Below are 72,089 nucleotides of genomic sequence, written 5' to 3'. Positions count from 1 at the left end.
AAATCCAAACGTTCCCATTCTCGGCCGATTATCATTTTTTTGCCCAGACGGCCGCCGAAATACCAAACGTCACAGGATGGCTCCCACACCAAAACAGCCACTGCCAAAAGCTATTGCCGGGCCTCACCGGCCTCCGGCACCGCACGCGCAGGCACACCAACGCTGGGGCTCTGCGCCTGCCTAGCCTCCCAAAAATCCCAACGTTCCCGTTCTCGGCCGATTATCATTTTTCTGCCCAGACGGCCGCCGAAATACCAAACGTCGCAGGATGGCTCCCACACCAAAAGAGCCACCGCCAAAAACTATTGCCGGGCCTCACCGGCCTCCGGCACCGCACGCGCAGGCACACCAACGCTGGGGCTCTGCGCCTGCCTAGCCTCCCAAAAATCCAAACGTTCCCATTCTCGGCCGATTATCATTGTTTTGCCCAGACGGCCGCCGAAATACCAAACGTCGCAGGATGGCTCCCACACCAAAAGAGCCACCGCCAAAAGCTATTGCCGGGCCTCACTGGCCTCCGGCACCGCACGCGCAGGCACACCAACGCTGGGGCTCTGCGCCTGCCTAGCCTCCCAAAAATCCCAACGTTCCCGTTCTCGGCCGATTATCATTTTTTCGCCGAGACGGCCGCCGAAATACCAAACGTCGCAGGATGGCTCCCACACCAAAACAGCCACCGCCAAAAGCTATTGCCGGGCCTCACCGGCCTCCGGCACCGCACGCGCAGGCACACCAACGCTGGGGCTCTGCGCCTGCCTAGCCTCCCAAAAATCCAAACGTTCCCGTTCTCGGCCGATTATCATTTTTTTGCCCAGACGGCCGCCGAAATACCAAACATCACAGGATGGCTCCCACACCAAAACAGCCACCGCCAAAAGCTATTGCTGGGCCTCACCGGCCTCCGGCACCACACGCGCAGGCACACCAACGCTGGGGCTCTGCGCCTGCCTAGCCTCCCAAAAATCCCAACGTTCCCATTCTCGGCCGATTATCATTTTTTTGCCCAGATGGCCGCCGAAATACCAAACGTCGCAGGATGGCTCCCACACCAAAAGAGCCACCGCCAAAAGCTATTGCCGGGCCTCACCGGCCTCCGGCACCGCACGCGCAGGCACACCAACGCTGGGGCTCTGCGCCTGCCTAGCCTCCCAAAAATCCAAACGTTCCCATTCTCGGCCGATTATCATTTTTTTGCCGAGACGGCCGCCGAAATACCAAACGTCACAGGATGGCTCCCACACCAAAAGAGCCACCGCCAAAAGCTATTGCCGGGCCTCACCGGCCTCCGGCACCGCACGCGCAGGCACACCAACGCTGGGGCTCTGCGCCTGCCTAGCCTCCCAAAAATCCCAACGTTCCCGTTCTCGGCCGATTATCATTTTTTTGCCCAGACGGCCGCCGAAATACCAAACGTCGCAGGATGGCTCCCACACCAAAAGAGCCACCGCCAAAAACTATTGCCGGGCCTCACCGGCCTCCGGCACCGCACGCGCAGGCACACCAACGCTGGGGCTCTGCGCCTGCCTAGCCTCCCAAAAATCCAAACGTTCCCGTTCTCGGCCGATTATCATTTTTCTGCCCAGACGGCCGCCGAAATACCAAACGTCGCAGGATGGCTCCCACACCAAAAGAGCCACCGCCAAAAGCTATTGCCGGGCCTCACTGGCCTCCGGCACCGCACACGCAGGCACACCAACGCTGGGGCTCTGCGCCTGCCTAGCCTCCCAAAAATCCAAACGTTCCCGTTCTCGGCCGATTATCATTTTTTTGCCCAGACGGCCGCCGAAATACCAAACGTCGCAGGATGGCTCCCACACCAAAACAGCCACCGCCAAAAGCTAGTGCCGGGCCTCACCGGCCTCCGGCACCGCACGCGCAGGCACACCAACGCTGGGGCTCTGCGCCTGCCTAGCCTCCCAAAAATCCAAACGTTCCCGTTCTCGGCCGATTATCATTTTTTTGCCCAGACGGCCGCCGAAATACCAAACGTCGCAGGATGGCTCCCACACCAAAACAGCCACCGCCAAAAGCTATTGCCGGGCCTCACCGGCCTCCGGCACCACATGCGCAGGCACACCAACGCTGGGGCTCTGCGCCTGCCTAGCCTCCCAAAAATCCAAACGTTCCCGTTCTCGGCCGATTATCATTTTTTTGCCCAGACGGCCGCCGAAATACCAAACGTCGCAGGATGGCTCCCACACCAAAAGAGCCACCGCCAAAAGCTATTGCCGGGCCTCACTGGCCTCCGGCACCGCACGCGCAGGCACACCAACGCTGGGGCTCTGCGCCTGCCTAGCCTCCCAAAAATCCAAACGTTCCCGTTCTCGGCCGATTATCATTTTTCCGCCGAGACGGCCGCCGAAATACCAAACGTCGCAGGATGGCTCCCACACCAAAACAGCCACCGCCAAAAGCTATTGCCGGGCCTCACCGGCCTCCGGCACCACATGCGCAGGCACACCAACGCTGGGGCTCTGCGCCTGCCTAGCCTCCCAAAAATCCCAACGTTCCCGTTCTCGGCCGATTATCATTTTTTCGCCGAGACGGCCGCCGAAATACCAAACGTCGCAGGATGGCTCCCACACCAAAACAGCCACCGCCAAAAGCTATTGCCGGGCCTCACCGGCCTCCGGCACCGCACGCGCAGGCACACCAACGCTGGGGCTCTGTGCCTGCCTAGCCTCCCAAAAATCCAAACGTTCCCATTCTCGGCCGATTATCATTGTTTTGCCCAGACGGCCGCCGAAATACCAAACGTCGCAGGATGGCTCCCACACCAAAAGAGCCACCGCCAAAAGCTATTGCCGGGCCTCACCGGCCTCCGGCACCGCACGCGCAGGCACACCAACGCTGGGGCTCTGCGCCTGCCTAGCCTCCCAAAAATCCAAACGTTCCCATTCTCGGCCGATTATCATTTTTTTGCCCAGACGGCCGCCGAAATACCAAACGTCACAGGATGGCTCCCACACCAAAACAGCCACCGCCAAAAGCTATTGCCGGGCCTCACCGGCCTCCGGCACCGCACGCGCAGGCACACCAACGCTGGGGCTCTGCGCCTGCCTAGCCTCCCAAAAATCCCAACGTTCCCGTTCTCGGCCGATTATCATTTTTCTGCCCAGACGGCCGCCGAAATACCAAACGTCGCAGGATGGCTCCCACACCAAAAGAGCCACCGCCAAAAACTATTGCCGGGCCTCACCGGCCTCCGGCACCGCACGCGCAGGCACACCAACGCTGGGGCTCTGCGCCTGCCTAGCCTCCCAAAAATCCAAACGTTCCCATTCTCGGCCGATTATCATTTTTTTGCCCAGACGGCCGCCAAAATACCAAACGTCGCAGGATGGCTCCCACACCAAAAGAGCCACCGCCAAAAGCTATTGCCGGGCCTCACTGGCCTCCGGCACCGCACACGCAGGCACACCAACGCTGGGGCTCTGCGCCTGCCTAGCCTCCCAAAAATCCAAACGTTCCCGTTCTCGGCCGATTATCATTTTTTTGCCCAGACGGCCGCCGAAATACCAAACGTCGCAGGATGGCTCCCACACCAAAACAGCCACCGCCAAAAGCTAGTGCCGGGCCTCACCGGCCTCCGGCACCGCACGCGCAGGCACACCAACGCTGGGGCTCTGCGCCTGCCTAGCCTCCCAAAAATCCAAACGTTCCCGTTCTCGGCCGATTATCATTTTTTTGCCCAGACGGCCGCCGAAATACCAAACGTCGCAGGATGGCTCCCACACCAAAAGAGCCACCGCCAAAAGCTATTGCCGGGCCTCACCGGCCTCCGGCACCGCACGCGCAGGCACACCAACGCTGGGGCTCTGTGCCTGCCTAGCCTCCCAAAAATCCAAACGTTCCCATTCTCGGCCGATTATCATTGTTTTGCCCAGACGGCCGCCGAAATACCAAACGTCGCAGGATGGCTCCCACACCAAAACAGCCACCGCCAAAAGCTATTGCCGGGCCTCACTGGCCTCCGGCACCGCACGCGCAGGCACACCAACGCTGGGGCTCTGCGCCTGCCTAGCCTCCCAAAAATCCAAACGTTCCCGTTCTCGGCCGATTATCATTTTTTCGCCGAAACGGCCGCCGAAATACCAAACGTCGCAGGATGGCTCCCACACCAAAAGAGCCACCGCCAAAAGCTATTGCCGGGCCTCACCGGCCTCCGGCACCACATGCGCAGGCACACCAATGCTGGGGCTCTGCGCCTGCCTAGCCTCCCAAAAATCCAAACGTTCCCGTTCTCGGCCGATTATCATTTTTTTGCCCAGACGGCCGCCGAAATACCAAACGTCGCAGGATGGCTCCCACACCAAAAGAGCCACCGCCAAAAGCTATTGCCGGGCCTCACCGGCCTCCGGCACCACATGCGCAGGCACACCAACGCTGGGGCTCTGTGCCTGCCTAGCCTCCCAAAAATCCAAACGTTCCCGTTCTCGGCCGATTATCATTTTTTTGCCCAGACGGCCGCCGAAATACCAAACGTCGCAGGATGGTTCCCACACCAAAAGAGCCACCGCCAAAAGCTATTGCCGGGCCTCACCGGCCTCCGGCACCGCACGCGCAGGCACACCAACGCTGGGGCTCTGCGCCTGCCTAGCCTCCCAAAAATCCAAACGTTCCCGTTCTCGGCCGATTATCATTTTTTTGCCCAGACGGCCGCCGAAATACCAAACGTCGCAGGATGGCTCCCACACCAAAACAGCCACCGCCAAAAGCTATTGCCGGGCCTCACCGGCCTCCGGCACCGCACGCGCAGGCACACCAACGCTGGGGCTCTGCGCCTGCCTAGCCTCCCAAAAATCCCAACGTTCCCATTCTCGGCCGATTATCATTGTTTTGCCCAGACGGCCGCCGAAATACCAAACGTCGCAGGATGGCTCCCACACCAAAACAGCCACCGCCAAAAGCTAGTGCCGGGCCTCACCGGCCTCCGGCACCGCACGCGCAGGCACACCAACGCTGGGGCTCTGCGCCTGCCTAGCCTCCCAAAAATCCAAACGTTCCCGTTCTCGGCCGATTATCATTTTTTTGCCCAGACGGCCGCCGAAATACCAAACGTCGCAGGATGGCTCCCACACCAAAACAGCCACCGCCAAAAGCTATTGCCGGGCCTCACCGGCCTCCGGCACCGCACGCGCAGGCACACCAACGCTGGGGCTCTGTGCCTGCCTAGCCTCCCAAAAATCCAAACGTTCCCATTCTCGGCCGATTATCATTGTTTTGCCCAGACGGCCGCCGAAATACCAAACGTCGCAGGATGGCTCCCACACCAAAACAGCCACCGCCAAAAGCTATTGCCGGGCCTCACTGGCCTCCGGCACCGCACGCGCAGGCACACCAACGCTGGGGCTCTGCGCCTGCCTAGCCTCCCAAAAATCCCAACGTTCCCGTTCTCGGCCGATTATCATTTTTTCGCCGAAACGGCCGCCGAAATACCAAACGTCGCAGGATGGCTCCCACACCAAAAGAGCCACCGCCAAAAGCTATTGCCGGGCCTCACCGGCCTCCGGCACCACATGCGCAGGCACACCAATGCTGGGGCTCTGCGCCTGCCTAGCCTCCCAAAAATCCAAACGTTCCCGTTCTCGGCCGATTATCATTTTTTTGCCCAGACGGCCGCCGAAATACCAAACGTCGCAGGATGGCTCCCACACCAAAAGAGCCACCGCCAAAAGCTATTGCCGGGCCTCACTGGCCTCCGGCACCGCACACGCAGGCACACCAACGCTGGGGCTCTGCGCCTGCCTAGCCTCCCAAAAATCCAAACGTTCCCGTTCTCGGCCGATTATCATTTTTTTGCCCAGACGGCCGCCGAAATACCAAACGTCGCAGGATGGCTCCCACACCAAAACAGCCACCGCCAAAAGCTAGTGCCGGGCCTCACCGGCCTCCGGCACCGCACGCGCAGGCACACCAACGCTGGGGCTCTGCGCCTGCCTAGCCTCCCAAAAATCCAAACGTTCCCGTTCTCGGCCGATTATCATTTTTTTGCCCAGACGGCCGCCGAAATACCAAACGTCGCAGGATGGCTCCCACACCAAAACAGCCACCGCCAAAAGCTATTGCCGGGCCTCACCGGCCTCCGGCACCGCACGCGCAGGCACACCAACGCTGGGGCTCTGTGCCTGCCTAGCCTCCCAAAAATCCAAACGTTCCCATTCTCGGCCGATTATCATTGTTTTGCCCAGACGGCCGCCGAAATACCAAACGTCGCAGGATGGCTCCCACACCAAAACAGCCACCGCCAAAAGCTATTGCCGGGCCTCACTGGCCTCCGGCACCGCACGCGCAGGCACACCAACGCTGGGGCTCTGCGCCTGCCTAGCCTCCCAAAAATCCAAACGTTCCCGTTCTCGGCCGATTATCATTTTTTCGCCGAAACGGCCGCCGAAATACCAAACGTCGCAGGATGGCTCCCACACCAAAAGAGCCACCGCCAAAAGCTATTGCCGGGCCTCACCGGCCTCCGGCACCACATGCGCAGGCACACCAATGCTGGGGCTCTGCGCCTGCCTAGCCTCCCAAAAATCCAAACGTTCCCGTTCTCGGCCGATTATCATTTTTTTGCCCAGACGGCCGCCGAAATACCAAACGTCGCAGGATGGCTCCCACACCAAAAGAGCCACCGCCAAAAGCTATTGCCGGGCCTCACCGGCCTCCGGCACCACATGCGCAGGCACACCAACGCTGGGGCTCTGCGCCTGCCTAGCCTCCCAAAAATCCAAACGTTCCCGTTCTCGGCCGATTATCATTTTTTTGCCCAGACGGCCGCCGAAATACCAAACGTCGCAGGATGGTTCCCACACCAAAAGAGCCACCGCCAAAAGCTATTGCCGGGCCTCACCGGCCTCCGGCACCGCACGCGCAGGCACACCAACGCTGGGGCTCTGCGCCTGCCTAGCCTCCCAAAAATCCAAACGTTCCCGTTCTCGGCCGATTATCATTTTTTTGCCCAGACGGCCGCCGAAATACCAAACGTCGCAGGATGGCTCCCACACCAAAACAGCCACCGCCAAAAGCTATTGCCGGGCCTCACCGGCCTCCGGCACCGCACGCGCAGGCACACCAACGCTGGGGCTCTGCGCCTGCCTAGCCTCCCAAAAATCCAAACGTTCCCATTCTCGGCCGATTATCATTGTTTTGCCCAGACGGCCGCCGAAATACCAAACGTCGCAGGATGGCTCCCACACCAAAACAGCCACCGCCAAAAGCTAGTGCCGGGCCTCACCGGCCTCCGGCACCGCACGCGCAGGCACACCAACGCTGGGGCTCTGCGCCTGCCTAGCCTCCCAAAAATCCAAACGTTCCCGTTCTCGGCCGATTATCATTTTTTTGCCCAGACGGCCGCCGAAATACCAAACGTCGCAGGATGGCTCCCACACCAAAACAGCCACCGCCAAAAGCTATTGCCGGGCCTCACCGGCCTCCGGCACCGCACGCGCAGGCACACCAACGCTGGGGCTCTGTGCCTGCCTAGCCTCCCAAAAATCCAAACGTTCCCATTCTCGGCCGATTATCATTGTTTTGCCCAGACGGCCGCCGAAATACCAAACGTCGCAGGATGGCTCCCACACCAAAACAGCCACCGCCAAAAGCTATTGCCGGGCCTCACTGGCCTCCGGCACCGCACGCGCAGGCACACCAACGCTGGGGCTCTGCGCCTGCCTAGCCTCCCAAAAATCCAAACGTTCCCGTTCTCGGCCGATTATCATTTTTTCGCCGAAACGGCCGCCGAAATACCAAACGTCGCAGGATGGCTCCCACACCAAAAGAGCCACCGCCAAAAGCTATTGCCGGGCCTCACCGGCCTCCGGCACCACATGCGCAGGCACACCAATGCTGGGGCTCTGCGCCTGCCTAGCCTCCCAAAAATCCAAACGTTCCCGTTCTCGGCCGATTATCATTTTTTTGCCCAGACGGCCGCCGAAATACCAAACGTCGCAGGATGGCTCCCACACCAAAAGAGCCACCGCCAAAAGCTATTGCCGGGCCTCACCGGCCTCCGGCACCACATGCGCAGGCACACCAACGCTGGGGCTCTGCGCCTGCCTAGCCTCCCAAAAATCCAAACGTTCCCATTCTCGGCCGATTATCATTTTTTTGCCGAGACGGCCGCCGAAATACCAAACGTCGCAGGATGGTTCCCACACCAAAAGAGCCACCGCCAAAAGCTATTGCCGGGCCTCACCGGCCTCCGGCACCGCACGCGCAGGCACACCAACGCTGGGGCTCTGCGCCTGCCTAGCCTCCCAAAAATCCAAACGTTCCCGTTCTCGGCCGATTATCATTTTTTTGCCCAGACGGCCGCAGAAATACCAAACGTCGCAGGATGGCTCCCACACCAAAACAGCCACCGCCAAAAGCTATTGCCGGGCCTCACCGGCCTCCGGCACCGCACGCGCAGGCACACCAACGCTGGGGCTCTGCGCCTGCCTAGCCTCCCAAAAATCCAAACGTTCCCATTCTCGGCCGATTATCATTGTTTTGCCCAGACGGCCGCCGAAATACCAAACGTCGCAGGATGGCTCCCACACCAAAACAGCCACCGCCAAAAGCTATTGCCGGGCCTCACTGGCCTCCGGCACCGCACGCGCAGGCACACCAACGCTGGGGCTCTGCGCCTGCCTAGCCTCCCAAAAATCCAAACGTTCCCGTTCTCGGCCGATTATCATTTTTTTGCCCAGACGGCCGCCGAAATACCAAACGTCACAGGATGGCTCCCACACCAAAAGAGCCACCGCCAAAAGCTATTGCAGGGCCTCACCGGCCTCCGGCACCGCACGCGCAGGCACACCAACGCTGGGGCTCTGCGCCTGCCTAGCCTCCCAAAAATCCAAACGTTCCCATTCTTGGACGATTATCATTTTTTTGCCCAGACGGCCGCCGAAATACCAAACGTCACAGGATGGCTCCCACACCAAAACAGCCACCGCCAAAAACTATTGCCGGGCCTCACCGGCCTCCGGCACCGCACGCGCAGGCACACCAACGCTGGGGCTCTGCGCCTGCCTAGCCTCCCAAAAATCCCAACGTTCCCGTTCTCGGCCGATTATCATTTTTTTGCCCAGACGGCCGCCGAAATACCAAACGTCGCAGGATGGCTCCCACACCAAAAGAGCCACCGCCAAAAGCTATTGCCGGGCCTCACTGGCCTCCGGCACCGCACACGCAGGCACACCAACGCTGGGGCTCTGCGCCTGCCTAGCCTCCCAAAAATCCAAACGTTCCCATTCTCGGCCGATTATCATTTTTTTGCCCAGACGGCCGCCGAAATACCAAACGTCGCAGGATGGCTCCCACACCAAAAGAGCCACCGCCAAAAGCTATTGCCGGGCCTCACCGGCCTCCGGCACCGCACGCGCAGGCACACCAACGCTGGGGCTCTGCGCCTGCCTAGCCTCCCAAAAATCCAAACGTTCCCGTTCTCGGCCGATTATCATTTTTTTTCCCAGACGGCCGCCGAAATACCAAACGTCGCAGGATGGCTCCCACACCAAAAGAGCCACCGCCAAAAGCTATTGCCGGGCCTCACCGGCCTCCGGCACCGCACGCGCAGGCACACCAACGCTGGGGCTCTGCGCCTGCCTAGCCTCCCAAAAATCCAAACGTTCCCGTTCTCGGCCGATTATCATTTTTTTGCCCAGACGGCCGCCGAAATACCAAACGTCGCAGGATGGCTCCCACACCAAAAGAGCCACCGCCAAAAGCTATTGCCGGGCCTCACCGGCCTCCGGCACCGCACGCGCAGGCACACCAACGCTGGGGCTCTGCGCCTGCCTAGCCTCCCAAAAATCCCAACGTTCCCGTTCTCGGCCGATTATCATTTTTTTGCCCAGACGGCCGCCGAAATACCAAACGTCGCAGGATGGCTCCCACACCAAAACAGCCACCACCAAAAGCTATTGCCGGGCCTCACCGGCCTCTGGCACCGCACATGCAGGCACACCAACGCTGGGGCTCTGCGCCTGCCTAGCCTCCCAAAAATCCCAACGTTCCCATTCTCGGCCGATTATCATTTTTTTGCCCAGACGGCCGCCGAAATACCAAACGTCGCAGGATGGCTCCCACACCAAAAGAGCCACCGCCAAAAGCTATTGCCGGGCCTCAACGGCCTCCGGCACCGCATGCGCAGGCACACCAACGCTGGGGCTCTGCGCCTGCCTAGCCTCCCAAAAATCCCAACGTTCCCATTCTCGGCCGATTATCATTTTTTTGCCCAGACGGCCGCCGAAATACCAAACGTCGCAGGATGGCTCCCACACCAAAAGAGCCACCGCCAAAAGCTATTGCCGGGCCTCACCGGCCTCCGGCACCGCACGCGCAGGCACACCAACGCTGGGGCTCTGTGCCTGCCTAGCCTCCCAAAAATCCCAACGTTCCCGTTCTCGGCCGATTATCATTTTTTTGCCCAGACGGCCGCCGAAATACCAAACATCACAGGATGGCTCCCACACCAAAACAGCCACCGCCAAAAGCTATTGCCGGGCCTCACCGGCCTCCGGCACCACACGCGCAGGCACACCAACGCTGGGGCTCTGCGCCTGCCTAGCCTCCCAAAAATCCAAACGTTCCCATTCTCGGCCGATTATCATTTTTTTGCCCAGATGGCCGCCGAAATACCAAACGTCGCAGGATGGCTCCCACACCAAAAGAGCCACCGCCAAAAGCTATTGCCGGGCCTCACCGGCCTACGGCACCGCACATGCAGGCACACCAACGCTGGGGCTCTGCGCCTGCCTAGCCTCCCAAAAATCCAAACGTTCCCATTCTGGGCCGATTATCATTTTTTTGCCCAGACGGCCGCCGAAATACCAAACGTCGCAGGATGGCTCCCACACCAAAAGAGCCACCGCCAAAAGCTATTGCCGGGCCTCACCGGCCTCTGGCACCGCACACGCAGGCACACCAACGCTGGGGCTCTGCGCCTGCCTAGCCTCCCAAAAATCCAAACATTCCCATTCTCGGCCGATTATCATTTTTTTGCCCAGACGGCCGCCGAAATACCAAACGTCGCAGGATGGCTCCCACACCAAAACAGCCACCACCAAAAGCTATTGCCGGGCCTCACTGGCCTCCGGCACCGCACACGCAGGCACACCAACGCTGGGGCTCTGCGCCTGCCTAGCCTCCCAAAAATCCCAACGTTCCCATTCTCGGCCGATTATCATTTTTTTGCCCAGACGGCCGCCGAAATACCAAACGTCGCAGGATGGCTCCCACACCAAAAGAGCCACCGCCAAAAGCTATTGCCGGGCCTCACCGGCCTCTGGCACCGCACACGCAGGCACACCAACGCTGGGGCTCTGCGCCTGCCTAGCCTCCCAAAAATCCCAATGTTCCCGTTCTCGGCCGATTATCATTTTTTTGCCCAGACGGCCGCCGAAATACCAAACGTCGCAGGATGGCTCCCACACCAAAACAGCCACCGCCAAAAGCTATTGCCGGGCCTCACCGGCCTCCGGCACCGCACGCGCAGGCACACCAACGCTGGGGCTCTGCGCCTGCCTAGCCTCCCAAAAATCCAAACGTTCCCGTTCTCGGCCGATTATCATTTTTTTGCCCAGACGGCCGCCGAAATACCAAACGTCGCAGGATGGCTCCCACACCAAAAGAGCCACCGCCAAAAGCTATTGCCGGGCCTCACCGGCCTCCGGCACCGCACGCGCAGGCACACCAACGCTGGGGCTCTGCGCCTGCCTAGCCTCCCAAAAATCCAAACGTTCCCGTTCTCGGCCGATTATCATTTTTTTGCCCAGACGGCCGCCGAAATACCAAACGTCGCAGGATGGCTCCCACACCAAAAGAGCCACCGCCAAAAGCTATTGCCGGGCCTCACCGGCCTCCGGCACCGCACGCGCAGGCACACCAACGCTGGGGCTCTGCGCCTGCCTAGCCTCCCAAAAATCCCAACGTTCCCATTCTCGGCCGATTATCATTTTTTTGCCCAGACGGCCGCCGAAATACCAAACGTCGCAGGATGGCTCCCACACCAAAACAGCCACCACCAAAAGCTATTGCCGGGCCTCACCGGCCTCCGGCACCGCACATGCAGGCACACCAACGCTGGGGCTCTGCGCCTGCCTAGCCTCCCAAAAATCCAAACGTTCCCGTTCTCGGCCGATTATCATTTTTTTGCCCAGACGGCCGCCGAAATACCAAACATCACAGGATGGCTCCCACACCAAAACAGCCACCGCCAAAAGCTATTGCCGGGCCTCACCGGCCTCCGGCACCACACGCGCAGGCACACCAACGCTGGGGCTCTGCGCCTGCCTAGCCTCCCAAAAATCCAAACGTTCCCATTCTCGGCCGATTATCATTTTTTTGCCCAGATGGCCGCCGAAATACCAAACGTCGCAGGATGGCTCCCACACCAAAAGAGCCACCGCCAAAAGCTATTGCCGGGCCTCACCGGCCTACGGCACCGCACATGCAGGCACAACAACGCTGGGGCTCTGCGCCTGCCTAGCCTCCCAAAAATCCAAACGTTCCCATTCTCGGCCGATTATCATTTTTTTGCCCAGACGGCCGCCGAAATACCAAACGTCGCAGGATGGCTCCCACACCAAAAGAGCCACCGCCAAAAGCTATTGCCGGGCCTCACCGGCCTCCGGCACCGCACACGCAGGCACACCAACGCTGGGGCTCTGCGCCTGCCTAGCCTCCCAAAAATCCAAACGTTCCCATTCTCGGCCGATTATCATTTTTTTGCCCAGACGGCCGCTGAAATACCAAACGTCGCAGGATGGCTCCCACACCAAAACAGCCACCGCCAAAAGCTATTGCTGGGCCTCAACGGCCTCTGGCACCGCACACGCAGGCACACCAACGCTGGGGCTCTGCGCCTGCCTAGCCTCCCAAAAATCCAAATGTTCCCGTTCTCGGCCGATTATCATTTTTTTGCCCAGACGGCCGCCGAAATACCAAACGTCGCAGGATGGCTCCCACACCAAAACAGCCACCGCCAAAAGCTATTGCCGGGCCTCACCGGCCTCCGGCACCGCACGCGCAGGCACACCAACGCTGGGGCTCTGCGCCTGCCTAGCCTCCCAAAAATCCAAACGTTCCCGTTCTCGGCCGATTATCATTTTTTTGCCCAGACGGCCGCCGAAATACCAAACGTCGCAGGATGGCTCCCACACCAAAACAGCCACCGCCAAAAGCTATTGCCGGGCCTCACCGGCCTACGGCACCGCACGCGCAGGCACACCAACGCTGGGGATCTGCGCCTGCCTAGCCTCCCAAAAATCCCAACGTTCCCATTCTCGGCCGATTATCATTTTTTTGCCCAGACGGCCGCCGAAATACCAAACGTCACAGGATGGCTCCCACACCAAAAGAGCCACCGCCAAAAGCTATTGCTGGGCCTCACCGGCCTCCGGCACCGCACACGCAGGCACACCAACGCTGGGGCTCTGCGCCTGCCTAGCCTCCCAAAAATCCAAACGTTCCCATTCTCGGCCGATTATCATTGTTTTGCCCAGACGGCCGCCGAAATACCAAACGTCGCAGGATGGCTCCCACACCAAAACAGCCACCGCCAAAAGCTATTGCTGGGCCTCAGCGGCCTCTGGCACCGCACACGCAGGCACACCAACGCTGGGGCTCTGCGCCTGCCTAGCCTTCCAAAACTCCCAACGTTCCCATTCTCGGCCGATTATCATTTTTTTGCCCAGACAGCCGCCGAAATACCAAACGTCGCAGGATGGCTCCCACACCAAAAGAGCCACCGCCAAAAGCTATTGCCGGGCCTCACCGGCCTCCAGCACCGCACGCGCAGGCACACCAACGCTGGGGCTCTGCGCCTGCCTAGCCTCCCAAAAATCCAAACGTTCCCGTTCTCGGCCGATTATCATTTTTTTGCCCAGACGGCCGCCGAAATACCAAACGTCGCAGGATGGCTCCCACACCAAAACAGCCACCGCCAAAAGCTATTGCCGGGCCTCACCAGCCTACGGCACCGCACATGCAGGCACAACAACGCTGGGGCTCTGCGCCTGCCTAGCCTCCCAAAAATCCCAACGTTCCCGTTCTCGGCCGATTATCATTTTTTTGTCCAGACGGCCGCAGAAATACCAAACGTCGCAGGATGGCTCCCACACCAAAAGAGCCACCGCCAAAAGCTATTGCCGGGCCTCACCGGCCTCTGGCACCGCACACGCAGGCACACCAACGCTGGGGCTCTGCGCCTGCCTAGCCTCCCAAAAATCCAAACGTTCCCATTCTCGGCCGATTATCATTTTTTTGCCCAGACGGCCGCCGAAATACCAAACGTCGCAGGATGGCTCCCACACCGAAACAGCCACCGCCAAAAGCTATTGCCGGGCCTCAACGGCCTCCGGCACCGCACGCGCAGGCACACCAACGCTGGGGCTCTGCGCCTGCCTAGCCTCCCAAAAATCCAAACGTTCCCGTTCTTGGCCGATTATCATTTTTTTGCCCAGACGGCCGCAGAAATACCAAACGTCGCAGGATGGTTCCCACACCAAAACAGCCACCGCCAAAAGCTATTGCCGGGCCTCACTGGCCTCCGGCACCGCACGCGCAGGCACACCAACGCTGGGGCTCTGCGCCTGCCTAGCCTCCCAAAAATCCCAACGTTCCCATTCTCGGCCGATTATCATTTTTTTGCCCAGACGGCCGCCGAAATACCAAACGTCGCAGGATGGTTCCCACACCAAAACAGCCACCGCCAAAAGCTATTGCCGGGCCTCACCAGCCTACGGCACCGCACATGCAGGCACAACAACGCTGGGGCTCTGCGCCTGCCTAGCCTCCCAAAAATCCCAACGTTCCCATTCTCGGCCGATTATCATTTTTTTGTCCAGACGGCCGCCGAAATACCAAACGTCGCAGGATGGCTCCCACACCAAAAGAGCCACCGCCAAAAGCTATTGCCGGGCCTCACCGGCCTCCGGCACCGCACACGCAGGCACACCAACGCTGGGGCTCTGCGCCTGCCTAGCCTCCCAAAAATCCAAACGTTCCCATTCTCGGCCGATTATCATTTTTTTGCCCAGACGGCCGCCGAAATACCAAACGTCGCAGGATGGCTCCCACACCAAAAGAGCCACCGCCAAAAGCTATTGCTGGGCCTCACCGGCCTCCGGCACCGCACATGCAGGCACACCAACGCTGGGGCTCTGCGCCTGCCTAGCCTCCCAAAAATCCAATTGCCGGGCCTCACCGGCCTCCGGCACCGCACGCGCAGGCACACCAACGCTGGGGCTCTGCGCCTGCCTAGCCTCCCAAAAATCCAAACGTTCCCGTTCTCGGCTGATTATCATTTTTTTTGCCCAGACGGCCGCCGAAATACCAAACGTCGCAGGATGGCTCCCACACCAAAACAGCCACCGCCAAAAGCTATTGCCGGGCCTCACCGGCCTCCGGCACCGCACGCGCAGGCACACCAACGCTGGGGCTCTGCGCCTGCCTAGCCTCCCAAAAATCCAAACGTTCCCGTTCTCGGCCGATTATCATTTTTTTGCCCAGACGGCCGCCGAAATACCAAACGTCGCAGGATGGCTCCCACACCAAAAGAGCCACCGCCAAAAGCTATTGCCGGGCCTCACTGGCCTCCGGCACCGCACGCGCAGGCACACCAACGCTGGGGCTCTGCGCCTGCCTAGCCTCCCAAAAATCCAAACGTTCCCGTTCTCGGCCGATTATCATTTTTTTGCCCAGACGGCCGCCGAAATACCAAACGTCACAGGATGGCTCCCACACCAAAACAGCCACCGCCAAAAGCTATTGCGGGGCCTCACCGGCCTCCGGCACCGCACGCGCAGGCACACCAACGCTGGGGCTCTGCGCCTGCCTAGCCTCCCAAAAATCCAAACGTTCCCGTTCTCGGCCGATTATAACTTTTTTGCCCAGACGGCCGCCGAAATACCAAACGTCGCAGGATGGCTCCCACACCAAAACAGCCACCGCCAAAAGCTATTGCCGGGCCTCACTGGCCTCCGGCACCGCACGCGCAGGCACACCAACGCTGGGGCTCTGCGCCTGCCTAGCCTCCCAAAAATCCAAACGTTCCCGTTCTCGGCCGATTATCATTTTTTTGCCCAGACGGCCGCCGAAATACCAAACGTCGCAGGATGGCTCCCACACCAAAACGGCCACCGCCAAAAGCTATTGACAGGCCTCACCGGCCTCCGGCACCGCACGCGCAGGCACACCAACGCTGGGGCTCTGCGCCTGCCTAGCCTCCCAAAAATCCCAACGTTCCCATTCTCAGCCGATTATCATTTTTTTGCCCAGACGGCCGCCGAAATACCAAACGTCGCAGGATGGCTCCCACACCAAAAGAGCCACCGCCAAAAGCTATTGCCGGGCCTCACCGGCCTCCGGCACCGCACGCGCAGGCACACCAACGCTGGGGCTCTGCGCCTGCCTAGCCTCCCAAAAATCCCAACGTTCCCATTCTCGGCCGATTATCATTTTTTTGCCCAGACGGCCGCCGAAATACCAAACGTCGCAGGATGGCTCCCACACCAAAAGAGCCACCGCCAAAAGCTATTGCCGGGCCTCACTGGCCTCCGGCACCGCACGCGCAGGCACACCAACGCTGGGGCTCTGCGCCTGCCTAGCCTCCCAAAAATCCAAACGTTCCCGTTCTCGGCCGATTATCATTTTTTTGCTCAGACGGCCGCCGAAATACCAAACGTCACAGGATGGCTCCCACACCAAAAGAGCCACCGCCAAAAGCTATTGCCGGGCCTCACCGGCCTCCGGCACCGCACGCGCAGGCACACCAACGCTGGGGCTCTGCGCCTGCCTAGCCTCCCAAAAATCCAAACGTTCCCATTCTCGGCCGATTATAACTTTTTTGCCCAGACGGCCGCCGAAATACCAAACGTCGCAGGATGGCTCCCACACCAAAAGAGCCACCGCCAAAAGCTATTGCCGGGCCTCACTGGCCTCCGGCACCGCACGCGCAGGCACACCAACGCTGGGGCTCTGCGCCTGCCTAGCCTCCCAAAAATCCAAACGTTCCCGTTCTCGGCCGATTATCATTTTTTTGCCCAGACGGCCGCCGAAATACCAAACGTCGCAGGATGGCTCCCACACCAAAACAGCCACCGCCAAAAGCTATTGCCGGGCCTCACTGGCCTCCGGCACCGCACGCGCAGGCACACCAACGCTGGGGCTCTGTGCCTGCCTAGCCTCCCAAAAATCCAAACGTTCCCGTTCTCGGCCGATTATCATTTTTTTGCCCAGACGGCCGCCGAAATACCAAACGTCGCAGGATGGCTCCCACACCAAAAGAGCCACCGCCAAAAGCTATTGCTGGGCCTCACTGGCCTCCGGCACCGCACGCGCAGGCACACCAACGCTGGGGCTCTGCGCCTGCCTAGCCTCCCAAAACTCCCAACGTTCCCATTCTCGGCCGATTATCATTTTTTTGCCCAGACGGCCGCCGAAATACCAAACGTCGCAGGATGGCTCCCACACCAAAAGAGCCACCGCCAAAAGCTATTGCCGGGCCTCACCGGCCTCTGGCACCGCACATGCAGGCACACCAACGCTGGGGCTCTGCACCTGCCTAGCCTCCCAAAAATCCCAATGTTCCCGTTCTCGGCCGATTATCATTTTTTTGCCCAGACGGCCGCCGAAATACCAAACGTCGCAGGATGGCTCCCACACCAAAACAGCCACCGCCAAAAGCTATTGCCGGGCCTCACCGGCCTCCGGCACCACATGCGCAGGCACACCAACGCTGGGGCTCTGCGCCTGCCTAGCCTCCCAAAAATCCCAACGTTCCCATTCTCGGCCGATTATCATTTTTTTGCCCAGACGGCCGCCGAAATACCAAACGTCGCAGGATGGCTCCCACACCAAAAGAGCCACCGCCAAAAGCTATTGCCGGGCCTCACCGGCCTCTGGCACCGCACACGCAGGCACACCAACGCTGGGGCTCTGCGCCTGCCTAGCCTCCCAAAAATCCCAATGTTCCCGTTCTCGGCCGATTATCATTTTTTTGCCCAGACGGCCGCCGAAATACCAAACGTCGCAGGATGGCTCCCACACCAAAAGAGCCACCGCCAAAAGCTATTGCCGGGCCTCACCGGCCTCCGGCACCGCACGCGCAGGCACACCAACGCTGGGGCTCTGCGCCTGCCTAGCCTCCCAAAAATCCCAATGTTCCCGTTCTCGGCCGATTATCATTTTTTTGCCCAGACGGCCGCCGAAATACCAAACGTCGCAGGATGGCTCCCACACCAAAAGAGCCACCGCCAAAAGCTATTGCCGGGCCTCACCGGCCTCCGGCACCGCACGCGCAGGCACACCAACGCTGGGGCTCTGCGCCTGCCTAGCCTCCCAAAAATCCAAACGTTCCCATTCTCGGCCGATTATCATTTTTTTGCCCAGACGGCCGCCGAAATACCAAACGTCGCAGGATGGCTCCCACACCAAAACAGCCACCGCCAAAAGCTATTGCCGGGCCTCAACGGCCTACGGCACCGCACATGCAGGCACAACAACGCTGGGGCTCTGCGCCTGCCTAGCCTCCCAAAAATCCAAACGTTCCCATTCTCGGCCGATTATCATTTTTTTGCCCAGACGGCCGCCGAAATACCAAACGTCGCAGGATGGCTCCCACACCAAAACAGCCACCGCCAAAAGCTATTGCCGGGCCTCACCGGCCTCCGGCACCGCACGCGCAGGCACACCAACGCTGGGGATCTGCGCCTGCCTAGCCTCCCAAAAATCCAAACGTTCCCATTCTCGGCCGATTATCATTTTTTTGCCCAGACGGCCGCCGAAATACCAAACGTCGCAGGATGGCTCCCACACCAAAAGAGCCACCGCCAAAAGCTATTGCTGGGCCTCACCGGCCTCCGGCACTGCACACGCAGGCACGCCAACGCTGGGGCTCTGCGCCTGCCTAGCCTCCCAAAACTCCCAACGTTCCCATTCTCGGCCGATTATCATTTTTTTGCCCAGACGGCCGCCGAAATACCAAACGTCGCAGGATGGCTCCCACACCAAAAGAGCCACCGCCAAAAGCTATTGCTGGGCCTCACCGGCCTCTGGCACCGCACGCGCAGGCACACCAACGCTGGGGCTCTGCGCCTGCCTAGCCTCCCAAAAATCCAAACGTTCCCATTCTCGGCCGATTATAACTTTTTTGCCCAGACGGCCGCCGAAATACCAAACGTCGCAGGATGGCTCCCACACCAAAAGAGCCACCGCCAAAAGCTATTGCCGGGCCTCACTGGCCTCCGGCACCGCACGCGCAGGCACACCAACGCTGGGGCTCTGCGCCTGCCTAGCCTCCCAAAAATCCCAACGTTCCCGTTCTCGGCCGATTATCATTTTTTTGCCCAGACGGCCGCCGAAATACCAAACGTCGCAGGATGGCTCCCACACCAAAAGAGCCACCGCCAAAAGCTATTGCCGGGCCTCACTGGCCTCCGGCACCGCACGCGCAGGCACACCAACGCTGGGGCTCTGTGCCTGCCTAGCCTCCCAAAAATCCAAACGTTCCCGTTCTCGGCCGATTATCATTTTTTTGCCCAGACGGCCGCCGAAATACCAAACGTCGCAGGATGGCTCCCACACCAAAAGAGCCACCGCCAAAAGCTATTGCTGGGCCTCACCGGCCTCCGGCACCGCACGCGCAGGCACACCAACGCTGGGGCTCTGCGCCTGCCTAGCCTCCCAAAACTCCCAACGTTCCCATTCTCGGCCGATTATCATTTTTTTGCCCAGACGGCCGCCGAAATACCAAACGTCGCAGGATGGCTCCCACACCAAAAGAGCCACCGCCAAAAGCTATTGCTGGGCCTCACCGGCCTCCGGCACTGCACACGCAGGCACGCCAACGCTGGGGCTCTGCGCCTGCCTAGCCTCCCAAAACTCCCAATGTTCCCATTCTCGGCCGATTATCATTTTTTTGCCCAGACGGCCGCCGAAATACCAAACGTCGCAGGATGGCTCCCACACCAAAAGAGCCACCGCCAAAAGCTATTGCTGGGCCTCACCGGCCTCTGGCACCGCACGCGCAGGCACACCAACGCTGGGGCTCTGCGCCTGCCTAGCCTCCCAAAAATCCAAACGTTCCCATTCTCGGCCGATTATAACTTTTTTGCCCAGACGGCCGCCGAAATACCAAACGTCGCAGGATGGCTCCCACACCAAAAGAGCCACCGCCAAAAGCTATTGCCGGGCCTCACTGGCCTCCGGCACCGCACGCGCAGGCACACCAACGCTGGGGCTCTGCGCCTGCCTAGCCTCCCAAAAATCCCAACGTTCCCGTTCTCGGCCGATTATCATTTTTTTGCCCAGACGGCCGCCGAAATACCAAACGTCGCAGGATGGCTCCCACACCAAAAGAGCCACCGCCAAAAGCTATTGCCGGGCCTCACTGGCCTCCGGCACCGCACGCGCAGGCACACCAACGCTGGGGCTCTGTGCCTGCCTAGCCTCCCAAAAATCCAAACGTTCCCGTTCTCGGCCGATTATCATTTTTTTGCCCAGACGGCCGCCGAAATACCAAACGTCGCAGGATGGCTCCCACACCAAAAGAGCCACCGCCAAAAGCTATTGCTGGGCCTCACCGGCCTCCGGCACCGCACGCGCAGGCACACCAACGCTGGGGCTCTGCGCCTGCCTAGCCTCCCAAAACTCCCAACGTTCCCATTCTCGGCCGATTATCATTTTTTTGCCCAGACGGCCGCCGAAATACCAAACGTCGCAGGATGGCTCCCACACCAAAAGAGCCACCGCCAAAAGCTATTGCCGGGCCTCACCGGCCTCCGGCACCGCACGCGCAGGCACACCAACGCTGGGGCTCTGCGCCTGCCTAGCCTCCCAAAAATCCCAACGTTCCCATTCTCGGCCGATTATCATTTTTTTGCCCAGACGGCCGCCGAAATACCAAACGTCGCAGGATGGCTCCCACACCAAAAGAGCCACCGCCAAAAGCTATTGCCGGGCCTCACCGGCCTCTGGCACCGCACATGCAGGCACAACAACGCTGGGGCTCTGCGCCTGCCTAGCCTCCCAAAAATCCCAATGTTCCCGTTCTCGGCCGATTATCATTTTTTTGCCCAGACGGCCGCCGAAATACCAAACGTCGCAGGATGGCTCCCACACCAAAACAGCCACCGCCAAAAGCTATTGCCGGGCCTCACCGGCCTCTGGCACCGCACATGCAGGCACAACAACGCTGGGGCTCTGCGCCTGCCTAGCCTCCCAAAAATCCCAACGTTCCCATTCTCGGCCGATTATCATTTTTTTGCCCAGACGGCCGCCGAAATACCAAACGTCGCAGGATGGCTCCCACACCAAAACAGCCACCGCCAAAAGCTATTGCCGGGCCTCACCGGCCTCTGGCACCGCACATGCAGGCACAACAACGCTGGGGCTCTGCGCCTGCCTAGCCTCCCAAAAATCCCAATGTTCCCGTTCTCGGCCGATTATCATTTTTTTGCCCAGACGGCCGCCGAAATACCAAACGTCGCAGGATGGCTCCCACACCAAAAGAGCCACCGCCAAAAGCTATTGCTGGGCCTCACCGGCCTCCGGCACCGCACGCGCAGGCACACCAACGCTGGGGCTCTGCGCCTGCCTAGCCTCCCAAAAATCCAAACGTTCCCATTCTCGGCCGATTATCATTTTTTTGCCCAGACGGCCGCCGAAATACCAAACGTCGCAGGATGGCTCCCACACCAAAAGAGCCACCGCCAAAAGCTATTGCCGGGCCTCACCGGCCTCTGGCACCGCACACGCAGGCACACCAACGCTGGGGCTCTGCGCCTGCCTAGCCTCCCAAAACTCCAAACGTTCCCATTCTCGGCCGATTATCATTTTTTTGCCCAGACGGCCGCCGAAATACCAAACGTCGCAGGATGGCTCCCACACCAAAACAGCCACCGCCAAAAGCTATTGCCGGGCCTCAACGGCCTACGGCACCGCACATGCAGGCACAACAACGCTGGGGCTCTGCGCCTGCCTAGCCTCCCAAAAATCCAAACGTTCCCATTCTCGGCCGATTATCATTTTTTTGCCCAGACGGCCGCCGAAATACCAAACGTCGCAGGATGGCTCCCACACCAAAACAGCCACCGCCAAAAGCTATTGCCGGGCCTCACCGGCCTCCGGCACCGCACGCGCAGGCACACCAACGCTGGGGATCTGCGCCTGCCTAGCCTCCCAAAAATCCAAACGTTCCCATTCTCGGCCGATTATCATTTTTTTGCCCAGACGGCCGCCGAAATACCAAACGTCGCAGGATGGCTCCCACACCAAAACAGCCACCGCCAAAAGCTATTGTGGGCCTCACCGGCCTCCGGCACTGCACACGCAGGCACGCCAACGCTGGGGCTCTGCGCCTGCCTAGCCTCCCAAAACTCCCAACGTTCCCATTCTCGGCCGATTATCATTTTTTTGCCCAGACGGCCGCCGAAATACCAAACGTCGCAGGATGGCTCCCACACCAAAAGAGCCACCGCCAAAAGCTATTGCTGGGCCTCACCGGCCTCCGGCACCGCACGCGCAGGCACACCAACGCTGGGGCTCTGCGCCTGCCTAGCCTCCCAAAAATCCAAACGTTCCCATTCTCGGCCGATTATCATTTTTTTGCCCAGACGGCCGCCGAAATACCAAACGTCGCAGGATGGCTCCCACACCAAAACAGCCACCGCCAAAAGCTATTGCCGGGCCTCACCGGCCTCCGGCACCGCACGCGCAGGCACACCAACGCTGGGGCTCTGCGCCTGCCTAGCCTCCCAAAACTCCCAACGTTCCCATTCTCGGCCGATTATCATTTTTTTGCCCAGACGGCCGCCGAAATACCAAACGTCGCAGGATGGCTCCCACACCAAAACAGCCACCGCCAAAAGCTATTGCCGGGCCTCACCGGCCTCCGGCACCGCACGCGCAGGCACACCAACGCTGGGGCTCTGCGCCTGCCTAGCCTCCCAAAAATCCAAACGTTCCCGTTCTCGGCCGATTATCATTTTTTTGCCCAGACGGCCGCCGAAATACCAAACGTCGCAGGATGGTTCCCACACCAAAAGAGCCACCGCCAAAAGCTATTGCTGGGCCTCACCGGCCTCCGGCACCGCACGCGCAGGCACACCAACGCTGGGGCTCTGCGCCTGCCTAGCCTCCCAAAAATCCAAACGTTCCCATTCTCGGCCGATTATCATTTTTTTGCCCAGACGGCCGCCGAAATACCAAACGTCGCAGGATGGCTCCCACACCAAAAGAGCCACCGCCAAAAGCTATTGCCGGGCCTCACCGGCCTCCGGCACCGCACGCGCAGGCACACCAACGCTGGGGCTCTGCGCCTGCCTAGCCTCCCAAAAATCCAAACGTTCCCATTCTCGGCCGATTATCATTTTTTTGCCCAGACAGCCGCCGAAATACCAAACGTCGCAGGATGGCTCCCACACCAAAACAGCCACCGCCAAAAGCTATTGCCGGGCCTCACCGGCCTCCAGCACCGCACGCGCAGGCACACCAATGCTGGCGCTCTGCGCCTGCCTAGCCTCCCAAAAATCCAAACGTTCCCGTTCTCGGCCGATTATCATTTTTTTGCCCAGACGGCCGCCGAAATACCAAACGTCGCAGGATGGCTCCCACACCAAAACAGCCACCGCCAAAAGCTATTGCAGGGCCTCACCAGCCTACGGCACCGCACATGCAGGCACAACAACGCTGGGGCTCTGCGCCTGCCTAGCCTCCCAAAAATCCCAACGTTCCCATTCTCGGCCGATTATCATTTTTTTGTCCAGACAGCCGCCGAAATACCAAACGTCGCAGGATGGCTCCCACACCAAAAGAGCCACCGCCAAAAGCTATTGCCGGGCCTCACCGGCCTCTGGCACCGCACACGCAGGCACACCAACGCTGGGGCTCTGCGCCTGCCTAGCCTCCCAAAAATCCAAACGTTCCCATTCTCGGCCGATTATCATTTTTTTGCCCAGACGGCCGCCGAAATACCAAACGTCGCAGGATGGCTCCCACACCAAAACAGCCACCGCCAAAAGCTATTGCCGGGCCTCACCGGCCTCCGGCACCGCACATGCAGGCACACCAACGCTGGGGCTCTGCGCCTGCCTAGCCTCCCAAAAATCCAATTGCCGGGCCTCACCGGCCTCCGGCACCGCACACGCAGGCACACCAACGCTGGGGCTCTGCGCCTGCCTAGCCTCCCAAAAATCCAAACGTTCCCGTTCTCGGCCGATTATCATTTTTTTGCCCAGACGGCCGCCGAAATACCAAACGTCGCAGGATGGCTCCCACACCAAAACAGCCACCGCCAAAAGCTATTGCCGGGCCTCAACGGCCTCCGGCACCGCACGCGCAGGCACACCAACGCTGGGGCTCTGCGCCTGCCTAGCCTCCCAAAAATCCCAACGTTCCCATTCTCGGCCGATTATCATTTTTTTGCCCAGACGGCCGCCGAAATACCAAACGTCGCAGGATGGCTCCCACACCAAAAGAGCCACCGCCAAAAGCTATTGCCGGGCCTCACCGGCCTCTGGCACCGCACACGCAGGCACACCAACGCTGGGGCTCTGCGCCTGCCTAGCCTCCCAAAAATCCCAATGTTCCCGTTCTCGGCCGATTATCATTTTTTTGCCCAGACGGCCGCCGAAATACCAAACGTCGCAGGATGGCTCCCACACCAAAAGAGCCACCGCCAAAAGCTATTGCCGGGCCTCACCGGCCTCCGGCACCGCACGCGCAGGCACACCAACGCTGGGGCTCTGCGCCTGCCTAGCCTCCCAAAAATCCCAACGTTCCCATTCTCGGCCGATTATCATTTTTTTGCCCAGACGGCCGCCGAAATACCAAACGTCGCAGGATGGCTCCCACACCAAAAGAGCCACCGCCAAAAGCTATTGCCGGGCCTCAACGGCCTCTGGCACCGCACACGCAGGCACACCAACGCTGGGGCTCTGCGCCTGCCTAGCCTCCCAAAAATCCCAATGTTCCCGTTCTCGGCCGATTATCATTTTTTTGCCCAGACGGCCGCCGAAATACCAAACGTCGCAGGATGGCTCCCACACCAAAAGAGCCACCGCCAAAAGCTATTGCCGGGCCTCACCGGCCTCCAGCACCGCACGCGCAGGCACACCAATGCTGGGGCTCTGCGCCTGCCTAGCCTCCCAAAAATCCAAACGTTCCCGTTCTCGGCCGATTATCATTTTTTTGCCCAGACGGCCGCCGAAATACCAAACGTCGCAGGATGGCTCCCACACCAAAACAGCCACCGCCAAAAGCTATTGCCGGGCCTCACCAGCCTACGGCACCGCACATGCAGGCACACCAACGCTGGGGCTCTGCGCCTGCCTAGCCTCCCAAAAATCCCAACGTTCCCATTCTCGGCCGATTATCATTTTTTTGTCCAGACGGCCGCCAAAATACCAAACGTCGCAGGATGGCTCCCACACCAAAAGAGCCACCGCCAAAAGCTATTGCCGGGCCTCACCGGCCTCTGGCACCGCACACGCAGGCACACCAACGCTGGGGCTCTGCGCCTGCCTAGCCTCCCAAAAATCCAAACGTTCCCATTCTCGGCCGATTATCATTTTTTTGCCCAGACGGCCGCCGAAATACCAAACGTCGCAGGATGGCTCCCACACCGAAAGAGCCACCGCCAAAAGCTATTGCCGGGCCTCAACGGCCTCCGGCACCGCACGCGCAGGCACACCAACGCTGGGGCTCTGCGCCTGCCTAGCCTCCCAAAAATCCAAACGTTCCCATTCTCGGCCGATTATCATTTTTTTGTCCAGACAGCCGCCGAAATACCAAACGTCGCAGGATGGCTCCCACACCAAAAGAGCCACCGCCAAAAGCTATTGCCGGGCCTCACCGGCCTCTGGCACCGCACACGCAGGCACACCAACGCTGGGGCTCTGCGCCTGCCTAGCCTCCCAAAAATCCAAACGTTCCCATTCTCGGCCGATTATCATTTTTTTGCCCAGACGGCCGCCGAAATACCAAACGTCGCAGGATGGCTCCCACACCAAAACAGCCACCGCCAAAAGCTATTGCCGGGCCTCACCGGCCTCCGGCACCGCACATGCAGGCACACCAACGCTGGGGCTCTGCGCCTGCCTAGCCTCCCAAAAATCCAATTGCCGGGCCTCACCGGCCTCCGGCACCGCACGCGCAGGCACACCAACGCTGGGGCTCTGCGCCTGCCTAGCCTCCCAAAAATCCAAACGTTCCCGTTCTCGGCCGATTATCATTTTTTTGCCCAGACGGCCGCCGAAATACCAAACGTCGCAGGATGGCTCCCACACCAAAACAGCCACCGCCAAAAGCTATTGCCGGGCCTCAACGGCCTCCGGCACCGCACGCGCAGGCACACCAACGCTGGGGCTCTGCGCCTGCCTAGCCTCCCAAAAATCCCAACGTTCCCATTCTCGGCCGATTATCATTTTTTTGCCCAGACGGCCGCCGAAATACCAAACGTCGCAGGATGGCTCCCACACCAAAACAGCCACCGCCAAAAGCTATTGCCGGGCCTCACCGGCCTCTGGCACCGCACACGCAGGCACACCAACGCTGGGGCTCTGCGCCTGCCTAGCCTCCCAAAAATCCAAACGTTCCCGTTCTCGGCCGATTATCATTTTTTTGCCCAGACGGCCGCCGAAATACCAAACGTCGCAGGATGGCTCCCACACCAAAACAGCCACCGCCAAAAGCTATTGCCGGGCCTCACCAGCCTACGGCACCGCACATGCAGGCACACCAACGCTGGGGCTCTGCGCCTGCCTAGCCTCCCAAAAATCCCAACGTTCCCATTCTCGGCCGATTATCATTTTTTTGTCCAGACGGCCGCCGAAATACCAAACGTCGCAGGATGGCTCCCACACCAAAAGAGCCACCGCCAAAAGCTATTGCCGGGCCTCACCGGCCTCTGGCACCGCACACGCAGGCACACCAACGCTGGGGCTCTGCGCCTGCCTAGCCTCCCAAAAATCCAAACGTTCCCATTCTCGGCCGATTATCATTTTTTTGCCCAGACGGCCGCCGAAATACCAAACGTCGCAGGATGGCTCCCACACCAAAAGAGCCACCGCCAAAAGCTATTGCCGGGCCTCAACGGCCTCCGGCACCGCACGCGCAGGCACACCAACGCTGGGGCTCTGCGCCTGCCTAGCCTCCCAAAAATCCAAACGTTCCCGTTCTCGGCCGATTATCATTTTTTTGCCCAGACGGCCGCCGAAATACCAAACGTCGCAGGATGGTTCCCACACCAAAACAGCCACCGCCAAAAGCTATTGCCGGGCCTCACCGGCCTCCGGCACCGCACGCGCAGGCACACCAACGCTGGGGCTCTGCGCCTGCCTAGCCTCCCAAAAATCCAAACGTTCCCGTTCTCGGCCGATTATCATTTTTTTGCCCAGACGGCCGCCGAAATACCAAACGTCGCAGGATGGTTCCCACACCAAAACAGCCACCGCCAAAAGCAATTGCCGGGCCTCACCAGCCTACGGCACCGCACGCGCAGGCACAACAACGCTGGGGCTCTGCGCCTGCCTAGCCTCCCAAAAATCCCAACGTTCCCATTCTCGGCCGATTATCATTTTTTTGTCCAGACGGCCGCCGAAATACCAAACGTCGCAGGATGGCTCCCACACCAAAAGAGCCACCGCCAAAAGCTATTGCCGGGCCTCACCGGCCTCTGGCACCGCACACGCAGGCACACCAACGCTGGGGCTCTGCGCCTGCCTAGCCTCCCAAAAATCCAAACGTTCCCATTCTCAGCCGATTATCATTTTTTTGCCCAGACGGCCGCCGAAATACCAAACGTCGCAGGATGGCTCCCACACCAAAACAGCCACCACCAAAAGCTATTGCCGGGCCTCACCGGCCTCCGGCACCGCACATGCAGGCACACCAACGCTGGGGCTCTGCGCCTGCCTAGCCTCCCAAAAATCCAATTGCCGGGCCTCACCGGCCTCCGGCACCGCACGCGCAGGCACACCAACGCTGGGGCTCTGCGCCTGCCTAGCCTCCCAAAAATCCAAACGTTCCCGTTCTCGGCCGATTATCATTTTTTTTGCCCAGACGGCCGCCGAAATACCAAACGTCGCAGGATGGCTCCCACACCAAAACAGCCACCGCCAAAAGCTATTGCCGGGCCTCAACGGCCTCCGGCACCGCACATGCAGGCACACCAACGCTGGGGCTCTGCGCCTGCCTAGCCTCCCAAAAATCCAAACGTTCCCATTCTCGGCCGATTATCATTTTTTTGCCCAGACGGCCGCCGAAATACCAAACGTCGCAGGATGGTTCCCACACCAAAACAGCCACTGCCAAAAGCTATTGCCGGGCCTCACCGGCCTCCGGCACCGCACGCGCAGGCACACCAACGCTGGGGCTCTGCGCCTGCCTAGCCTCCCAAAAATCCAAACGTTCCCGTTCTCGGCCGATTATCATTTTTTTGCCCAGACGGCCGCCGAAATACCAAACGTCGCAGGATGGCTCCCACACCAAAAGAGCCACCGCCAAAAGCTAGTCCCGGGCCTCACTGGCCTCCGGCACCGCACGCGCAGGCACACCAACGCTGGGGCTCTGCGCCTGCCTAGCCTCCCCAAAATCCAAACGTTCCCGTTCTTGGCCGATTATCATTTTTTTGCCCAGACGGCCGCCGAAATACCAAACGTCGCAGGATGGCTCCCACACCAAAACAGCCACCGCCAAAAGCTATTGCCGGGCCTCACCGGCCTCCGGCACCGCACGCGCAGGCACACCAACGCTGGGGCTCTGCGCCTGCCTAGCCTCCCAAAAATCCAAACGTTCCCATTCTCGGCCGATTATCATTTTTTTGTCCAGACGGCCGCCGAAATACCAAACGTCACAGGATGGCTCCCACACCAAAAGAGCCACCGCCAAAAGCTATTGCCGGGCCTCACTGGCCTCCGGCACCGCACGCGCAGGCACACCAACGCTGGGGCTCTGCGCCTGCCTAGCCTCCCAAAAATCCAAACGTTCCCGTTCTCGGCCGATTATCATTTTTTTGCCCAGACGGCCGCCGAAATACCAAACGTCGCAGGATGGCTCCCACACCAAAAGAGCCACCGCCAAAAGCTAGTCCCGGGCCTCACTGGCCTCCGGCACCGCACGCGCAGGCACACCAACGCTGGGGCTCTGCGCCTGCCTAGCCTCCCAAAAATCCAAACGTTCCCGTTCTCGGCCGATTATCATTTTTTTGCTCAGACGGCCGCCGAAATACCAAACGTCACAGGATGGCTCCCACACCAAAAGAGCCACCGCCAAAAGCTATTGCCGGGCCTCAACGGCCTCCGGCACCGCACGCGCAGGCACACCAACGCTGGGGCTCTGCGCCTGCCTAGCCTCCCAAAAATCCAAACGTTCCCGTTCTCGGCCGATTATAACTTTTTTGCCCAGACGGCCGCCGAAATACCAAACGTCGCAGGATGGCTCCCACACCAAAAGAGCCACCGCCAAAAGCTATTGCCGGGCCTCACTGGCCTCCGGCACCGCACGCGCAGGCACACCAACGCTGGGGCTCTGCGCCTGCCTAGCCTCCCAAAAATCCAAACGTTCCCGTTCTCGGCCGATTATCATTTTTTTGCCCAGACGGCCGCCGAAATACCAAACGTCGCAGGATGGCTCCCACACCAAAAGAGCCACCGCCAAAAGCTATTGCCGGGCCACACTGGCCTCCGGCACCGCACGCGCAGGCACACCAACGCTGGGGCTCTGTGCCTGCCTAGCCTCCCAAAAATCCAAACGTTCCCGTTCTCGGCCGATTATCATTTTTTTGCCCAGACGGCCGCCGAAATACCAAACGTCGCAGGATGGCTCCCACACCAAAAGAGCCACCGCCAAAAGCTATTGCTGGGCCTCACCGGCCTCCGGCACCGCACGCGCAGGCACACCAACGCTGGGGCTCTGCGCCTGCCTAGCCTCCCAAAACTCCCAACGTTCCCATTCTCGGCCGATTATCATTTTTTTGCCCAGACGGCCGCCGAAATACCAAACGTCGCAGGATGGCTCCCACACCAAAAGAGCCACCGCCAAAAGCTATTGCCGGGCCTCACCGGCCTCCGGCACCACATGCGCAGGCACACCAACGCTGGGGCTCTGCGCCTGCCTAGCCTCCCAAAACTCCCAACGTTCCCATTCTCGGCCGATTATCATTTTTTTGCCCAGACGGCCGCCGAAATACCAAACGTCGCAGGATGGCTCCCACACCAAAAGAGCCACCGCCAAAAGCTATTGCCGGGCCTCACCGGCCTCTGGCACCGCACACGCAGGCACACCAACGCTGGGGCTCTGCGCCTGCCTAGCCTCCCAAAAATCCCAATGTTCCCGTTCTCGGCCGATTATCATTTTTTTGCCCAGACGGCCGCCGAAATACCAAACGTCGCAGGATGGCTCCCACACCAAAAGAGCCACCGCCAAAAGCTATTGCTGGGCCTCACCGGCCTCCGGCACCGCACATGCAGGCACAACAACGCTGGGGCTCTGCGCCTGCCTAGCCTCCCAAAACTCCCAACGTTCCCATTCTCGGCCGATTATCATTTTTTTGCCCAGACGGCCGCCGAAATACCAAACGTCGCAGGATGGCTCCCACACCAAAAGAGCCACCGCCAAAAGCTATTGCCGGGCCTCACCGGCCTCTGGCACAGCACACGCAGGCACACCAACGCTGGGGCTCTGCGCCTGCCTAGCCTCCCAAAACTCCCAATGTTCCCGTTCTCGGCCGATTATCATTTTTTTGCCCAGACGGCCGCCGAAATACCAAACGTCGCAGGATGGCTCCCACACCAAAACAGCCACCGCCAAAAGCTATTGCCGGGCCTCACCGGCCTCCGGCACCGCACGCGCAGGCACACCAACGCTGGGGCTCTGCGCCTGCCTAGCCTCCCAAAAATCCAAACGTTCCCATTCTCGGCCGATTATCATTTTTTTGCCCAGACGGCCGCCGAAATACCAAACGTCGCAGGATGGCTCCCACACCAAAACAGCCACCGCCAAAAGCTATTGCCGGGCCTCACCGGCCTCTGGCACCGCACGCGCAGGCACACCAACGCTGGGGCTCTGCGCCTGCCTAGCCTCCCAAAAATCCAAACGTTCCCATTCTCGGCCGATTATCATTTTTTTGCCCAGACAGCCGCCGAAATACCAAACGTCGCAGGATGGCTCCCACACCAAAAGAGCCACCGCCAAAAGCTATTGCCGGGCCTCACCGGCCTCCGGCACCGCACGCGCAGGCACACCAATGCTGGCGCTCTGCGCCTGCCTAGCCTCCCAAAAATCCAAACGTTCCCGTTCTCGGCCGATTATCATTTTTTTGCCCAGACGGCCGCCGAAATACCAAACGTCGCAGGATGGCTCCCACACCAAAACAGCCACTGCCAAAAGCTATTGCCGGGCCTCACCGGCCTCCAGCACCGCACATGCAGGCACAACAACGCTGGGGCTCTGCGCCTGCCTAGCCTCCCAAAAATCCAAACGTTCCCGTTCTCGGCCGATTATCATTTTTTTGCCCAGACGGCCGCCGAAATACCAAACGTCGCAGGATGGTTCCCACACCAAAACAGCCACCGCCAAAAGCTATTGCCGGGCCTCACCAGCCTACGGCACCGCACATGCAGGCACACCAACGCTGGGGCTCTGCGCCTGCCTAGCCTCCCAAAAATCCCAACGTTCCCATTCTCGGCCGATTATCATTTTTTTGTCCAGACAGCCGCCGAAATACCAAACGTCGCAGGATGGCTCCCACACCAAAAGAGCCACCGCCAAAAGCTATTGCCGGGCCTCACCGGCCTCTGGCACCGCACACGCAGGCACACCAACGCTGGGGCTCTGCGCCTGCCTAGCCTCCCAAAAATCCAAACGTTCCCATTCTCAGCCGATTATCATTTTTTTGCCCAGACGGCTGCCGAAATACCAAACGTCGCAGGATGGCTCCCACACCAAAACAGCCACCACCAAAAGCTATTGCCGGGCCTCACCGGCCTCCGGCACCGCACATGCAGGCACACCAACGCTGGGGCTCTGCGCCTGCCTAGCCTCCCAAAAATCCAATTGCCGGGCCTCACCGGCCTCCGGCACCGCACGCGCAGGCACACCAACGCTGGGGCTCTGCGCCTGCCTAGCCTCCCAAAAATCCAAACGTTCCCGTTCTCGGCCGATTATCATTTTTTTGCCCAGACGGCCGCCGAAATACCAAACGTCGCAGGATGGCTCCCACACCAAAAGAGCCACCGCCAAAAGCTATTGCCGGGCCTCAACGGCCTCCGGCACCGCACGCGCAGGCACACCAACGCTGGGGCTCTGCGCCTGCCTAGCCTCCCAAAAATCCAAACGTTCCCGTTCTCGGCCGATTATCATTTTTTTGCCCAGACGGCCGCCGAAATACCAAACGTCGCAGGATGGTTCCCACACCAAAACAGCCACCGCCAAAAGCTATTGCCGGGCCTCACCGGCCTCCGGCACCGCACGCGCAGGCACACCAACGCTGGGGCTCTGCGCCTGCCTAGCCTCCCAAAAATCCAAACGTTCCCGTTCTCGGCCGATTATCATTTTTTTGCCCAGACGGCCGCCGAAATACCAAACGTCGCAGGATGGCTCCCACACCAAAAGAGCCACCGCCAAAAGCTAGTCCCGGGCCTCACTGGCCTCCGGCACCGCACGCGCAGGCACACCAACGCTGGGGCTCTGCGCCTGCCTAGCCTCCCAAAAATCCAAACGTTCCCGTTCTCGGCCGATTATCATTTTTTTGCCCAGACGGCCGCCGAAATACCAAACGTCACAGGATGGCTCCCACACCAAAACAGCCACCGCCAAAAGCTATTGCCGGGCCTCACCGGCCTCCGGCACCGCACGCGCAGGCACACCAACGCTGGGGCTCTGCGCCTGCCTAGCCTCCCAAAAATCCAAACGTTCCCGTTCTCGGCCGATTATAACTTTTTTGCCCAGACGGCCGCCGAAATACCAAACGTCGCAGGATGGCTCCCACACCAAAAGAGCCACCGCCAAAAGCTATTGACAGGCCTCACCGGCCTCCGGCACCGCACGCGCAGGCACACCAACGCTGGGGCTCTGCGCCTGCCTAGCCTCCCAAAAATCCAAACGTTCCCATTCTCGGCCGATTATCATTTTTTTGCCCAGACGGCCGCCGAAATACCAAACGTCGCAGGATGGCTCCCACACCAAAACAGCCACCGCCAAAAGCTATTGCCGGGCCTCACCGGCCTCCGGCACCGCACACGCAGGCACACCAACGCTGGGGCTCTGCGCCTGCCTAGCCTCCCAAAACTCCCAACGTTCCCATTCTCGGCCGATTATCATTTTTTTGCCCAGACGGCCGCCGAAATACCAAACGTCGCAGGATGGCTCCCACACCAAAAGAGCCACCGCCAAAAGCTATTGCTGGGCCTCACCGGCCTCCGGCACCGCACATGCAGGCACACCAACGCTGGGGCTCTGCGCCTGCCTAGCCTCCCAAAAATCCAATTGCCGGGCCTCACCGGCCTCCGGCACCGCACGCGCAGGCACACCAACGCTGGGGCTCTGCGCCTGCCTAGCCTCCCAAAAATCCAAACGTTCCCGTTCTCGGCCGATTATCATTTTTTTTGCCCAGACGGCCGCCGAAATACCAAACGTCGCAGGATGGCTCCCACACCAAAACAGCCACCGCCAAAAGCTATTGCCGGGCCTCAACGGCCTCCGGCACCGCACATGCAGGCACACCAACGCTGGGGCTCTGCGCCTGCCTAGCCTCCCAAAAATCCAAACGTTCCCATTCTCGGCCGATTATCATTTTTTTGCCCAGACGGCCGCCGAAATACCAAACGTCGCAGGATGGTTCCCACACCAAAACAGCCACTGCCAAAAGCTATTGCCGGGCCTCACCGGCCTCCGGCACCGCACATGCAGGCACACCAACGCTGGGGCTCTGCGCCTGCCTAGCCTCCCAAAAATCCAATTGCCGGGCCTCACCGGCCTCCGGCACCGCACGCGCAGGCACACCAACGCTGGGGCTCTGCGCCTGCCTAGCCTCCCAAAAATCCAAACGTTCCCGTTCTCGGCCGATTATCATTTTTTTTGCCCAGACGGCCGCCGAAATACCAAACGTCGCAGGATGGCTCCCACACCAAAACAGCCACCGCCAAAAGCTATTGCCGGGCCTCAACGGCCTCCGGCACCGCACATGCAGGCACACCAACGCTGGGGCTCTGCGCCTGCCTAGCCTCCCAAAAATCCAAACGTTCCCATTCTCGGCCGATTATCATTTTTTTGCCCAGACGGCCGCCGAAATACCAAACGTCGCAGGATGGTTCCCACACCAAAACAGCCACTGCCAAAAGCTATTGCCGGGCCTCACCGGCCTCCGGCACCGCACGCGCAGGCACACCAACGCTGGGGCTCTGCGCCTGCCTAGCCTCCCAAAAATCCAAACGTTCCCGTTCTCGGCCGATTATCATTTTTTTGCCCAGACGGCCGCCGAAATACCAAACGTCGCAGGATGGCTCCCACACCAAAAGAGCCACCGCCAAAAGCTAGTCCCGGGCCTCACTGGCCTCCGGCACCGCACGCGCAGGCACACCAACGCTGGGGCTCTGCGCCTGCCTAGCCTCCCCAAAATCCAAACGTTCCCGTTCTTGGCCGATTATCATTTTTTTGCCCAGACGGCCGCCGAAATACCAAACGTCGCAGGATGGCTCCCACACCAAAACAGCCACCGCCAAAAGCTATTGCCGGGCCTCACCGGCCTCCGGCACCGCACGCGCAGGCACACCAACGCTGGGGCTCTGCGCCTGCCTAGCCTCCCAAAAATCCAAACGTTCCCGTTCTCGGCCGATTATAACTTTTTTGCCCAGACAGCCGCCGAAATACCAAACGTCACAGGATGGCTCCCACACCAAAAGAGCCACCGCCAAAAGCTATTGCCGGGCCTCACTGGCCTCCGGCACCGCACGCGCAGGCACACCAACGCTGGGGCTCTGCGCCTGCCTAGCCTCCCAAAAATCCAAACGTTCCCGTTCTCGGCCGATTATCATTTTTTTGCCCAGACGGCCGCCGAAATACCAAACGTCGCAGGATGGCTCCCACACCAAAAGAGCCACCGCCAAAAGCTAGTCCCGGGCCTCACTGGCCTCCGGCACCGCACGCGCAGGCACACCAACGCTGGGGCTCTGCGCCTGCCTAGCCTCCCAAAAATCCAAACGTTCCCGTTCTCGGCCGATTATCATTTTTTTGCTCAGACGGCCGCCGAAATACCAAACGTCACAGGATGGCTCCCACACCAAAAGAGCCACCGCCAAAAGCTATTGCCGGGCCTCAACGGCCTCCGGCACCGCACGCGCAGGCACACCAACGCTGGGGCTCTGCGCCTGCCTAGCCTCCCAAAAATCCAAACGTTCCCGTTCTCGGCCGATTATAACTTTTTTGCCCAGACGGCCGCCGAAATACCAAACGTCGCAGGATGGCTCCCACACCAAAAGAGCCACCGCCAAAAGCTATTGCTGGGCCTCACCGGCCTCCGGCACCGCACGCGCAGGCACACCAACGCTGGGGCTCTGCGCCTGCCTAGCCTCCCAAAACTCCCAACGTTCCCATTCTCGGCCGATTATCATTTTTTTGCCCAGACGGCCGCCGAAATACCAAACGTCGCAGGATGGCTCCCACACCAAAAGAGCCACCGCCAAAAGCTATTGCCGGGCCTCACCGGCCTCCGGCACCACATGCGCAGGCACACCAACGCTGGGGCTCTGCGCCTGCCTAGCCTCCCAAAACTCCCAACGTTCCCATTCTCGGCCGATTATCATTTTTTTGCCCAGACGGCCGCCGAAATACCAAACGTCGCAGGATGGCTCCCACACCAAAAGAGCCACCGCCAAAAGCTATTGCCGGGCCTCACCGGCCTCTGGCACCGCACACGCAGGCACACCAACGCTGGGGCTCTGCGCCTGCCTAGCCTCCCAAAAATCCCAATGTTCCCGTTCTCGGCCGATTATCATTTTTTTGCCCAGACGGCCGCCGAAATACCAAACGTCGCAGGATGGCTCCCACACCAAAAGAGCCACCGCCAAAAGCTATTGCTGGGCCTCACCGGCCTCCGGCACCGCACATGCAGGCACAACAACGCTGGGGCTCTGCGCCTGCCTAGCCTCCCAAAAATCCCAACGTTCCCATTCTCGGCCGATTATCATTTTTTTGCCCAGACGGCCGCCGAAATACCAAACGTCGCAGGATGGCTCCCACACCAAAAGAGCCACCGCCAAAAGCTATTGCCGGGCCTCACCGGCCTCTGGCACAGCACACGCAGGCACACCAACGCTGGGGCTCTGCGCCTGCCTAGCCTCCCAAAACTCCCAATGTTCCCGTTCTCGGCCGATTATCATTTTTTTGCCCAGACGGCCGCCGAAATACCAAACGTCGCAGGATGGCTCCCACACCAAAAGAGCCACCGCCAAAAGCTATTGCCGGGCCTCACCGGCCTCCGGCACCGCACGCGCAGGCACACCAACGCTGGGGCTCTGCGCCTGCCTAGCCTCCCAAAACTCCAAACGTTCCCATTCTCGGCCGATTATCATTTTTTTGCCCAGACGGCCGCCGAAATACCAAACGTCGCAGGATGGCTCCCACACCAAAAGAGCCACCGCCAAAAGCTATTGCCGGGCCTCACCGGCCTCCGGCACCGCACGCGCAGGCACACCAACGCTGGGGATCTGCGCCTGCCTAGCCTCCCAAAAATCCAAACGTTCCCATTCTCGGCCGATTATCATTTTTTTGCCCAGACGGCCGCCGAAATACCAAACGTCGCAGGATGGCTCCCACACCAAAACAGCCACCGCCAAAAGCTATTGTGGGCCTCACCGGCCTCCGGCACTGCACACGCAGGCACGCCAACGCTGGGGCTCTGCGCCTGCCTAGCCTCCCAAAAATCCAAACGTTCCCATTCTCGGCCGATTATCATTGTTTTGCCCAGACGGCCGCCGAAATACCAAACGTCGCAGGATGGCTCCCACACCAAAAGAGCCACCGCCAAAAGCTATTGCTGGGCCTCACCGGCCTCCGGCACCGCACACGCAGGCACACCAACGCTGGGGCTCTGCGCCTGCCTAGCCTCCCAAAAATCCAAACGTTCCCATTCTCGGCCGATTATCATTTTTTTGCCCAGACGGCCGCCGAAATACCAAACGTCGCAGGATGGCTCCCACACCAAAACAGCCACCGCCAAAAGCTATTGCCGGGCCTCACCGGCCTCTGGCACCGCACACGCAGGCACACCAACGCTGGGGCTCTGCGCCTGCCTAGCCTCCCAAAACTCCCAACGTTCCCATTCTCGGCCGATTATCATTTTTTTGCCCAGACGGCCGCCGAAATACCAAACGTCGCAGGATGGCTCCCACACCAAAAGAGCCACCGCCAAAAGCTATTGCCGGGCCTCACCGGCCTCCGGCACCGCACACGCAGGCACACCAACGCTGGGGATCTGCGCCTGCCTAGCCTCCCAAAAATCCAAACGTTCCCATTCTCGGCCGATTATCATTTTTTTGCCCAGACGGCCGCCGAAATACCAAACGTCGCAGGATGGTTCCCACACCAAAACAGCCACCGCCAAAAGCTATTGCCGGGCCTCACCGGCCTCCGGCACCGCACGCGCAGGCACACCAACGCTGGGGCTCTGCGCCTGCCTAGCCTCCCAAAAATCCAAACGTTCCCATTCTCGGCCGATTATCATTTTTTTGCCCAGACGGCCGCCGAAATACCAAACGTCGCAGGATGGCTCCCACACCAAAACAGCCACCGCCAAAAGCTATTGCCGGGCCTCACCGGCCTCTGGCACCGCACGCGCAGGCACACCAACGCTGGGGCTCTGCGCCTGCCTAGCCTCCCAAAAATCCAAACGTTCCCATTCTCGGCCGATTATCATTTTTTTGCCCAGACAGCCGCCGAAATACCAAACGTCGCAGGATGGCTCCCACACCAAAAGAGCCACCGCCAAAAGCTATTGCCGGGCCTCACCGGCCTCCGGCACCGCACGCGCAGGCACACCAATGCTGGCGCTCTGCGCCTGCCTAGCCTCCCAAAAATCCAAACGTTCCCGTTCTCGGCCGATTATCATTTTTTTGCCCAGACGGCCGCCGAAATACCAAACGTCGCAGGATGGCTCCCACACCAAAACAGCCACTGCCAAAAGCTATTGCCGGGCCTCACCGGCCTCCAGCACCGCACATGCAGGCACAACAACGCTGGGGCTCTGCGCCTGCCTAGCCTCCCAAAAATCCAAACGTTCCCGTTCTCGGCCGATTATCATTTTTTTGCCCAGACGGCCGCCGAAATACCAAACGTCGCAGGATGGTTCCCACACCAAAACAGCCACCGCCAAAAGCTATTGCCGGGCCTCACCAGCCTACGGCACCGCACATGCAGGCACACCAACGCTGGGGCTCTGCGCCTGCCTAGCCTCCCAAAAATCCCAACGTTCCCATTCTCGGCCGATTATCATTTTTTTGTCCAGACAGCCGCCGAAATACCAAACGTCGCAGGATGGCTCCCACACCAAAAGAGCCACCGCCAAAAGCTATTGCCGGGCCTCACCGGCCTCTGGCACCGCACACGCAGGCACACCAACGCTGGGGCTCTGCGCCTGCCTAGCCTCCCAAAAATCCAAACGTTCCCATTCTCAGCCGATTATCATTTTTTTGCCCAGACGGCTGCCGAAATACCAAACGTCGCAGGATGGCTCCCACACCAAAACAGCCACCACCAAAAGCTATTGCCGGGCCTCACCGGCCTCCGGCACCGCACATGCAGGCACACCAACGCTGGGGCTCTGCGCCTGCCTAGCCTCCCAAAAATCCAATTGCCGGGCCTCACCGGCCTCCGGCACCGCACGCGCAGGCACACCAACGCTGGGGCTCTGCGCCTGCCTAGCCTCCCAAAAATCCAAACGTTCCCGTTCTCGGCCGATTATCATTTTTTTGCCCAGACGGCCGCCGAAATACCAAACGTCGCAGGATGGCTCCCACACCAAAAGAGCCACCGCCAAAAGCTATTGCCGGGCCTCAACGGCCTCCGGCACCGCACGCGCAGGCACACCAACGCTGGGGCTCTGCGCCTGCCTAGCCTCCCAAAAATCCAAACGTTCCCGTTCTCGGCCGATTATCATTTTTTTGCCCAGACGGCCGCCGAAATACCAAACGTCGCAGGATGGTTCCCACACCAAAACAGCCACCGCCAAAAGCTATTGCCGGGCCTCACCGGCCTCCGGCACCGCACGCGCAGGCACACCAACGCTGGGGCTCTGCGCCTGCCTAGCCTCCCAAAAATCCAAACGTTCCCGTTCTCGGCCGATTATCATTTTTTTGCCCAGACGGCCGCCGAAATACCAAACGTCGCAGGATGGCTCCCACACCAAAAGAGCCACCGCCAAAAGCTAGTCCCGGGCCTCACTGGCCTCCGGCACCGCACGCGCAGGCACACCAACGCTGGGGCTCTGCGCCTGCCTAGCCTCCCAAAAATCCAAACGTTCCCGTTCTCGGCCGATTATCATTTTTTTGCCCAGACGGCCGCCGAAATACCAAACGTCACAGGATGGCTCCCACACCAAAACAGCCACCGCCAAAAGCTATTGCCGGGCCTCACCGGCCTCCGGCACCGCACGCGCAGGCACACCAACGCTGGGGCTCTGCGCCTGCCTAGCCTCCCAAAAATCCAAACGTTCCCGTTCTCGGCCGATTATAACTTTTTTGCCCAGACGGCCGCCGAAATACCAAACGTCGCAGGATGGCTCCCACACCAAAAGAGCCACCGCCAAAAGCTATTGACAGGCCTCACCGGCCTCCGGCACCGCACGCGCAGGCACACCAACGCTGGGGCTCTGCGCCTGCCTAGCCTCCCAAAAATCCAAACGTTCCCATTCTCGGCCGATTATCATTTTTTTGCCCAGACGGCCGCCGAAATACCAAACGTCGCAGGATGGCTCCCACACCAAAACAGCCACCGCCAAAAGCTATTGCCGGGCCTCACCGGCCTCTGGCACCGCACACGCAGGCACACCAACGCTGGGGCTCTGCGCCTGCCTAGCCTCCCAAAACTCCCAACGTTCCCATTCTCGGCCGATTATCATTTTTTTGCCCAGACGGCCGCCGAAATACCAAACGTCGCAGGATGGCTCCCACACCAAAAGAGCCACCGCCAAAAGCTATTGCCGGGCCTCACCGGCCTCCGGCACCGCACATGCAGGCACACCAACGCTGGGGCTCTGCGCCTGCCTAGCCTCCCAAAAATCCAATTGCCGGGCCTCACCGGCCTCCGGCACCGCACGCGCAGGCACACCAACGCTGGGGCTCTGCGCCTGCCTAGCCTCCCAAAAATCCAAACGTTCCCGTTCTCGGCCGATTATCATTTTTTTTGCCCAGACGGCCGCTGAAATACCAAACGTCGCAGGATGGCTCCCACACCAAAACAGCCACCGCCAAAAGCTATTGCCGGGCCTCAACGGCCTCCGGCACCGCACATGCAGGCACACCAACGCTGGGGCTCTGCGCCTGCCTAGCCTCCCAAAAATCCAAACGTTCCCATTCTCGGCCGATTATCATTTTTTTGCCCAGACGGCCGCCGAAATACCAAACGTCGCAGGATGGTTCCCACACCAAAACAGCCACTGCCAAAAGCTATTGCCGGGCCTCACCGGCCTCCGGCACCGCACGCGCAGGCACACCAACGCTGGGGCTCTGCGCCTGCCTAGCCTCCCAAAAATCCAAACGTTCCCGTTCTTGGCCGATTATCATTTTTTTGCCCAGACGGCCGCCGAAATACCAAACGTCGCAGGATGGCTCCCACACCAAAAGAGCCACCGCCAAAAGCTAGTCCCGGGCCTCACTGGCCTCCGGCACCGCACGCGCAGGCACACCAACGCTGGGGCTCTGCGCCTGCCTAGCCTCCCCAAAATCCAAACGTTCCCGTTCTTGGCCGATTATCATTTTTTTGCCCAGACGGCCGCCGAAATACCAAACGTCGCAGGATGGCTCCCACACCAAAAGAGCCACCGCCAAAAGCTATTGCCGGGCCTCACCGGCCTCCGGCACCGCACGCGCAGGCACACCAACGCTGGGGCTCTGCGCCTGCCTAGCCTCCCAAAAATCCAAACGTTCCCGTTCTCGGCCGATTATAACTTTTTTGCCCAGACAGCCGCCGAAATACCAAACGTCACAGGATGGCTCCCACACCAAAAGAGCCACCGCCAAAAGCTAGTCCCGGGCCTCACTGGCCTCCGGCACCGCACGCGCAGGCACACCAACGCTGGGGCTCTGCGCCTGCCTAGCCTCCCAAAAATCCAAACGTTCCCGTTCTCGGCCGATTATCATTTTTTTGCCCAGACGGCCGCCGAAATACCAAACGTCACAGGATGGCTCCCACACCAAAAGAGCCACCGCCAAAAGCTATTGCCGGGCCTCAACGGCCTCCGGCACCGCACGCGCAGGCACACCAACGCTGGGGCTCTGCGCCTGCCTAGCCTCCCAAAAATCCAAACGTTCCCGTTCTCGGCCGATTATAACTTTTTTGCCCAGACGGCCGCCGAAATACCAAACGTCGCAGGATGGCTCCCACACCAAAAGAGCCACCGCCAAAAGCTATTGCCGGGCCTCACTGGCCTCCGGCACCGCACGCGCAGGCACACCAACGCTGGGGCTCTGCGCCTGCCTAGCCTCCCAAAAATCCAAACGTTCCCGTTCTCGGCCGATTATCATTTTTTTGCCCAGACGGCCGCCGAAATACCAAACGTCGCAGGATGGCTCCCACACCAAAAGAGCCACCGCCAAAAGCTATTGCCGGGCCACACTGGCCTCCGGCACCGCACGCGCAGGCACACCAACGCTGGGGCTCTGTGCCTGCCTAGCCTCCCAAAAATCCAAACGTTCCCGTTCTCGGCCGATTATCATTTTTTTGCCCAGACGGCCGCCGAAATACCAAACGTCGCAGGATGGCTCCCACACCAAAAGAGCCACCGCCAAAAGCTATTGCTGGGCCTCACCGGCCTCCGGCACCGCACGCGCAGGCACACCAACGCTGGGGCTCTGCGCCTGCCTAGCCTCCCAAAACTCCCAACGTTCCCATTCTCGGCCGATTATCATTTTTTTGCCCAGACGGCCGCCGAAATACCAAACGTCGCAGGATGGCTCCCACACCAAAAGAGCCACCGCCAAAAGCTATTGCCGGGCCTCACCGGCCTCCGGCACCGCACGCGCAGGCACACCAACGCTGGGGATCTGCGCCTGCCTAGCCTCCCAAAAATCCAAACGTTCCCATTCTCGGCCGATTATCATTTTTTTGCCCAGACGGCCGCCGAAATACCAAACGTCGCAGGATGGCTCCCACACCAAAACAGCCACCGCCAAAAGCTATTGTGGGCCTCACCGGCCTCCGGCACTGCACACGCAGGCACGCCAACGCTGGGGCTCTGCGCCTGCCTAGCCTCCCAAAAATCCAAACGTTCCCATTCTTGGCCGATTATCATTGTTTTGCCCAGACGGCCGCCGAAATACCAAACGTCGCAGGATGGCTCCCACACCAAAAGAGCCACCGCCAAAAGCTATTGCTGGGCCTCACCGGCCTCCGGCACCGCACACGCAGGCACACCAACGCTGGGGCTCTGCGCCTGCCTAGCCTCCCAAAAATCCAAACGTTCCCATTCTCGGCCGATTATCATTTTTTTGCCCAGACGGCCGCCGAAATACCAAACGTCGCAGGATGGCTCCCACACCAAAACAGCCACCGCCAAAAGCTATTGCCGGGCCTCACCGGCCTCTGGCACCGCACACGCAGGCACACCAACGCTGGGGCTCTGCGCCTGCCTAGCCTCCCAAAACTCCCAACGTTCCCATTCTCGGCCGATTATCATTTTTTTGCCCAGACGGCCGCCGAAATACCAAACGTCGCAGGATGGCTCCCACACCAAAAGAGCCACCGCCAAAAGCTATTGCCGGGCCTCACCGGCCTCCGGCACCGCACACGCAGGCACACCAACGCTGGGGATCTGCGCCTGCCTAGCCTCCCAAAAATCCAAACGTTCCCATTCTCGGCCGATTATCATTTTTTTGCCCAGACGGCCGCCGAAATACCAAACGTCGCAGGATGGCTCCCACACCAAAAGAGCCACCGCCAAAAGCTATTGCCGGGCCTCACCGGCCTCCGGCACCGCACGCGCAGGCACACCAACGCTGGGGCTCTGCGCCTGCCTAGCCTCCCAAAAATCCAAACGTTCCCATTCTCGGCCGATTATCATTTTTTTGCCCAGACGGCCGCCGAAATACCAAACGTCGCAGGATGGCTCCCACACCAAAAGAGCCACCGCCAAAAGCTATTGCCGGGCCTCACCGGCCTCTGGCACCGCACGCGCAGGCACACCAACGCTGGGGCTCTGCGCCTGCCTAGCCTCCCAAAAATCCAAACGTTCCCATTCTCGGCCGATTATCATTTTTTTGCCCAGACAGCCGCCGAAATACCAAACGTCGCAGGATGGCTCCCACACCAAAAGAGCCACCGCCAAAAGCTATTGCCGGGCCTCACCGGCCTCCGGCACCGCACGCGCAGGCACACCAATGCTGGCGCTCTGCGCCTGCCTAGCCTCCCAAAAATCCAAACGTTCCCGTTCTCGGCCGATTATCATTTTTTTGCCCAGACGGCCGCCGAAATACCAAACGTCGCAGGATGGCTCCCACACCAAAACAGCCACTGCCAAAAGCTATTGCCGGGCCTCACCGGCCTCCAGCACCGCACATGCAGGCACAACAACGCTGGGGCTCTGCGCCTGCCTAGCCTCCCAAAAATCCAAACGTTCCCGTTCTCGGCCGATTATCATTTTTTTGCCCAGACGGCCGCCGAAATACCAAACGTCGCAGGATGGTTCCCACACCAAAACAGCCACCGCCAAAAGCTATTGCCGGGCCTCACCAGCCTACGGCACCGCACATGCAGGCACACCAACGCTGGGGCTCTGCGCCTGCCTAGCCTCCCAAAAATCCCAACGTTCCCATTCTCGGCCGATTATCATTTTTTTGTCCAGACAGCCGCCGAAATACCAAACGTCGCAGGATGGCTCCCACACCAAAAGAGCCACCGCCAAAAGCTATTGCCGGGCCTCACCGGCCTCTGGCACCGCACACGCAGGCACACCAACGCTGGGGCTCTGCGCCTGCCTAGCCTCCCAAAAATCCAAACGTTCCCATTCTCAGCCGATTATCATTTTTTTGCCCAGACGGCTGCCGAAATACCAAACGTCGCAGGATGGCTCCCACACCAAAACAGCCACCACCAAAAGCTATTGCCGGGCCTCACCGGCCTCCGGCACCGCACATGCAGGCACACCAACGCTGGGGCTCTGCGCCTGCCTAGCCTCCCAAAAATCCAATTGCCGGGCCTCACCGGCCTCCGGCACCGCACGCGCAGGCACACCAACGCTGGGGCTCTGCGCCTGCCTAGCCTCCCAAAAATCCAAACGTTCCCGTTCTCGGCCGATTATCATTTTTTTGCCCAGACGGCCGCCGAAATACCAAACGTCGCAGGATGGCTCCCACACCAAAAGAGCCACCGCCAAAAGCTATTGCCGGGCCTCAACGGCCTCCGGCACCGCACGCGCAGGCACACCAACGCTGGGGCTCTGCGCCTGCCTAGCCTCCCAAAAATCCAAACGTTCCCGTTCTCGGCCGATTATCATTTTTTTGCCCAGACGGCCGCCGAAATACCAAACGTCGCAGGATGGTTCCCACACCAAAACAGCCACCGCCAAAAGCTATTGCCGGGCCTCACCGGCCTCCGGCACCGCACGCGCAGGCACACCAACGCTGGGGCTCTGCGCCTGCCTAGCCTCCCAAAAATCCAAACGTTCCCGTTCTCGGCCGATTATCATTTTTTTGCCCAGACGGCCGCCGAAATACCAAACGTCGCAGGATGGCTCCCACACCAAAAGAGCCACCGCCAAAAGCTAGTCCCGGGCCTCACTGGCCTCCGGCACCGCACGCGCAGGCACACCAACGCTGGGGCTCTGCGCCTGCCTAGCCTCCCAAAAATCCAAACGTTCCCATTCTCGGCCGATTATCATTTTTTTGCCCAGACGGCCGCCGAAATACCAAACGTCGCAGGATGGCTCCCACACCAAAAGAGCCACCGCCAAAAGCTATTGCCGGGCCTCACCGGCCTCTGGCACCGCACGCGCAGGCACACCAACGCTGGGGCTCTGCGCCTGCCTAGCCTCCCAAAAATCCAAACGTTCCCATTCTCGGCCGATTATCATTTTTTTGCCCAGACAGCCGCCGAAATACCAAACGTCGCAGGATGGCTCCCACACCAAAAGAGCCACCGCCAAAAGCTATTGCCGGGCCTCACCGGCCTCCGGCACCGCACGCGCAGGCACACCAATGCTGGCGCTCTGCGCCTGCCTAGCCTCCCAAAACTCCCAACGTTCCCATTCTCGGCCGATTATCATTTTTTTGCCCAGACGGCCGCCGAAATACCAAACGTCGCAGGATGGCTCCCACACCAAAACAGCCACCGCCAAAAGCTATTGCCGGGCCTCACCAGCCTACGGCACCGCACATGCAGGCACAACAACGCTGGGGCTCTGCGCCTGCCTAGCCTCCCAAAAATCCAAACGTTCCCATTCTCGGCCGATTATCATTTTTTTGCCCAGACGGCCGCCGAAATACCAAACGTCGCAGGATGGCTCCCACACCAAAAGAGCCACCGCCAAAAGCTATTGCCGGGCCTCACCGGCCTCCGGCACCGCACACGCAGGCACACCAACGCTGGGGATCTGCGCCTGCCTAGCCTCCCAAAAATCCAAACGTTCCCATTCTCGGCCGATTATCATTTTTTTGCCCAGACGGCCGCCGAAATACCAAACGTCGCAGGATGGTTCCCACACCAAAACAGCCACCGCCAAAAGCTATTGCCGGGCCTCACCGGCCTCCGGCACCGCACGCGCAGGCACACCAACGCTGGGGCTCTGCGCCTGCCTAGCCTCCCAAAAATCCAAACGTTCCCATTCTCGGCCGATTATCATTTTTTTGCCCAGACGGCCGCCGAAATACCAAACGTCGCAGGATGGCTCCCACACCAAAAGAGCCACCGCCAAAAGCTATTGCCGGGCCTCACCGGCCTCTGGCACCGCACGCGCAGGCACACCAACGCTGGGGCTCTGCGCCTGCCTAGCCTCCCAAAAATCCAAACGTTCCCATTCTCGGCCGATTATCATTTTTTTGCCCAGACAGCCGCCGAAATACCAAACGTCGCAGGATGGCTCCCACACCAAAACAGCCACCGCCAAAAGCTATTGCCGGGCCTCACCGGCCTCCGGCACCGCACATGCAGGCACACCAACGCTGGGGCTCTGCGCCTGCCTAGCCTCCCAAAAATCCAATTGCCGGGCCTCACCGGCCTCCGGCACCGCACGCGCAGGCACACCAACGCTGGGGCTCTGCGCCTGCCTAGCCTCCCAAAAATCCAAACGTTCCCGTTCTCGGCCGATTATCATTTTTTTGCCCAGACGGCCGCCGAAATACCAAACGTCGCAGGATGGCTCCCACACCAAAAGAGCCACCGCCAAAAGCTATTGCCGGGCCTCACCGGCCTCCGGCACCGCACGCGCAGGCACACCAACGCTGGGGCTCTGCGCCTGCCTAGCCTCCCAAAAATCCAAACGTTCCCATTCTCGGCCGATTATCATTGTTTTGCCCAGACGGCCGCCGAAATACCAAACGTCGCAGGATGGCTCCCACACCAAAAGAGCCACCGCCAAAAGCTATTGCCGGGCCTCACTGGCCTCCGGCACCGCACGCGCAGGCACACCAACGCTGGGGCTCTGCGCCTGCCTAGCCTCCCAAAAATCCCAACGTTCCCATTCTCGGCCGATTATCATTTTTTTGCCCAGACGGCCGCCGAAATACCAAACGTCGCAGGATGGTTCCCACACCAAAACAGCCACCGCCAAAAGCTATTGCTGGGCCTCACCGGCCTCCGGCACCGCACGCGCAGGCACACCAACGCTGGGGCTCTGCGCCTGCCTAGCCTCCCAAAAATCCCAACGTTCCCATTCTCGGCCGATTATCATTTTTTTGCCCAGGCGGCCGCCGAAATACCAAACGTCGCAGGATGGCTCCCACACCAAAAGAGCCACCGCCAAAAGCTAGTCCCGGGCCTCACTGGCCTCCGGCACCGCACGCGCAGGCACACCAACGCTGGGGCTCTGCGCCTGCCTAGCCTCCCAAAAATCCAAACGTTCCCGTTCTCGGCCGATTATCATTTTTTTGCTCAGACGGCCGCCGAAATACCAAACGTCACAGGATGGCTCCCACACCAAAACAGCCACCGCCAAAAGCTATTGCCGGGCCTCACCGGCCTCCGGCACCGCACGCGCAGGCACACCAACGCTGGGGCTCTGCGCCTGCCTAGCCTCCCAAAAATCCAAACGTTCCCGTTCTCGGCCGATTATAACTTTTTTGCCCAGACGGCCGCCGAAATACCAAACGTCGCAGGATGGCTCCCACACCAAAAGAGCCACCGCCAAAAGCTATTGCCGGGCCTCACTGGCCTCCGGCACCGCACGCGCAGGCACACCAACGCTGGGGCTCTGCGCCTGCCTAGCCTCCCAAAAATCCAAACGTTCCCGTTCTCGGCCGATTATCATTGTTTTGCCCAGACGGCCGCCGAAATACCAAACGTCGCAGGATGGCTCCCACACCAAAAGAGCCACCGCCAAAAGCTATTGCCGGGCCTCACCGGCCTCCAGCACCGCACGCGCAGGCACACCAACGCTGGGGCTCTGTGCCTGCCTAGCCTCCCAAAAATCCAAACGTTCCCGTTCTCGGCCGATTATCATTTTTTTGCCCAGACGGCCGCCGAAATACCAAACGTCGCAGGATGGCTCCCACACCAAAAGAGCCACCGCCAAAAGCTATTGCTGGGCCTCACCGGCCTCCGGCACCGCACGCGCAGGCACACCAACGCTGGGGCTCTGCGCCTGCCTAGCCTCCCAAAAATCCCAACGTTCCCGTTCTCGGCCGATTATCATTTTTTTGCCCAGACGGCCGCCGAAATACCAAACGTCGCAGGATGGTTCCCACACCAAAACAGCCACCGCCAAAAGCTATTGCAGGGCCTCACCGGCCTCCGGCACCGCACGCGTAGGCACACCAACGCTGGGGCTCTGCGCCTGCCTAGCCTCCCAAAAATCCAAACGTTCCCGTTCTCGGCCGATTATCATTTTTTTGCCCAGACGGCCGCCGAAATACCAAACGTCGCAGGATGGCTCCCACACCAAAACAGGCACCGCCAAAAGCTATTGCCGGGCCTCACCGGCCTCCGGCACCGCACGCGCAGGCACACCAACGCTGGGGCTCTGCGCCTGCCTAGCCTCCCAAAAATCCAAACGTTCCCATTCTCGGCCGATTATCATTGTTTTGCCCAGACGGCCGCCGAAATACCAAACGTCGCAGGATGGCTCCCACACCAAAACAGCCACCGCCAAAAGCTATTGCCGGGCCTCACCGGCCTCCGGCACCGCACGCGCAGGCACACCAACGCTGGGGCTCTGCGCCTGCCTAGCCTCCCAAAAATCCCAACGTTCCCGTTCTCGGCCGATTATCATTTTTTTGCCCAGACGGCCGCGGAAATACCAAACGTCGCAGGATGGCTCCCACACCAAAACAGCCACCGCCAAAAGCTATTGCCGGGCCTCACCGGCCTCCGGCACCGCACGCGCAGGCACACCAACGCTGGGGCTCTGCGCCTGCCTAGCCTCCCAAAAATCCAAACGTTCCCGTTCTCGGCCGATTATCATTTTTTTGCCCAGACGGCCGCCGAAATACCAAACGTCGCAGGATGGCTCCCACACCAAAACAGCCACCGCCAAAAGCTATTGCCGGGCCTCACCGGCCTCTGGCACCGCACGCGCAGGCACACCAACGCTGGGGCTCTGCGCCTGCCTAGCCTCCCAAAAATCCAAACGTTCCCGTTCTCGGCCGATTATCATTTTTTTGCCCAGACGGCCGCCGAAATACCAAACGTCGCAGGATGGCTCCCACACCAAAACAGCCACCGCCAAAAGCTATTGCCGGGCCTCACCGGCCTCCGGCACCGCACGCGCAGGCACACCAACGCTGGGGCTCTGCGCCTGCCTAGCCTCCCAAAAATCCAAACGTTCCCATTCTCGGCCGATTATCATTTTTTTGCCCAGACGGCCGCCGAAATACCAAACGTCGCAGGATGGCTCCCACACCAAAACAGCCACCGCCAAAAGCTATTGCCGGGCCTCACCGGCCTCCGGCACCGCACACGCAGGCACACCAACGCTGGGGCTCTGCGCCTGCCTAGCCTCCCAAAAATCCCAACGTTCCCATTCTCGGCCGATTATCATTTTTTTGCCCAGACGGCCGCCGAAATACCAAACGTCGCAGGATGGCTCCCACACCAAAACAGCCACCGCCAAAAGCTATTGCCGGGCCTCACCGGCCTCCGGCACCGCACGCGCAGGCACACCAACGCTGGGGCTCTGCGCCTGCCTAGCCTCCCAAAAATCCCAACGTTCCCATTCTCGGCCGATTATCATTTTTTTGCTCAGACGGCCGCCGAAATACCAAACGTCGCAGGATGGCTCCCACACCAAAACAGGCACCGCCAAAAGCTATTGCCGGGCCTCACCGGCCTCCGGCACCGCACGCGCAGGCACACCAACGCTGGGGCTCTGCGCCTGCCTAGCCTCCCAAAAATCCAATTGCCGGGCCTCACCGGCCTCCGGCACCGCACGCGCAGGCACACCAACGCTGGGGCTCTGCGCCTGCCTAGCCTCCCAAAAATCCAAACGTTCCCGTTCTCGGCCGATTATCATTTTTTTGCCCAGACGGCCGCCGAAATACCAAACGTCGCAGGATGGCTCCCACACCAAAACAGCCACCGCCAAAAGCTATTGCCGGGCCTCAACGGCCTCCGGCACCGCACGCGCAGGCACACCAACGCTGGGGCTCTGCGCCTGCCTAGCCTCCCAAAAATCCAAACGTTCCCGTTCTCGGCCGATTATCATTTTTTTGCCCAGACGGCCGCCGAAATACCAAACGTCGCAGGATGGTTCCCACACCAAAACAGCCACTGCCAAAAGCTATTGCCGGGCCTCACCGGCCTCCAGCACCGCACGCGCAGGCACACCAACGCTGGGGCTCTGCGCCTGCCTAGCCTCCCAAAAATCCAAACGTTCCCGTTCTCGGCCGATTATCATTTTTTTGCCCAGACGGCCGCCGAAATACCAAACGTCGCAGGATGGCTCCCACACCAAAAGAGCCACCGCCAAATGCTAGTCCCGGGCCTCACCGGCCTCCGGCACCGCACGCGCAGGCACACCAACGCTGGGGCTCTGCGCCTGCCTAGCCTCCCAAAAATCCAAACGTTCCCGTTCTCGGCCGATTATCATTTTTTTGCCCAGACGGCCGCCGAAATACCAAACGTCGCAGGATGGCTCCCACACCAAAACAGCCACCGCCAAAAGCTATTGCCGGGCCTCACCGGCCTCCGGCACCGCACACGCAGGCACACCAACGCTGGGGCTCTGCGCCTGCCTAGCCTCCCAAAAATCCCAACGTTCCCATTCTCGGCCGATTATCATTTTTTTGCCCAGATGGCCGCCGAAATACCAAACGTCGCAGGATGGCTCCCACACCAAAAGAGCCACCGCCAAAAGCTAGTCCCGGGCCTCACCGGCCTCCGGCACCGCACGCGCAGGCACACCAACGCTGGGGCTCTGCGCCTGCCTAGCCTCCCAAAAATCCCAACGTTCCCATTCTCGGCCGATTATCATTTTTTTTGCCCAGACGGCCGCCGAAATACCAAACGTCGCAGGATGGCTCCCACACCAAAACAGCCACCGCCAAAAGCTATTGCCGGGCCTCACCGGCCTACGGCACCGCACATGCAGGCACACCAACGCTGGGGCTCTGCGCCTGCCTAGCCTCCCAAAAATCCAATTGCCGGGCCTCACCGGCCTCCGGCACCGCACGCGCAGGCACACCAACGCTGGGGCTGTGCGCCTGCCTAGCCTCCCAAAAATCCAAACGTTCCCGTTCTCGGCCGATTATCATTTTTTTGCCCAGACGGCCGCCGAAATACCAAACGTCGCAGGATGGCTCCCACACCAAAAGAGCCACCGCCAAAAGCTATTGCCGGGCCTCAACGGCCTCCGGCACCGCACGCGCAGGCACACCAACGCTGGGGCTCTGCGCCTGCCTAGCCTCCCAAAAATCCCAACGTTCCCGTTCTCGGCCGATTATCATTTTTTTGCCCAGACGGCCGCCGAAATACCAAACGTCGCAGGATGGCTCCCACACCAAAACAGCCACCGCCAAAAGCTATTGCCGGGCCTCACCGGCCTCCGGCACCGCACGCGCAGGCACACCAACGCTGGGGCTGTGCGCCTGCCTAGCCTCCCAAAAATCCAAACGTTCCCGTTCTCGGCCGATTATCATTTTTTTGCCCAGACGGCCGCCGAAATACCAAACGTCGCAGGATGGCTCCCACACCAAAAGAGCCACCGCCAAAAGCTATTGCCGGGCCTCACTGGCCTCCGGCACCGCACGCGCAGGCACACCAACGCTGGGGCTCTGCGCCTGCCTAGCCTCCCAAAAATCCAAACGTTCCCGTTCTCGGCCGATTATCATTTTTTTGCCCAGACGGCCGCCGAAATACCAAACGTCACAGGATGGCTCCCACACCAAAAGAGCCACCGCCAAAAGCTATTGCCGGGCCTCACCGGCCTCCGGCACCGCACGCGCAGGCACACCAACGCTGGGGCTCTGCGCCTGCCTAGCCTCCCAAAAATCCAAACGTTCCCGTTCTCGGCCGATTATAACTTTTTTGCCCAGACGGCCGCCGAAATACCAAACGTCGCAGGATGGCTCCCACACCAAAACAGCCACCGCCAAAAGCTATTGCCGGGCCTCACTGGCCTCCGGCACCGCACGCGCAGGCACACCAACGCTGGGGCTCTGCGCCTGCCTAGCCTCCCAAAAATCCAAACGTTCCCGTTCTCGGCCGATTATCATTTTTTTGCCCAGACGGCCGCCGAAATACCAAACGTCGCAGGATGGTTCCCACACCAAAAGAGCCACCGCCAAAAGCTATTGCCGGGCCTCAACGGCCTCCGGCACCGCACACGCAGGCACACCAACGCTGGGGCTCTGCGCCTGCCTAGCCTCCCAAAAATCCAAACATTCCCGTTCTCGGCCGATTATCATTTTTTTGCCCAGACGGCTGCTGAAATACCAAACGTCGCAGGATGGCTCCCACACCAAAACAGCCACCGCCAAAAGCTATTGCCGGGCCTCACCGGCCTCCGGCACCGCACGCGCAGGCACACCAACGCTGGGGCTCTGCGCCTGCCTAGCCTCCCTAAAATCCCAACGTTCCCGTTCTCGGCCGATTATCATTTTTTTGCCCAGACGGCCGCCGAAATACCAAACGTCGCAGGATGGCTCCCACACCAAAACAGGCACCGCCAAAAGCTATTGCCGGGCCTCAACGGCCTCCGGCACCGCACGCGCAGGCACACCAACGCTGGGGCTCTGCGCCTGCCTAGCCTCCCAAAAATCCAAACGTTCCCGTTCTCGGCCGATTATCATTTTTTTGCCCAGACGGCCGCGGAAATACCAAACGTCGCAGGATGGTTCCCACACCTAAAGAGCCACCGCCAAAAGCTATTGCCGGGCCTCACCGGCCTCCGGCACCGCACGCGCAGGCACACCAACGCTGGGGCTCTGCGCCTGCCTAGCCTCCCAAAAATCCCAACGTTCCAATTCTCGGCCGATTATCATTTTTTTGCCCAGACGGCCGCCGAAATACCAAACGTCGCAGGATGGCTCCCACACCAAAACAGCCACCGCCAAAAGCTATTGCCGGGCCTCACTGGCCTCCAGCACCGCACGCGCAGGCACACCAACGCTGGGGCTCTGCGCCTGCCTAGCCTCCCAAAAATCCCAACGTTCCCGTTCTCGGCCGATTATCATTTTTTTGCCCAGACGGCCGCCGAAATACCAAACGTCGAAGGATGGCTCCCACACCAAAAGAGCCACCGCCAAAAGCTATTGCCGGGCCTCACCGGCCTCCGGCACCGCACGCGCAGGCACACCAACGCTGGGGCTCTGCGCCTGCCTAGCCTCCCAAAAATCCCAACGTTCCCGCTCTCGGCCAAATATCATTTTTTTGCCCAGACGGCCGCCGAAATACCAAACGTCGCAGGATGGTTCCCTCACCAAAAGAGCCACCGCCAAAAACTATTGCCGGGCCTCACCGGCCTCCAGCACCGCACGCACAGGCACACCAACGCTGGGGCTCTGCGCCTGCCTAGCCTCCCAAAAATCCAAACGTTCCCGTTCTCGGCCGATTATCATTTTTTTGCCCAGACGGCCGCCGAAATACCAAACGTCGCAGGATGGCTCCCACACCAAAAGAGCCACCGCCAAAAGCTATTGCCGGGCCTCACCGGCCTCCGGCACCGCACGCGCAGGCACACCAACGCTGGGGCTCTGCGCCTGCCTAGCCTCCCAAAAATCCAAACGTTCCCGTTCTCGGCCGATTATCATTTTTTTGCCCAGACGGCCGCCGAAATACCAAACGTCGCAGGATGGTTCCCACACCAAAAGAGCCACCGCCAAAAGCTATTGCCGGGCCTCACCAGCATACGGCACCGCACATGCAGGCACAACAACGCTGGGGCTCTGCGCCTGCCTAGCCTCCCAAAAATCCAAACGTTCCCATTCTCGGCCGATTATCATTTTTTTGCCCAGACGGCCGCCGAAATACCAAACGTCGCAGGATGGCTCCCACACCAAAAGAGCCACCGCCAAAAGCTATTGCCGGGCCTCACCGGCCTCTGGCACCGCACACGCAGGCACACCAACGCTGGGGCTCTGCGCCTGCCTAGCCTCCCAAAAATCCAAACGTTCCCATTCTCGGCCGATTATCATTTTTTTGCCCAGACGGCCGCCGAAATACCAAACGTCGCAGGATGGCTCCCACACCAAAACAGCCACCACCAAAAGCTATTGCCGGGCCTCACCGGCCTCCGGCACCGCACATGCAGGCACACCAACGCTGGGGCTCTGCGCCTGCCTAGCCTCCCAAAAATCCAATTGCCGGGCCTCACCGGCCTCCGGCACCGCACGCGCAGGCACACCAACGCTGGGGCTCTGCGCCTGCCTAGCCTCCCAAAAATCCAAACGTTCCCGTTCTCGGCCGATTATCATTTTTTTGCCCAGACGGCCGCCGAAATACCAAACGTCGCAGGATGGCTCCCACACCAAAACAGCCACCACCAAAAGCTATTGCCGGGCCTCACCGGCCTCCGGCACCGCACATGCAGGCACACCAACGCTGGGGCTCTGCGCCTGCCTAGCCTCCCAAAAATCCAATTGCCGGGCCTCACCGGCCACCGGCACCGCACGCGCAGGCACACCAACGCTGGGGCTCTGCGCCTGCCTAGCCTCCCAAAAATCCAAACGTTCCCATTCTCGGCCGATTATCATTTTTTTGCCCAGACGGCCGCCGAAATACCAAACGTCGCAGGATGGCTCCCACACCAAAACAGCCACCGCCAAAAGCTATTGCCGGGCCTCAACGGCCTCCGGCACCGCACGCGCAGGCACACCAACGCTGGGGCTCTGCGCCTGCCTAGCCTCCCAAAAATCCAAACGTTCCCGTTCTCGGCCGATTATCATTTTTTTGCCCAGACGGCCGCCGAAATACCAAACGTCGCAGGATGGTTCCCACACCTAAAGAGCCACCGCCAAAAGCTATTGCCGGGCCTCACCGGCCTCCGGCACCGCACGCGCAGGCACACCAACGCTGGGGCTCTGCGCCTGCCTAGCCTCCCAAAAATCCCAACGTTCCAATTCTCGGCCGATTATCATTTTTTTGCCCAGACGGCCGCCGAAATACCAAACGTCGCAGGATGGCTCCCACACCAAAACAGCCACCGCCAAAAGCTATTGCCGGGCCTCACTGGCCTCCAGCACCGCACGCGCAGGCACACCAACGCTGGGGCTCTGCGCCTGCCTAGCCTCCCAAAAATCCAAACGTTCCCATTCTCGGCCGATTATCATTTTTTTGCCCAGACGGCCGCCGAAATACCAAACGTCGCAGGATGGCTCCCACACCAAAACAGGCACTGCCAAAAGCTATTGCCGGGCCTCACCGGCCTCCGGCACCGCACGCGCAGGCACACCAACGCTGGGGCTCTGCGCCTGCCTAGCCTCCCAAAAATCCCAACGTTCCCGCTCTCGGCCAATTATCATTTTTTTGCCCAGACGGCCGCCGAAATACCAAACGTCGCAGGATGGTTCCCTCACCAAAAGAGCCACCGCCAAAAACTATTGCCGGGCCTCACCAGCCTCCAGCACCGCACGCACAGGCACACCAACGCTGGGGCTCTGCGCCTGCCTAGCCTCCCAAAAATCCAAACGTTCCCGTTCTCGGCCGATTATCATTTTTTTGCCCAGACGGCCGCCGAAATACCAAACGTCGCAGGATGGTTCCCACACCAAAACAGCCACCGCCAAAAGCTAGTGCCGGGCCTCACCGGCCTCCGGCACCGCACATGCAGGCACACCAACGCTGGGGCTCTGCGCCTGCCTAGCCTCCCAAAAATCCCAACGTTCCCATTCTCGGCCGATTATCATTTTTTTGTCCAGACGGCCGCCGAAATACCAAACGTCGCAGGATGGCTCCCACACCAAAAGAGCCACCGCCAAAAGCTATTGCCGGGCCTCACCGGCCTCCGGCACCGCACACGCAGGCACACCAACGCTGGGGCTCTGCGCCTGCCTAGCCTCCCAAAAATCCAAACGTTCCCATTCTCGGCCGATTATCATTTTTTTGCCCAGACGGCCGCCGAAATACCAAACGTCGCAGGATGGCTCCCACACCAAAAGAGCCACCACCAAAAGCTATTGCCGGGCCTCACCGGCCTCCGGCACCGCACATGCAGGCACACCAACGCTGGGGCTCTGCGCCTGCCTAGCCTCCCAAAAATCCAATTGCCGGGCCTCACCGGCCTCCGGCACCGCACGCGCAGGCACACCAACGCTGGGGCTCTGCGCCTGCCTAGCCTCCCAAAAATCCAAACGTTCCCGTTCTCGGCCGATTATAACTTTTTTGCCCAGACGGCCGCCGAAATACCAAACGTCGCAGGATGGTTCCCACACCAAAACAGCCACCGCCAAAAGCTATTGCCGGGCCTCACCGGCCTCCGGCACCGCACGCGCAGGCACACCAACGCTGGGGCTCTGCGCCTGCCTAGCCTCCCAAAAATCCAAACGTTCCCGTTCTCGGCCGATTATCATTTTTTTGCCCAGACGGCCGCCGAAATACCAAACGTCGCAGGATGGCTCCCACACCAAAACAGGCACCGCCAAAAGCTATTGACAGGCCTCACCGGCCTCCGGCACCGCACGCGCAGGCACACCAACGCTGGGGCTCTGCGCCTGCCTAGCCTCCCAAAAATCCCAACGTTCCCATTCTCGGCCGATTATCATTTTTTTGTCCAGACGGCCGCCGAAATACCAAACGTCGCAGGATGGCTCCCACACCAAAAGAGCCACCGCCAAAAGCTATTGCCGGGCCTCACCGGCCTCCGGCACCGCACGCGCAGGCACACCAACGCTGGGGCTCTGCGCCTGCCTAGCCTCCCAAAAATCCAAACGTTCCCATTCTCGGCCGATTATCATTTTTTTGCCCAGACGGCCGCCGAAATACCAAACGTCGCAGGATGGCTCCCACACCAAAACAGCCACCACCAAAAGCTATTGCCGGGCCTCACCGGCCTCCGGCACCGCACATGCAGGCACACCAACGCTGGGGCTCTGCGCCTGCCTAGCCTCCCAAAAATCCAATTGCCGGGCCTCACCGGCCTCCGGCACCGCACGCGCAGGCACACCAACGCTGGGGCTCTGCGCCTGCCTAGCCTCCCAAAACTCCAAACGTTCCCGTTCTCGGCCGATTATCATTTTTTTGCCCAGACGGCCGCCGAAATACCAAACGTCGCAGGATGGCTCCCACACCAAAACAGGCACCGCCAAAAGCTATTGCCGGGCCTCAACGGCCTCCGGCACCGCACGCGCAGGCACACCAACGCTGGGGCTCTGCGCCTGCCTAGCCTCCCAAAAATCCAAACGTTCCCATTCTCGGCCGATTATCATTTTTTTGCCCAGACGGCCGCCGAAATACCAAACGTCGCAGGATGGCTCCCACACCAAAAGAGCCACCGCCAAAAGCTAGTCCCGGGCCTCATTGGCCTCCGGCACCGCACGCGCAGGCACACCAACGCTGGGGCTCTGCGCCTGCCTAGCCTCCCAAAAATCCAAACGTTCCCGTTCTCGGCCGATTATCATTTTTTTGCCCAGACGGCCGCCGAAATACCAAACGTCGCAGGATGGCTCCCACACCAAAAGAGCCACCGCCAAAAGCTATTGCCGGGCCTCACCGGCCTCCGGCACCGCACGCGCAGGCACACCAACGCTGGGGCTCTGCGCCTGCCTAGCCTCCCAAAAATCCAAACGTTCCCGTTCTCGGCCGATTATCATTTTTTTGCCCAGACGGCCGCCGAAATACCAAACGTCGCAGGATGGCTCCCACACCAAAAGAGCCACCGCCAAAAGCTATTGCCGGGCCTCACTGGCCTCCGGCACCGCACGCGCAGGCACACCAACGCTGGGGCTCTGCGCCTGCCTAGCCTCCCAAAAATCCAAACATTCCCGTTCTCGGCCGATTATCATTTTTTTGCCCAGACGGCCGCCGAAATACCAAACGTCGCAGGATGGCTCCCACACCAAAAGAGCCACCGCCAAAAGCTATTGACAGGCCTCACCGGCCTCCGGCACCGCACGCGCAGGCACACCAACGCTGGGGCTCTGCGCCTGCCTAGCCTCCCAAAAATCCAAACGTTCCCATTCTCGGCCGATTATCATTTTTTTGCCCAGACGGCCGCCGAAATACCAAACGTCGCAGGATGGCTCCCACACCAAAAGAGCCACCGCCAAAAGCTAGTCCCGGGCCTCACTGGCCTCCGGCACCGCACGCGCAGGCACACCAACGCTGGGGCTCTGCGCCTGCCTAGCCTCCCAAAAATCCAAACGTTCCAATTCTCGGCCGATTATCATTTTTTTGCCCAGACGGCCGCCGAAATACCAAACGTCGCAGGATGGCTCCCACACCAAAACAGCCACCGCCAAAAGCTATTGCCGGGCCTCACTGGCCTCCGGCACCGCACGCGCAGGCACACCAACGCTGGGGCTCTGCGCCTGCCTAGCCTCCCAAAAATCCAAACGTTCCCATTCTCGGCCGATTATCATTTTTTTGCCCAGACGGCCGCCGAAATACCAAACGTCGCAGGATGGCTCCCACACCAAAAGAGCCACCGCCAAAAGCTATTGCTGGGCCTCACCGGCCTCCGGCACCGCACGCGCAGGCACACCAACGCTGGGGCTCTGCGCCTGCCTAGCCTCCAAAAAATCCAAACGTTCCCGTTCTTGGCCGATTATCATTTTTTTGCCCAGACGGCCGCCGAAATACCAAACGTCGCAGGATGGCTCCCACACCAAAACAGCCACCGCCAAAAGCTATTGACGGGCCTCACCGGCCTCCGGCACCGCACGCGCAGGCACACCAACGCTGGGGCTCTGCGCCTGCCTAGCCTCCCAAAAATCCAAACGTTCCCGCTCTCGGCCGATTATCATTTTTTTGCCCAGACGGCCGCCGAAATACCAAACGTCGCAGGATGGCTCCCACACCAAAACAGGCACCGCCAAAAGCTATTGCCGGGCCTCACTGGCCTCCGGCACCGCACGCGCAGGCACACCAACGCTGGGGCTCTGCGCCTGCCTAGCCTCCCAAAAATCCCAACGTTCCAATTCTCGGCCGATTATCATTTTTTTGCCCAGACGGCCGCCGAAATACCAAACGTCGCAGGATGGCTCCCACACCAAAACAGCCACCGCCAAAAGCTATTGCCGGGCCTCACTGGCCTCCAGCACCGCACGCGCAGGCACACCAACGCTGGGGCTCTGCGCCTGCCTAGCCTCCCAAAAATCCAAACGTTCCCATTCTCGGCCGATTATCATTTTTTTGCCCAGACGGCCGCCGAAATACCAAACGTCGCAGGATGGCTCCCACACCAAAAGAGCCACCGCCAAAAGCTATTGCTGGGCCTCACCGGCCTCCGGCACCGCACGCGCAGGCACACCAACGCTGGGGCTCTGCGCCTGCCTAGCCTCCAAAAAATCCAAACGTTCCCGTTCTTGGCCGATTATCATTTTTTTGCCCAGACGGCCGCCGAAATAGCAAACGTCGCAGGATGGCTCCCACACCAAAACAGCCACCGCCAAAAGCTATTGACGGGCCTCACCGGCCTCCGGCACCGCACGCGCAGGCACACCAACGCTGGGGCTCTGCGCCTGCCTAGCCTCCCAAAAATCCAAACGTTCCCGCTCTCGGCCGATTATCATTTTTTTGCCCAGACGGCCGCCGAAATACCAAACGTCGCAGGATGGCTCCCACACCAAAACAGGCACCGCCAAAAGCTATTGCCGGGCCTCACCGGCCTCCGGCACCGCACGCGCAGGCACACCAACGCTGGGGCTCTGCGCCTGCCTAGCCTCCCAAAAATCCAAACGTTCCCGCTCTCGGCCGATTATCATTTTTTTGCCCAGACGGCCGCCGAAATACCAAACGTCGCAGGATGGCTCCCACACCAAAAGAGCCACCGCCAAAAGCTATTGCTGGGCCTCACCGGCCTCCGGCACCGCACGCGCAGGCACACCAACGCTGGGGCTCTGCGCCTGCCTAGCCTCCCAAAAATCCCAACGTTCCCATTCTCGGCCGATTATCATTTTTTTGCCCAGACGGCCACCGAAATACCAAACGTCACAGGATGGCTCCCACACCAAAAGAGCCACCGCCAAAAGCTATTGCCGGGCCTCACCGGCCTCCGGCACCGCACGCGCAGGCACACCAACGCTGGGGCTCTGCGCCTGCCTAGCCTCCCAAAAATCCAAACGTTCCTGTTCTCGGCCGATTATCATTTTTTTGCCCAGACGGCCGCCGAAATACCAAACGTCGCAGGATGGCTCCCACACCAAAACAGCCACCGCCAAAAGCTATTGCCGGGCCTCACCGGCCTCCGGCACCGCACGCGCAGGCACACCAACGCTGGGGCTCTGCGCCTGCCTAGCCTCCCAAAAATCCCAACGTTCCCGTTCTCGGCCGATTATCATTTTTTTGCCCAGACGGCCGCTGAAATACCAAACGTCGCAGGATGGCTCCCACACCAAAAGAGCCACCGCCAAAAGCTATTGCCGGGCCTCACCGGCCTCCGGCACCGCACGCGCAGGCACACCAACGCTGGGGCTCTGCGCCTGCCTAGCCTCCCAAAAATCCAAACGTTCCCGCTCTCGGCCGATTATCATTTTTTTGCCCAGACGGCCGCCGAAATACCAAACGTCGCAGGATGGCTCCCACACCAAAACAGCCACCGCCAAAAGCTATTGCCGGGCCTCACCGGCCTCCGGCACCGCACGCGCAGGCACACCAACGCTGGGGCTCTGCGCCTGCCTAGCCTCCCAAAAATCCAAACGTTCCCGTTCTCGGCCGATTATCATTTTTTTGCCCAGACGGCCGCCGAAATACCAAACGTCGCAGGATGGTTCCCACACCAAAACAGCCACCGCCAAAAGCTATTGCCGGGCCTCACTGGCCTCCGGCACCGCACACGCAGGCACACCAACGCTGGGGCTCTGCGCCTGCCTAGCCTCCCAAAAATCCCAACGTTCCCATTCTCGGCCGATTATCATTTTTTTGCCCAGATGTCCGCCGAAATACCAAACGTCGCAGGATGGCTCCCACACCAAAAGAGCCACCGCCAAAAGCTATTGCCGGGCCTCACCGGCCTCCGGCACCGCACGCGCAGGCACACCAACGCTGGGGCTCTGCGCCTGCCTAGCCTCCCAAAAATCCCAACGTTCCAATTCTCGGCCGATTATCATTTTTTTGCCCAGACGGCCGCCGAAATACCAAACGTCGCAGGATGGCTCCCACACCAAAACAGCCACCGCCAAAAGCTATTGCCGGGCCTCACTGGCCTCCAGCACCGCACGCGCAGGCACACCAACGCTGGGGCTCTGCGCCTGCCTAGCCTCCCAAAAATCCAAACGTTCCCATTCTCGGCCGATTATCATTTTTTTGCCCAGACGGCCGCCGAAATACCAAACGTCGCAGGATGGCTCCCACACCAAAACAGGCACTGCCAAAAGCTATTGCCGGGCCTCACCGGCCTCCGGCACCGCACGCGCAGGCACACCAACGCTGGGGCTCTGCGCCTGCCTAGCCTCCCAAAAATCCCAACGTTCCCGCTCTCGGCCAATTATCATTTTTTTGCCCAGACGGCCGCCGAAATACCAAACGTCGCAGGATGGTTCCCTCACCAAAAGAGCCACCGCCAAAAACTATTGCCGGGCCTCACCAGCCTCCAGCACCGCACGCACAGGCACACCAACGCTGGGGCTCTGCGCCTGCCTAGCCTCCCAAAAATCCAAACGTTCCCGTTCTCGGCCGATTATCATTTTTTTGCCCAGACGGCCGCCGAAATACCAAACGTCGCAGGATGGTTCCCACACCAAAACAGCCACCGCCAAAAGCTATTGCCGGGCCTCACCGGCCTCCGGCACCGCACGCGCAGGCACACCAACGCTGGGGCTCTGCGCCTGCCTAGCCTCCCAAAAATCCCAACGTTCCCGTTCTCGGCCGATTATCATTTTTTTGCCCAGACGGCCGCCGAAATACCAAACGTCGCAGGATGGTTCCCACACCAAAACAGCCACCGCCAAAAGCTAGTGCCGGGCCTCACCGGCCTCCGGCACCGCACATGCAGGCACACCAACGCTGGGGCTCTGCGCCTGCCTAGCCTCCCAAAAATCCCAACGTTCCCATTCTCGGCCGATTATCATTTTTTTGTCCAGACGGCCGCCGAAATACCAAACGTCGCAGGATGGCTCCCACACCAAAAGAGCCACCGCCAAAAGCTATTGCCGGGCCTCACCGGCCTCTGGCACCGCACACGCAGGCACACCAACGCTGGGGCTCTGCGCCTGCCTAGCCTCCCAAAAATCCAAACGTTCCCATTCTCGGCCGATTATCATTTTTTTGCCCAGACGGCCGCCGAAATACCAAACGTCGCAGGATGGCTCCCACACCAAAAGAGCCACCACCAAAAGCTATTGCCGGGCCTCACCGGCCTCCGGCACCGCACATGCAGGCACACCAACGCTGGGGCTCTGCGCCTGCCTAGCCTCCCAAAAATCCAATTGCCGGGCCTCACCGGCCTCCGGCACCGCACGCGCAGGCACACCAACGCTGGGGCTCTGCGCCTGCCTAGCCTCCCAAAAATCCAAACGTTCCCGTTCTCGGCCGATTATCATTTTTTTGCCCAGACGGCCGCCGAAATACCAAACGTCGCAGGATGGTTCCCACACCAAAACAGCCACCGCCAAAAGCTATTGCCGGGCCTCACCGGCCTCCGGCACCGCACGCGCAGGCACACCAACGCTGGGGCTCTGCGCCTGCCTAGCCTCCCAAAAATCCAAACGTTCCCGTTCTCGGCCGATTATCATTTTTTTGCCCAGACGGCCGCCGAAATACCAAACGTCGCAGGATGGCTCCCACACCAAAAGAGCCACCGCCAAAAGCTAGTCCCGGGCCTCACTGGCCTCCGGCACCGCACGCGCAGGCACACCAACGCTGGGGCTCTGCGCCTGCCTAGCCTCCCAAAAATCCAAACATTCCCGTTCTCGGCCGATTATCATTTTTTTGCCCAGACGGCCGCCGAAATACCAAACGTCGCAGGATGGCTCCCACACCAAAACAGCCACCGCCAAAAGCTATTGCCGGGCCTCACCGGCCTCCGGCACCGCACGCGCAGGCACACCAACGCTGGGGCTCTGCGCCTGCCTAGCCTCCCAAAAATCCAAACGTTCCCGTTCTCGGCCGATTATCATTTTTTTGCCCAGACGGCCGCCGAAATACCAAACGTCGCAGGATGGCTCCCACACCAAAAGAGCCACCGCCAAAAGCTATTGCCGGGCCTCACTGGCCTCCGGCACCGCACGCGCAGGCACACCAACGCTGGGGCTCTGCGCCTGCCTAGCCTCCCAAAAATCCAAACGTTCCCGTTCTCGGCCGATTATCATTTTTTTGCCCAGACGGCCGCCGAAATACCAAACGTCGCAGGATGGCTCCCACACCAAAACAGGCACCGCCAAAAGCTATTGACAGGCCTCACCGGCCTCCGGCACCGCACGCGCAGGCACACCAACGCTGGGGCTCTGCGCCTGCCTAGCCTCCCAAAAATCCCAACGTTCCCATTCTCGGCCGATTATCATTTTTTTGTCCAGACGGCCGCCGAAATACCAAACGTCGCAGGATGGCTCCCACACCAAAAGAGCCACCGCCAAAAGCTATTGCCGGGCCTCACCGGCCTCCGGCACCGCACGCGCAGGCACACCAACGCTGGGGCTCTGCGCCTGCCTAGCCTCCCAAAAATCCAAACGTTCCCATTCTCGGCCGATTATCATTTTTTTGCCCAGACGGCCGCCGAAATACCAAACGTCGCAGGATGGCTCCCACACCAAAACAGCCACCACCAAAAGCTATTGCCGGGCCTCACCGGCCTCCGGCACCGCACATGCAGGCACACCAACGCTGGGGCTCTGCGCCTGCCTAGCCTCCCAAAAATCCAATTGCCGGGCCTCACCGGCCTCCGGCTCCGCACGCGCAGGCACACCAACGCTGGGGCTCTGCGCCTGCCTAGCCTCCCAAAACTCCAAACGTTCCCGTTCTCGGCCGATTATCATTTTTTTGCCCAGACGGCCGCCGAAATACCAAACGTCGCAGGATGGCTCCCACACCAAAACAGGCACCGCCAAAAGCTATTGCCGGGCCTCAACGGCCTCCGGCACCGCACGCGCAGGCACACCAACGCTGGGGCTCTGCGCCTGCCTAGCCTCCCAAAAATCCAAACGTTCCCGTTCTCGGCCGATTATCATTTTTTTGCCCAGACGGCCGCCGAAATACCAAACGTCGCAGGATGGCTCCCACACCAAAAGAGCCACCGCCAAAAGCTAGTCCCGGGCCTCATTGGCCTCCGGCACCGCACGCGCAGGCACACCAACGCTGGGGCTCTGCGCCTGCCTAGCCTCCCAAAAATCCAAACGTTCCCGTTCTCGGCCGATTATCATTTTTTTGCCCAGACGGCCGCCGAAATACCAAACGTCGCAGGATGGCTCCCACACCAAAAGAGCCACCGCCAAAAGCTATTGCCGGGCCTCACCGGCCTCCGGCACCGCACGCGCAGGCACACCAACGCTGGGGCTCTGCGCCTGCCTAGCCTCCCAAAAATCCAAACGTTCCCGTTCTCGGCCGATTATCATTTTTTTGCCCAGACGGCCGCCGAAATACCAAACGTCGCAGGATGGCTCCCACACCAAAAGAGCCACCGCCAAAAGCTATTGCCGGGCCTCACTGGCCTCCGGCACCGCACGCGCAGGCACACCAACGCTGGGGCTCTGCGCCTGCCTAGCCTCCCAAAAATCCAAACATTCCCGTTCTCGGCCGATTATCATTTTTTTGCCCAGATGGCCGCCGAAATACCAAACGTCGCAGGATGGCTCCCACACCAAAAGAGCCACCGCCAAAAGCTATTGACAGGCCTCACCGGCCTCCGGCACCGCACGCGCAGGCACACCAACGCTGGGGCTCTGCGCCTGCCTAGCCTCCCAAAAATCCAAACGTTCCCATTCTCGGCCGATTATCATTTTTTTGCCCAGACGGCCGCCGAAATACCAAACGTCGCAGGATGGCTCCCACACCAAAAGAGCCACCGCCAAAAGCTAGTCCCGGGCCTCACTGGCCTCCGGCACCGCACGCGCAGGCACACCAACGCTGGGGCTCTGCGCCTGCCTAGCCTCCCAAAAATCCAAACGTTCCAATTCTCGGCCGATTATCATTTTTTTGCCCAGACGGCCGCCGAAATACCAAACGTCGCAGGATGGCTCCCACACCAAAACAGCCACCGCCAAAAGCTATTGCCGGGCCTCACTGGCCTCCGGCACCGCACGCGCAGGCACACCAACGCTGGGGCTCTGCGCCTGCCTAGCCTCCCAAAAATCCCAACGTTCCCATTCTCGGCCGATTATCATTTTTTTGCCCAGACGGCCGCCGAAATACCAAACGTCGCAGGATGGCTCCCACACCAAAAGAGCCACCGCCAAAAGCTATTGCTGGGCCTCACCGGCCTCCGGCACCGCACGCGCAGGCACACCAACGCTGGGGCTCTGCGCCTGCCTAGCCTCCAAAAAATCCAAACGTTCCCGTTCTTGGCCGATTATCATTTTTTTGCCCAGACGGCCGCCGAAATACCAAACGTCGCAGGATGGCTCCCACACCAAAACAGCCACCGCCAAAAGCTATTGACGGGCCTCACCGGCCTCCGGCACCGCACGCGCAGGCACACCAACGCTGGGGCTCTGCGCCTGCCTAGCCTCCCAAAAATCCAAACGTTCCCGCTCTCGGCCGATTATCATTTTTTTGCCCAGACGGCCGCCGAAATACCAAACGTCGCAGGATGGCTCCCACACCAAAACAGGCACCGCCAAAAGCTATTGCCGGGCCTCACTGGCCTCCGGCACCGCACGCGCAGGCACACCAACGCTGGGGCTCTGCGCCTGCCTAGCCTCCCAAAAATCCCAACGTTCCAATTCTCGGCCGATTATCATTTTTTTGCCCAGACGGCCGCCGAAATACCAAACGTCGCAGGATGGCTCCCACACCAAAACAGCCACCGCCAAAAGCTATTGCCGGGCCTCACTGGCCTCCAGCACCGCACGCGCAGGCACACCAACGCTGGGGCTCTGCGCCTGCCTAGCCTCCCAAAAATCCAAACGTTCCCATTCTCGGCCGATTATCATTTTTTTGCCCAGACGGCCGCCGAAATACCAAACGTCGCAGGATGGCTCCCACACCAAAAGAGCCACCGCCAAAAGCTATTGCTGGGCCTCACCGGCCTCCGGCACCGCACGCGCAGGCACACCAACGCTGGGGCTCTGCGCCTGCCTAGCCTCCAAAAAATCCAAACGTTCCCGTTCTTGGCCGATTATCATTTTTTTGCCCAGACGGCCGCCGAAATAGCAAACGTCGCAGGATGGCTCCCACACCAAAACAGCCACCGCCAAAAGCTATTGACGGGCCTCACCGGCCTCCGGCACCGCACGCGCAGGCACACCAACGCTGGGGCTCTGCGCCTGCCTAGCCTCCCAAAAATCCAAACGTTCCCGCTCTCGGCCGATTATCATTTTTTTGCCCAGACGGCCGCCGAAATACCAAACGTCGCAGGATGGCTCCCACACCAAAACAGGCACCGCCAAAAGCTATTGCCGGGCCTCACCGGCCTCCGGCACCGCACGCGCAGGCACACCAACGCTGGGGCTCTGCGCCTGCCTAGCCTCCCAAAAATCCAAACGTTCCCGCTCTCGGCCGATTATCATTTTTTTGCCCAGACGGCCGCCGAAATACCAAACGTCGCAGGATGGCTCCCACACCAAAAGAGCCACCGCCAAAAGCTATTGCTGGGCCTCACCGGCCTCCGGCACCGCACGCGCAGGCACACCAACGCTGGGGCTCTGCGCCTGCCTAGCCTCCCAAAAATCCCAACGTTCCCATTCTCGGCCGATTATCATTTTTTTGCCCAGACGGCCACCGAAATACCAAACGTCACAGGATGGCTCCCACACCAAAAGAGCCACCGCCAAAAGCTATTGCCGGGCCTCACCGGCCTCCGGCACCGCACGCGCAGGCACACCAACGCTGGGGCTCTGCGCCTGCCTAGCCTCCCAAAAATCCAAACGTTCCTGTTCTCGGCCGATTATCATTTTTTTGCCCAGACGGCCGCCGAAATACCAAACGTCGCAGGATGGCTCCCACACCAAAACAGCCACCGCCAAAAGCTATTGCCGGGCCTCACCGGCCTCCGGCACCGCACGCGCAGGCACACCAACGCTGGGGCTCTGCGCCTGCCTAGCCTCCCAAAAATCCAAACGTTCCCATTCTCGGCCGATTATCATTTTTTTGCCCAGACGGCCGCCGAAATACCAAACGTCGCAGGATGGCTCCCACACCAAAAGAGCCACCGCCAAAAGCTATTGCCGGGCCTCACCGGCCTCCGGCACCGCACGCGCAGGCACACCAACGCTGGGGCTCTGCGCCTGCCTAGCCTCCCAAAAATCCAAACGTTCCCGTTCTCGGCCGATTATCATTTTTTTGCCCAGACGGCCGCTGAAATACCAAACGTCGCAGGATGGCTCCCACACCAAAAGAGCCACCGCCAAAAGCTATTGCCGGGCCTCACCGGCCTCCGGCACCGCACGCGCAGGCACACCAACGCTGGGGCTCTGCGCCTGCCTAGCCTCCCAAAAATCCAAACGTTCCCGCTCTCGGCCGATTATCATTTTTTTGCCCAGACGGCCGCCGAAATACCAAACGTCGCAGGATGGCTCCCACACCAAAACAGCCACCGCCAAAAGCTATTGCCGGGCCTCACTGGCCTCCGGCACCGCACGCGCAGGCACACCAACGCTGGGGCTCTGCGCCTGCCTAGCCTCCCAAAAATCCAAACGTTCCCGTTCTCGGCCGATTATCATTTTTTTGCCCAGACGGCCGCCGAAATACCAAACGTCGCAGGATGGTTCCCACACCAAAACAGCCACCGCCAAAAGCTATTGCCGGGCCTCACTGGCCTCCGGCACCGCACACGCAGGCACACCAACGCTGGGGCTCTGCGCCTGCCTAGCCTCCCAAAAATCCCAACGTTCCCATTCTCGGCCGATTATCATTTTTTTGCCCAGATGTCCGCCGAAATACCAAACGTCGCAGGATGGCTCCCACACCAAAACAGGCACCGCCAAAAGCTATTGCCGGGCCTCACCGGCCTCCGGCACCGCACGCGCAGGCACACCAACGCTGGGGCTCTGCGCCTGCCTAGCCTCCCAAAAATCCAAACGTTCCCGCTCTCGGCCGATTATCATTTTTTTGCCCAGACGGCCGCCGAAATACCAAACGTCGCAGGATGGCTCCCACACCAAAAGAGCCACCGCCAAAAGCTATTGCTGGGCCTCACCGGCCTCCGGCACCGCACGCGCAGGCACACCAACGCTGGGGCTCTGCGCCTGCCTAGCCTCCCAAAAATCCCAACGTTCCCATTCTCGGCCGATTATCATTTTTTTGCCCAGACGGCCACCGAAATACCAAACGTCACAGGATGGCTCCCACACCAAAAGAGCCACCGCCAAAAGCTATTGCCGGGCCTCACCGGCCTCCGGCACCGCACGCGCAGGCACACCAACGCTGGGGCTCTGCGCCTGCCTAGCCTCCCAAAAATCCAAACGTTCCTGTTCTCGGCCGATTATCATTTTTTTGCCCAGACGGCCGCCGAAATACCAAACGTCGCAGGATGGCTCCCACACCAAAACAGCCACCGCCAAAAGCTATTGCCGGGCCTCACCGGCCTCCGGCACCGCACGCGCAGGCACACCAACGCTGGGGCTCTGCGCCTGCCTAGCCTCCCAAAAATCCCAACGTTCCCGTTCTCGGCCGATTATCATTTTTTTGCCCAGACGGCCGCTGAAATACCAAACGTCGCAGGATGGCTCCCACACCAAAAGAGCCACCGCCAAAAGCTATTGCCGGGCCTCACCGGCCTCCGGCACCGCACGCGCAGGCACACCAACGCTGGGGCTCTGCGCCTGCCTAGCCTCCCAAAAATCCAAACGTTCCCGCTCTCGGCCGATTATCATTTTTTTGCCCAGACGGCCGCCGAAATACCAAACGTCGCAGGATGGCTCCCACACCAAAACAGCCACCGCCAAAAGCTATTGCCGGGCCTCACTGGCCTCCGGCACCGCACGCGCAGGCACACCAACGCTGGGGCTCTGCGCCTGCCTAGCCTCCCAAAAATCCAAACGTTCCCGTTCTCGGCCGATTATCATTTTTTTGCCCAGACGGCCGCCGAAATACCAAACGTCGCAGGATGGTTCCCACACCAAAACAGCCACCGCCAAAAGCTATTGCCGGGCCTCACTGGCCTCCGGCACCGCACACGCAGGCACACCAACGCTGGGGCTCTGCGCCTGCCTAGCCTCCCAAAAATCCCAACGTTCCCATTCTCGGCCGATTATCATTTTTTTGCCCAGATGTCCGCCGAAATACCAAACGTCGCAGGATGGCTCCCACACCAAAAGAGCCACCGCCAAAAGCTATTGCCGGGCCTCACCGGCCTCCGGCACCGCACGCGCAGGCACACCAACGCTGGGGCTCTGTGCCTGCCTAGCCTCCCAAAAATCCCAACGTTCCCATTCTCGGCCGATTATCATTTTTTTGCCCAGACGGCCGCCGAAATACCAAACGTCGCAGGATGGCTCCCACACCAAAAGAGCCACCGCCAAAAGCTATTGCCGGGCCTCACCGGCCTCCGGCACCGCACGCGCAGGCACACCAACGCTGGGGCTTAGCCTCCCAAAAATCCCAACGTTCCCATTCTCGGCCGATTATCATTTTTTTGCCCAGACGGCCGCCGAAATACCAAACGTCGCAGGATGGCTCCCACACCAAAACAGCCACCGCCAAAAGCTATTGCCGGGCCTCACCGGCCTCCGGCACCGCACGCGCAGGCACACCAACGCTGGGGCTCTGCGCCTGCCTAGCCTCCCAAAAATCCAAACGTTCCCGTTCTCGGCCGATTATCATTTTTTTGCCCAGACGGCCGCCGAAATACCAAACGTCGCAGGATGGCTCCCACACCAAAACAGCCACCGCCAAAAGCTATTGCCGGGCCTCAACGGCCTCCGGCACCGCACGCGCAGGCACACCAACGCTGGGGCTCTGCGCCTGCCTAGCCTCCCAAAAATCCCAACGTTCCCGTTCTCGGCCGATTATCATTTTTTTGCCCAGACGGCCGCCGAAATACCAAACGTCGCAGGATGGCTCCCACACCAAAACAGCCACCGCCAAAAGCTATTGCCGGGCCTCACCGGCCTCCGGCACCGCACGCGCAGGCACACCAACGCTGGGGCTCTGCGCCTGCCTAGCCTCCCAAAAATCCCAACGTTCCCATTCTCGGCCGATTATCATTTTTTTGCCCAGACGGCCGCCGAAATACCAAACGTCGCAGGATGGCTCCCACACCAAAAGAGCCACCGCCAAAAGCTAGTCCCGGGCCTCACTGGCCTCCGGCACTGCACGCGCAGGCACACCAACGCTGGGGCTCTGCGCCTGCCTAGCCTCCCAAAAATCCAAACGTTCCCGTTCTCGGCCGATTATCATTTTTTTGCCCAGACGGCCGCCGAAATACCAAACGTCGCAGGATGGCTCCCACACCAAAACAGCCACCGCCAAAAGCTATTGCCGGGCCTCACCAGCCTACGGCACCGCACATGCAGGCACAACAACGCTGGGGCTCTGCGCCTGCCTAGCCTCCCAAAAATCCAAACGTTCCCATTCTCGGCCGATTATCATTTTTTTGCCCAGACGGCCGCCGAAATACCAAACGTCGCAGGATGGCTCCCACACCAAAAGAGCCACCGCCAAAAGCTATTGCCGGGCCTCACCGGCCTCCGGCACCGCACACGCAGGCACACCAACGCTGGGGATCTGCGCCTGCCTAGCCTCCCAAAAATCCAAACGTTCCCATTCTCGGCCGATTATCATTTTTTTGCCCAGACGGCCGCCGAAATACCAAACGTCGCAGGATGGTTCCCACACCAAAACAGCCACCGCCAAAAGCTATTGCCGGGCCTCACCGGCCTCCGGCACCGCACGCGCAGGCACACCAACGCTGGGGCTCTGCGCCTGCCTAGCCTCCCAAAAATCCAAACGTTCCCATTCTCGGCCGATTATCATTTTTTTGCCCAGACGGCCGCCGAAATACCAAACGTCGCAGGATGGCTCCCACACCAAAAGAGCCACCGCCAAAAGCTATTGCCGGGCCTCACCGGCCTCTGGCACCGCACGCGCAGGCACACCAACGCTGGGGCTCTGCGCCTGCCTAGCCTCCCAAAAATCCAAACGTTCCCATTCTCGGCCGATTATCATTTTTTTGCCCAGACAGCCGCCGAAATACCAAACGTCGCAGGATGGCTCCCACACCAAAAGAGCCACCGCCAAAAGCTATTGCCGGGCCTCACCGGCCTCCGGCACCGCACGCGCAGGCACACCAATGCTGGCGCTCTGCGCCTGCCTAGCCTCCCAAAAATCCAAACGTTCCCGTTCTCGGCCGATTATCATTTTTTTGCCCAGACGGCCGCCGAAATACCAAACGTCGCAGGATGGCTCCCACACCAAAAGAGCCACCGCCAAAAGCTATTGCCGGGCCTCACCGGCCTCTGGCACCGCACAAGCAGGCACACCAACGCTGGGGCTCTGCGCCTGCCTAGCCTCCCAAAAATCCAAACGTTCCCATTCTCGGCCGATTATCATTTTTTTGCCCAGACGGCCGCCGAAATACCAAACGTCGCAGGATGGCTCCCACACCAAAACAGCCACCGCCAAAAGCTATTGCCGGGCCTCACCGGCCTCCGGCACCGCACATGCAGGCACACCAACGCTGGGGCTCTGCGCCTGCCTAGCCTCCCAAAAATCCAATTGCCGGGCCTCACCGGCCTCCGGCACCGCACGCGCAGGCACACCAACGCTGGGGCTCTGCGCCTGCCTAGCCTCCCAAAAATCCAAACGTTCCCGTTCTCGGCCGATTATCATTTTTTTGCCCAGACGGCCGCCGAAATACCAAACGTCGCAGGATGGCTCCCACACCAAAACAGCCACCGCCAAAAGCTATTGCCGGGCCTCAACGGCCTCCGGCACCGCACGCGCAGGCACACCAACGCTGGGGCTCTGCGCCTGCCTAGCCTCCCAAAAATCCAAACGTTCCCGTTCTCGGCCGATTATCATTTTTTTGCCCAGACGGCCGCCGAAATACCAAACGTCGCAGGATGGTTCCC

Source organism: Phalacrocorax carbo, chromosome 24, assembly GCF_963921805.1.
Source record: "Phalacrocorax carbo chromosome 24, bPhaCar2.1, whole genome shotgun sequence".
Taxonomy (NCBI): Eukaryota; Metazoa; Chordata; class Aves; order Suliformes; family Phalacrocoracidae; genus Phalacrocorax; species Phalacrocorax carbo.
This window is presented reverse-complemented; position numbering follows the sequence as displayed.